This window comes from Oryzias latipes, chromosome 8, assembly GCF_002234675.1.
Source record: "Oryzias latipes chromosome 8, ASM223467v1".
Taxonomy (NCBI): Eukaryota; Metazoa; Chordata; class Actinopteri; order Beloniformes; family Adrianichthyidae; genus Oryzias; species Oryzias latipes.
In genome coordinates, this window is record NC_019866.2 from 22,277,458 (window position 1) to 22,349,546 (window position 72,089).

General features: G+C 41.6%; 3 protein-coding genes and 1 long non-coding RNA gene across 6 annotated transcripts in view; 1 reads left to right on the top strand and 3 right to left on the bottom strand.

Moving 5' to 3' along the window:
• Positions 1 to 1,504, top strand: part of LOC101161408 (ral guanine nucleotide dissociation stimulator) — a 16,110-nt gene extending 14,606 nt beyond the window's left edge. Inside the window, exons 16-17 of the mRNA XM_004071981.4 lie at positions 1 to 53; positions 141 to 1,504. The exon at positions 1 to 53 is cut by the window's left edge and continues 62 nt beyond it. Coding sequence (XP_004072029.1) covers positions 1 to 53; positions 141 to 280 — 193 coding nt within the window. The 3' untranslated portion in view covers positions 281 to 1,504. The remainder of the gene's footprint in view (positions 54 to 140) is intronic.
• A 20,009-nt stretch (positions 1,505 to 21,513) lies between these two features.
• Positions 21,514 to 26,964, bottom strand: LOC111947839. The gene is made up of 3 exons (XR_002873789.1): positions 26,859 to 26,964; positions 26,668 to 26,786; positions 21,514 to 21,889 (listed from the first exon to the last, which is right to left on the bottom strand). It is a non-coding gene; the product is annotated as an uncharacterized LOC111947839 (long non-coding RNA).
• A 9,559-nt stretch (positions 26,965 to 36,523) lies between these two features.
• Positions 36,524 to 46,377, bottom strand: LOC101161642. 3 transcript variants are annotated; one of them, XM_011478596.3, is made up of 2 exons: positions 46,131 to 46,377; positions 36,524 to 40,687 (listed from the first exon to the last, which is right to left on the bottom strand). In XM_011478596.3, exon 2 carries the CDS (start codon positions 40,267 to 40,269, stop codon positions 38,473 to 38,475), a length of 1,797 nt encoding a protein of 598 aa, XP_011476898.1. In that variant the 5' UTR covers positions 40,270 to 40,687; positions 46,131 to 46,377; the 3' UTR covers positions 36,524 to 38,472. The 3 variants fall into 3 exon arrangements, with proteins under 3 accessions (XP_011476898.1, XP_004072030.1, XP_011476899.1); XM_004071982.4 differs by having other exon boundaries at positions 46,045 to 46,377; XM_011478597.3 differs by lacking the exon at positions 46,131 to 46,377 and adding an exon at positions 45,246 to 46,028.
• An 8,685-nt stretch (positions 46,378 to 55,062) lies between these two features.
• Positions 55,063 to 57,816, bottom strand: LOC101161892 (nuclear factor interleukin-3-regulated protein-like). The gene is made up of 2 exons (XM_004071983.3): positions 57,526 to 57,816; positions 55,063 to 56,970 (listed from the first exon to the last, which is right to left on the bottom strand). Exon 2 carries the CDS (start codon positions 56,908 to 56,910, stop codon positions 55,696 to 55,698), a length of 1,215 nt encoding a protein of 404 aa, XP_004072031.1. The 5' UTR covers positions 56,911 to 56,970; positions 57,526 to 57,816; the 3' UTR covers positions 55,063 to 55,695.
• Positions 57,817 to 72,089: the final 14,273 nt, after the last annotated feature.

Sequence of the window (72,089 nt, forward strand, 5' to 3'; positions counted from 1 at the left end):
GCACATGGATGGGCAGAACTTCAGCCTGACGCAGGTCATTTCTCAGCACAAAGGTCAGGGAAGCTCTCTCAAGTCAACTAACATATCTAAAAAGAATAAAACACATCCAACGTTCCCTCTTCCTTTTTCTCTGCTTGCAGAGTTGGTCATTCCAGACAAGGCCAACGTCTTCTATGCCATGTCCACCACTGCCAACTTCGACTTTGTTCTGCGGCAGCAGCGCAAAGGTCAGAAAAAGGTTTTGAGGGCGACGGCCAGTCTGAGCCGGCTTGTGAAGTGAACCCCGGACGCCTGGAGCGAGGAGCCGAGCTCGCAGGCCTCTCCGGGAAAAGCCGGACTCCTGTTGCCCAGGAGACAGCATGTGTCTGTGGAGCTGGTTTTTTTTTTTTTGGATTGCAAAAAAGATGCAAATGGATGGGGTTACCGTGGCGACTGACAAAATGTTGCTGAAGCACTTTACGGGAATGAAACCTTGGCCCGAGGAAAAAAGGCGGAGCTGTGAAAGCACAGACGAGGAGGACAGTCGGCGTGAGAAATGTTCATTTAATACTGAAATGGATCAGTTTTGCCTGAATGCAGGTGACTCACCGGGTCAAGTGTCATTAATGCGCCGCTTTGAAAAGGGATCAGGCAGCGGCTCGGGTAACGCTGTGTCGGCGCCATCTGACAGGAGGGCGAGGCTCTCACCAAAGATCATCGTGCACCTGTGGCGCTTCACAGTTCGCGGTCCTGCTCAACGGCGGGCAGGTCAGCTCAGGGCGGCGGTTAACCTAAAAGGACAAATGGACGCAACCACTTGTAAATAAATAAAACCTATTTGTTTTTTTTTGTGTATTTTCAGTGTTAGTTTGACCTTTTTCACTTTAAATGTTGTATAGTTTTGTATTTATTGTCACTTTCCTGTCATTGTTTGCACTTTTACAGGATTAGAACTTCCCAATGTCACGTCATCGGGTTTCTCTCACCTGGCGGGAAAAAGATTTTAAAAAATAAAAAAAGTGAAGAGTGGCTGAGTTTTCAACCACTCTGGAAATGTTGTCATTTTAAAAAAAGCTTAAATATTTCTTAAGTTATGATGAGAATCCCACCTTTAAAACTTGAAATTCCACTGAATTGTGATCAGGAACTGTGAATTGGAATGGTTTGTTGTGATCAGCCGATGCCTCCGCGCTCATTTTCCCTGCAGGTGAAGCTTCAGGGAGTGTTTGCAAAGGAGGACGGGGAGGATGCAGTTATTGAATCAGAGCTGTAATTCCTCTGAAGTGGCTTCAGGAAGCGAGGATGTTGCTTCAGATCTGACCTCGTCTTCAGGAGTTGACGACAAACACAGGAAAACGATTTGTTCACACATGAAAGCTGCTACCTGTTCTAACTTTCAAATCGCTTAACTTGTCACAGATGTAAAACAAGAAGGAACAAAATAGTTTTTAACCTGAAATGGCATGTGCATTACCATTTTGTATTAATGACTCCTTAATAAAAAATGTTTCTCTCTGCATTTGAACTTTTTCTGTCCTTTTTTTCTCTTCAAAATAAAATGCAAAGATTTTAGACGAAGAACTGATCATTCGAACATGTTTGGGCAAACGAAAGCCTTCACATCTCCACGTGGTTTCATGAATGTAAAGCAAAAGCATAAACACAAAGAATCCAAAAAGAAGTGGTATTTTAGAGGAAAATCATAAAGTCTGGTAAAATCTGGTGTGAGGCTAGACAGCATGCATTACAGTTTTACTCTGCTGTAATTTTCTATGGGAAGAAATATCTGACAGTTTTGACCTCAATCAGGTCCCCCAGATTATTTGGACTTGGAGAAATTCAGATTTTTATTTTTTATTTTTACTATTGTTTTTGGACCTGAGCACCAGGTGGCCTTCATAACGTCTCCATTCACACTCTTTTTTTTCCGTAAATCAATTTTCTGGACTGTTCTTCTTTCCTCCCTGCAATATTTCTAAAACCAGGAACCTCCTGTCTCAGAATGACACAGAGAAACGAGTTGTGACGCCAAGGTTAGACTGCTGACATTCTTTACTATCAGGCTGTCATAGAATTTCTAAAGAATGGAGCCTTAAGCCATCAGGCTCCTCTTTAGGGGAACAACTTGCTGTTTCAGTTTGCGAGGTAGTTAGCTTATCTGTCTGTAACCCTTGTGCTATCTTAGGCACTTTAAGATTGGGTAGGTTGATGGAGAACAAGTTCACAATGATGACCTGAGTTTGCGGCAAAGATATAAACGTTACATATACATGACACCTTCACTCATCCATATTTTTAGCCCTTGTGCTATATTGTGGGGTCCAGATGACCCCACTCCCAACGTTAACGTGCCTCCAAGGCACGTTAACGTTGGGAGTTGGGTCATCTAGACCCACTAGACAGTGCTCTGAAGCTTCTTTCTTGAATGATTTGTGATCTTCACTGGTGTCCATGGATTACATGAAATCTTTCCACCTTTATCCATCTTTGTCATGGTAGGGAGAACACGTCAATGTAAGGGGTGGGGTCATCTGGACCCCACAAGATATTGACAAGGGCTAATAGAAAGTCTACAGAAATCACTAAGTTACTGTTTGCAACAAAAAAGACAGAAGGAGACCCATAAATCATTTAAAAACATCTAAAAATGTCTTAACCCTTGTGCTATCCTATGACCCCACCCTTACTTTGAGGTGTTCTCCCTACCATGACAAAGGTGGATAAAGGTGGAGAGGATTTCATGTAATCCATGGACACCAGTGAAGATCACAAATCATTGAAGAAAAAAGGTTCAGTGCACTGTCTAGTGGGTCTAGATGACCCCACTCCCAATGTTAAAGTGCCTAGGATAGCACAAGGGTTAAAGGCAGCAAAGGAGACCAAGGTACACAACTTCAAGGTGTTCTGCAACTCGTTCAAGTCACAGACCCAGAAAAACAGAACCCTGGATACAACCACTGTCAGAAATTTACTAGAATGCAAACTACGAGTACTACTGGTAGAGAGGGAACAAAAGTAATATGGAGTTTTACCAGTCAGTCTTTTTTGTGCATTTATTCATCTTCTAATCCGTTTTTTATCCCTTTCGGGGTCACGGGGCTGCTGGAGCCTATCCTGGCCACTCGTGGGTTAAGGCCTGTGACACCCTGGACAGTTCGCGGGTCTGTCGCAGGGCCACATTCACTAATCCATGCACACTCACATTCACACCTATGGACAATTTAGACTCTAAACTTTAGAGTAACCAATTAAACTATAGACCATGTTTTTGGACGGTGGGAGGAAGCCGGAGTTCCCGGAGAAAACCCACCTATGTACGGGGAGAAAGGTGCCCTATTGGGGTTCTGGTTCAGGTCCTCCGGCTGGGACTTGAACCGGGGACCTTCCTGCTGTGAGGAAGGAGTGCCAACCACTAACCACATAGCAGCCCTATGATGAGAGTCAGTGTTTTGTAAATGAAATAATACCAATGCAACCGCCTGCGAGAGTTGATGCAAGTGTGAGAAGGGACATCCACCTTATAATAAGGGACAGTTTTGGAAGCTGATCAGTAGATGATATCGCCATAATAATTTGTTTTTTTTTTGATCATTTCTAACCTTATAATGTAGCATTAGTGACATCTTGTAGGTTTTTTTTTTGAATATATGTAAACTATTGCTTCGTTTTAAACCTTCATCCAACCCGTTCCAGAAATCCACTCCACAAATGTATAAGTGCATGTTCTTTTTTGTAGTAGGAATGCACGGTTTCTTGAAGTTCAGCTGATTTCTTGAATCGTAACTCCGTCTCTGTCCTTGAACATTTGTTTATTGGAATTATTTCTGGCTTTAAACATAATGAGTGATGTTTTAAGTTTCACTAGTTCCCATAATTTCAATAAACTCGACTTTAAAAACAGTGCGTTTGTATGTGTCCCATAATCCCTACCATGAACGATACAAATAGCTTTTTATTGTAAGATATAAAAACACTGTAGATTTGTTTTATGAGTATTTCCTCAAAAGCTGTACTGTAAATATGGCAGTATTATCGATGAATGTGTTACTTTGTGAGTGACTGTATGATGCGTTTTCCCCAACACCGCTGTCACTGTAGCAAGTTTAGCTCTGACTTGCTTTATTTGTGGCTTCCAGCTTATTTTGTGATCCATAATTACTCGATTTCAGTCACTCTTTCCAAAACATGATTATCAATAGCAACTTTTATTTCTAAATCTGCAGGAATATGGCGATTTCCAAAAATCACAAATGTAGTTTTGTTAACATTGAGTGAGAGTTTATTTTTGTGGAACCATTGTTTTAGTTTCCCTAATTCTGTGTTTACTATTTTTACTACTTCATTGAGATTCTCCCCAGTACATACTATACTTGTGTCACAGCATATAAAAAGTATTTGAGTGTATTTAACATCAAGTGGCTGTCATAAATGTAAAGGATTAACAGTGTGGGGCCTAATATTGACCCTTGTGGTACTCCACTGCTTAAATTTAGCAGGGATGATTCACAATCTTCCAGTTGTACAAACTGTTAGTGGTTTTTAATATAATTGTTTGACCAATTTAATGGCAGTCCTCTTATTCCACATCTTTCCAGTTTCTTCAATGAGAACAAAAAGAACACTCCTACTGTGAACTCTTTATCATCTATGCCATATATTATTTCTTCAGTTAATTGCATAATCGCCATGGATGTTGATCATTTTTTTTCTGAAACCATACCGATCATATGACATTGGTTTATGTTTCTCAACATAATTTTACAGCTTTGTGAGGAATACTGTTTTAAATAGGCAGAGTACAGACACGGGTCTGTCATTTGTTACTTGATGTTTGTCTCCTGATTTATACAATGGAAGTACTTTAGCTATTTTCATTATTTGTGGAAATGTTGATGTTTGAAAGGATAAATTGCAAATAAGCAGGTCAACAAAGGAATCAATGACCTTTTTTACCACTGTCATATTAAGTCCGTTACAGTCAGTAGACGTTTTGTTGTTCAATTCTTGGACAATTTTTAGAATTTCTTTTGCGTCCGCTGGTTTCAAATAGATTGAGGTTGGATTTCTCTTTATGTAGTGTTTGACATTTTCCTTTTCTGATTTATTAGTACAGTTTATTTTATGCAGGATAAAAGGTGCTGATGGGAACCCTCATTTTATCACACCACAACGTAGGAGCTGCATACGAATTCACATATTTTCAAATGTTACCTCATCCATAACACTCTTCTGACACAAACGCAGGAAGCTTCCACTTTCATATTCTAAAACACATAAGGATATCTTTCCTCCCAAATATTATATATATTTTTTGTATATTTTAAACTTTTTACAAAATAGTAAAATTACACATAGAGGACGAAAACAGGACGTAGTAAATGATGTAAGTGGGATTAAACTTTAATTCACATTTTATCACATTGTTGACTTTTATTGTGAAAGTTTTTCCCAAACTTTCAATGTTGTGGTGTGGCTGACCCCTGCAGGTGCTGATGCAGCCAACATAACAGTGACGTTGCTTCTCAGGTTTTATATTTCAACTAAAGCAAAAGCTGACGTTGTAAAATACGGAGCCCCTAAAGCAGGGGTCCTCAAAGAGCGGCCCGGGGGGGCAATGGCGGTCAGTGAGAAGATTTTTTGTGGCCCTTAATAAAAGAGAGCCAGAGCAGGTTCCTTTTAGGAAAAATGTTGTGTTGGCGATGAGAAAAGACGCTTTCAAGCTAAGTGGACAAATGCTTACTTTGTCGTACCTCATGGGCTGGATAAAGTCATGCGCCTGATTTGCAAGAAGGTAAATGCAATGCTCAAAGTATTCAATATAAATCGTCACCATGTTACAAATCATAAAAACTGTGAGAAATCTACCGGCGAGGAGTGCAACAATAAACTCCAACAACAGCAACGAGGCTATGCTGCACAGCAGATGTTTAAAAAAATGGCTAAATCCAGTGAAGCTGTGACAGAAGCTAGTAGCTACATTGTGGCTTTGGAAATGAGCGGTGCAGCAAGCCCTTAAGTATGGAGCCCGTGACCTGGCATGTGTAAAATAGGAAATATCTCGTTCCCACAAGTTAAATTCTCATTCCCACACATTAATTCATTGGAGTGAAGTCATTCATAGACACGGATGTGAGCAATATTTGGATTTACAGCAGATACCTTCACATTTTTTTGTCTGTGCGTGTCTCATCACATTGCATTGAAGACACTCATGATGTTTAGAAATATGTTGCACCGCAAATGGTGATGGCTTTAATTTCATTGTCCAATGGCCAGTGACAATAAAGGCATATCTAATCTAATATAATTTAATCTAAATAACAAATTGAATTTATTCTACAGCACATGCAAGTTCCTTTCAAAATAAAATTCCCTCTGTGTTGAAAAAGATCCTCCTGCAGACTTCTTTGAATGAAAACGGCCTTTTCCATCATTATTACTTTGGTGCTCCTTCATCCTTTTTCTCCTTTTATTTTCAAATGTAAACATGACAACATTGGTGTGGAATCCAATATAATATACTTTAAAATCTATACATATAAAAGCAGATTAAGCAGAATAAAAATATATGTGTGAAGCTTATTCTAATAGTGAACCCCTTTGACCATAGATTAAACCTTTAATCAGCATTTTGTTTCGTTATATAACATGAAAAAAATGTATGTGCACATGGTAACATTTATTATAGAAAACAAAGTAACCAAAACTGCAAACCCATTGTTAATTTTAACTGTTGAACAATTAATCCAAAGCCTAAACTGCAGACCCCTGGTTTACACAAACATTGCAAACAGAACATCCATTTAATCAAAACTAATTCTGAATGAACCCAGGTCATTACATCTGTTTTAAGATGGTTATGGTCCAAAAAAAGGACAATATTTTTTTAATTGTTTTGAAGTGAGTAAGATGATTCATCTGAAATGTTGGAGTAATGCCAGCATTCCAGGGGTTTCACCAATCCAAAGGGATAAAGCAGACGAAAGTCCCAGCAGAATCAGAGCTGCAGACAGGAAAGACAGAAACACTGTCACATCTGTTTCAGGACTCATAGGTGAGTCAGTGCAGCAAAGGTAAAGGCTTTTCAGCGAAGAAAAGACAACCAACAGAGTAAAAGTGTACAGTGAGAAAGAATAGAATATTACTCATTTTTTACTGTCATTTACACGCGAAAATAAAAATGACCAAATCTTTGGTAAATTCTACTCCAACGAGCAGATTTATACATTACACACAATGTCTGCTTCAGCCCTTTTGTGAAGACAAGATGAGGATTGTGAAAGCACATATGATCTGAAAAACCCAGCTCTCAGGTGGGCTAAAAAAGCCAGCAGGTAAGTTCACCTGTCTTCAATAAAAATGGAAGGAGCCAAAAGAGTGAGCATGAGAGGGGGATCTTAAAAAAGAGAGGGGCTCTTGTTGCTTTGACAGGACCTTTGTTCCGAATTAAAGTGTACTTCATGGAGCCACTTTTTTTTGGTGCAAATTAGTTCTTTCATTGATTTCATTATTGTTGAAGTAGTGTCGCTGATTACACTACATTCTGTAAGTGTTTAAATAAATGCTTGAAATATTCAGTCTGCAGCGTCAGGCTTGTTTATGCGTGTGTGCTAATTATGAGACTGAATTGGCCTCATATAAATGAAGATGCATCTGCATTCACAGTTATTCTCAGGGATAAAACAGGAACATTTAACCCTTGTGCTATCTTAGATGACCCCATCCTTACATTGACGTGTTCTCCCTACCATGACAAAGGTGGATAAAGGTGGAAAGATTTCATGTAATCCATGGACACCAGTGAAGATTACAAATCATTGAAGAGGAAAGGTTCAGCGCACTGTCTAGTGGGTCTAGATGACCCAACTCCAATGTTAAAGTGCCTAGGATAACACAAGGGTAACGTTGCAGTCTGAAAAACAGAGATGGTATCCGAAGATTCATATCTAGTTTTAGAGATTCTAGGGACAGTTCGGAACAATGCAAACTGGGAAAAAAGAGCGCTTTTAAAAAGACATGTGCCATGATCTCTCTGAGATAATCCGAAGTTTAGATTCTGAACGGTTCTCATAGTGGATTCTGGTCTGATTGTGAGCTCTGTACACATGCTCACACAGTAAACGTCCACTAGATGGCAGCAGAGAGCGGCACCTTCAGCTGGATAAATCCATCCTGAAATCTGCACTGACGTGGACACACCACGTGGGTGCAGTGGGCTTCTCTGAGCTGCATCTGCTGCTTTTGCTTTCTTGAGCAATTCTTTTGTGTAAATAATCAACACAAACATACAAGATTTTGTGTTCACATCCTCCCTTTTCTACCCCATAAAATAAATTCAATTATGTGATACATAAAAAAAAGACGGGCGCTTAAATTTGTTGCAGGACAAGAACTTGGCAGCAGCAGATGCACACTCAGCAATGTGATGGGAGTTTTGTAGATGAGGATTTGCTGCACATTGTGTGTTTGGGTTACTGCATGGGTCAGCAATTCTGGAGGAGAATCAGGACACTGGCCCTCACCTCTTACTACCTCATGAAATATGCATGCCCACAGTGAGAGCATGAGCCGTGTGCAGGAAACTCTTGTTTGGGCTACGCTGCTCTTATCGAATGATTATTTAAAAATAAAAGTATTTATCTGCCTCTGGACGGTGTTGTTCTGCAATTAATCCAGGTTTAATCTGCATTTGTTCTGTAAATCTGTGGCACAGTTTATACTGGACGATGGTCCTCACCTCTGCTGACTTGTTTGAGGAAATCAGACGTGTTCCAGTTCACTTTTTTGAGCGAGCGCAGCAGGTCAGAGGTCACTTTTGTAGATGTTGCTCATAGGAATGCAGGCACACAGTGTTCCAGTTTGGCTTTAATTCCTGTGAACCATCTGTCTTGTTTGCACAATGACATCATGTCAGGTGTACTTTGCAGGCTGGATATGGGCCATTTGAATGGTAAAACAACTGCACAAATCCATGAACATCAGTGGCTCTGCTGTATATCTGGCGCATGGAAACATATTTTGCTTAAAAGGAAGGAGCGGTTAAGGAGAAAACGGCTTTCGTTAGTCAGTCTCTGAGGTGTGCAAAGCTCTGATTGCTGATCCTGCAGTGCTGCTTCTCCTTCTGCCAAGCGAGGCCATGCAGGATAAAAGGTGTTGATGGAAAACACATTTTATCGCACCATAACGTAGGAGCTGCATATGGATTCAGATCTTTTCAGATGTTTCCACACCCATAACACTCTTCTGACACAAACACCGGAAGCTTTTCGGAACGTCACCTTCTTATCACTATGGCTACCGTTGCCTTAAAGCAGCTCCATGGTCACACACCAAGGGCTCATCTGATATATTTAGATTTCTTACTTTAGAAGGTTTTAATCCTGTGTTTGGTGGATCTTGTCACTAGAGTTGCAATGAGCTCTTTTTCATCATTATGAAGGCAAACATGAAGCACGTTGGAAAAAAATGTTGATGTTGCTTACAAGGGGGTTTGTTGGAGGATTTCTTTTTTTGATCTGCAGAACCATCTTGTTTCTGCAGTTTAATGCTGCTTAACAGCAGAAAAGGTTTCATGAGCACAGCAAGAAGAAATCAGGAAGGGTTTCCCAGTCACACTGAGCTGTTTGGTCCAGATCAATTATTGTATTTTTCGGAGTATAGGCCCGTACACACCGGGACGAATATTCGCCAGGCGTTATTCGCCAGCGATTTTCGCCACGTTTTTTGTGTTCACACCCAGGCGATTTTCGCTGATGATGAGCCGAGCGAACATGCAATTTCATTCCCTGACATTAGATGGCGCTTAATGTAAAACAGAAATACTCCTGTACACAAGGTGGTGCTACGCAACTTTACGCTTCTTAAAGTCGCTTTTCACTCAGAAGAAGAGAGCAAGTATTTACGCGCTTGTCAGAATAATACAAAGAAAACATGAATATTTCAAGCACCAGTAGCTCCAACTGGTGCTTGGTTCAGGGATATTTTAGAATGTCCGTCATTATTTCTTCACGGCAGTGTAGACGCTACTTGGCGTCTATCTTCTTCGCTGGTATGTGTGCTCACCAAAACAGTTTTGTGTTTGAGCGCCCCCAAGTTGTGTTTTACTGTAACTTCAGAAGCTCCAGACACGAGTGCAAAAGCGCCGTTCTCATTGGTCGTATAGTTTTCGACGCCGCGCATCAAACCAAAAAAACGAACCCGAGGCGTTTTTTAAAAAGTGACGCTTTGACGCGTGCCGTTTTTTCGCGTCGGTTTGCACACTCACATTGGTGCCCTTTGTTTAGTGACGAGGCGTTAATTGTGGCAAATATCGCGGGTCGAAATTCGTCCCGGTGTGAACAGGCCTTAAATGTTGCATTTTCTTTGCATCGTTTGGCTGTGATAAAAAAAAAAAAAACACTAGAGGGCACTGTAGGTGTGTGTATCGGTATTTGCTACTGACAATAACCCAGTAGAAGAAGCCTGCCAGAATTGTTCAAAAATGACACAGGGGATGAAGAATTCATCAGATTTAGTGATTTAAAGTGATATAAAGAGTTTAGATGACTTGTTAGCACGTTATTTATATTATGGTTATCTGAATAATTGCTCTTTTGTTGCACTAACATACCAAATTCCACCTAAATTTCGCGAGGTTCGATAAGCATCAATGTGTTATAGTGAAACGTGCAGATGTTCAGTCTATTATTGCTATCTATTCCGTTAATTTGACTTTAAGGATGAAATGTTCGTTCTTGTGTCATTCCTCCCAAAAGTGTGACGAATATTTGATTTTTTTCTTCTTTATTATGCACTTTTTGGCTGCTGCGACTCCTACACAGAAAAATATGGTGTTTTTTATTAGAAGCTCTGCCGGGATTGAGCTGGTATGGAGGTTAATTTGGATGCAATGCCGTCAAAAAAGGGTGTAACCCTAAAATGAGCGTCTCGGATCACTTGCAAGTGACTCTTGGTGTGGTTCACGGCAGTGTAGATGTGGACAGGCTACACTGGTCATAAAAGACAGGAAAAGCGGCAAACAAAGTGCAGTCGTTTTTTTAGGTCCTAAAAAATGAAACAAACAAAATCCCTAAAGTACAGTGTCTACTTATAGAAAAGTTTAAAAAGCTGCCCTGCTCCATTCCGATGATCGTCTTGTCGACATGTACGCCTTCGTTTTTTCTTGTCTGAGCTGGTATGTGACTCAAAACTGTACGGCTGGAAAGCTCCAATATCTCTCACCATTTTTGTTGCACTGCTAATGTTAGATTGATGGTGTGGGGGGCTGTAAGCTAGCGGGAGAGCATTTAAACAGAAGGATGTCCGGTGGCGAGGGAGTGCTCGCTCCGTGGCAACAGTCCCGCCCACAATTCAGAGGTGAACTTCTAAGAAACTCTTGCCGTTCTGCAGAAGTCCTGAGGAGTCATGTCTACCAGCAGCATAGAAATGCCCGAGTCCAAATCTGTAAAATACACTTTTGTTTCACAGTTGGGGTTTGTGTCGTAAATATAAGCATGACCTAAGCTTAAGAGATCTGGGAAGAGTGTAAACAGGTTGCTGTTGCATAAAAGAAACAAAATCCTCAATAAACTGTGTTTACAAAACATAAACTGTGTTAAAAGGTTTATTAAAACTATTCTTAGGACGCTCATAACTACTACCCCATTGATAGCTGCTCCATCATTTCTGCAGAGAATTGACAGTTGAGGGTCTGCAAACTGAAGTAAATTACTATAAATGTTTTTTTGTTTATGTGTTTTTACCATATTTTAAAAGTCCATCTTGTTTGGGGGCCAACAGCTTCCAGAAACTAAAGTCTCAGTGTTCTACATTTGCACATCTGACACTTTAAAGGAAACAAAATCAGTTTCCTTTTTTAGATTCATTTGAAAATTTGTTTGAAGCAGAGCTTTACTTTTTGCAAATGAATGGGACGAAGACAACATTTGTGTCAAAAACTGGTCCTGCTTGTTCTGCAGCCACTGTTTACCTCTTTTATGTTATCCGTCACTGCATTTGAATGCAAGAACGTGCAACAGAGACAACATGGAGCCGTGCCGGCTGTTACCGTCTAAAGCAGAGGTGGCTGGAATTTTTTCAGATATGTGGAGAGAGATAAGCTGTATTTCCACACACAAATGCACTAAACTCCATTGAAATTCTAGAAAATGTTGAAAAAAACCTCAGTTTCACTTTTTCCTTTAAATCATGACAATGCAAATAAACACAAACGAACTCACAGGATATGTTTTTCAAACACACAGCAACGGATGTAAACAATACTTTGATTGACAGCAGATACATTCCAGTTTCTGCCACGGCGCTAGCGCTCATCATCATCTGTCAAAGAAGACGTCAGCGTCTTATTCAGACCATGGAGCGGCGAGCTCCTTACACGTGGGAGTGGCTACGGATGAAGCCATTTTGGGAAATCATAGTTGGTGATTTTACAGAGGAGCTGTGGATCCAACAATTCCACATGACGCACTCAACTTTTGATGAGCTGTTGGTCACGTGACTCATTTAACTTGAAGAAGTGTTTCCATTGCAGTTTTGCAAACATTTCAATACACCTCAAAAACCATCACCTTCAACATTTTTTTTTAATGAATAGCAAGGTTTTTTCCCGAAATGGTCGTGTTTCCATTAGGCGAATTTATTATTGCAAATCCAATTTACGCAATTTCATAGTCTATGGAAACACAGCTAATGCAATTTTCTTGATATAGTGGTCCAACAGAAATCTGCTGAAACAAAAGCCGCACATCTTGTGGGGCTTTTCTTAGCACCTAATGTGACACAACTAACTGTAGAGAGTCACAAGAACTGGCAGATGGCTGGATCCACATGCAGCTCAGCTAAAAGTCCACAAAGCTAAATCTGGGTCAGGAAGGTGGGAGTTGATGGCATAAGTTCATCAGAGAAGAGACAGAGTAGTCAGGATCCAGAAACACCTGATCAGACCCAAATACACCACTGTGTAACAAAGGCAGAATGGCACAAACAATACTTCATACTGAGGGTGGCTCAGTGCAGTGCTTAAGTGTGCTGTGATTGATTGAGTGAATGACAGTCAGGTGTGCGGCATCCAGGAAGTGGACACTGGGGTTTCTGGGAGATGTAGTGCTTTCAGTACTCTGGAAACGGCTCCTCCCGGTAACCAGAGGGGGAGACAGAGCTCTGAGCATTCCCTGTAACCCTTGTGCTATCATAGGCACTTTAACATTGGGAGTTGGGTCATCTAGACCAGTGTTTTTCAACCAGTGTGCCGCGGCACACTAGTGTGCCGTGGGAGATGGTCAAGTGTGCCGTGGAGAAATTGCTTTCATTAATCATTCACTGATCTAAAAACATTTCCCATCTCCAGGATATCAGCTCTTTGTTCATCCAAACAGGCCCTGATAAAACACTGAGTAGTTAGGAATATGAAAGATCTTAAAATTACTTTTTCTTTGTGTTTATTTAATTCTATTAAAGACATTTTGATAAGGATTACGTTACCGCTATTTCCCTGCAGCTATGACAGTTTGCGGAAAAGTCCCGCCCCTTTAATTGTCTCCACCAATCATTCTTGAAGGCTTAATCACGTCATCAGTCTGACCAATCAGAAGTGCTTAAAGGCATTACTTCCTTGTTCTTAATTCTGCTGATAAAGTCGCTCAGTTCTAACAAAAATACCAGCTAAAGCTCTTCTTTAGCGGTGTAGCTTTCCACAGAGTCCGGTGTCAGACCGTGAAACAAGTGGACAATACAATAAAGCTCAGAGACGCCAGTCTTTCTGCAAGTTTTCGGCACTTTTCACACTACATCTCCCATGATGCATTGGCTTAAAGGGCAAGTGTCCCAGCGCACAATGAGTTGTCCTTGCGAAACGCCTTGAAACCCCAACAAACAAACAGTTTCTAAATTTTCTAATTTAACTTTCATTTCATCGCTTAGAAAAAACAGCTGCAACTTCCTGCTTTTCCGGCCACAATTATCACAAAAATGCACGTGAGATTGCGGGCGGGGGGGGGGGGGGGGGGGGGGTTGTCAATCAATACAGACCATGAATTTCTGTTTTTTTTGGTTTTTTTTTTGGATGCTGGTGTGCCGCGGGATTTTTGTCAAGGTTAAAGTGTGCCGTGGCTCAAAAAAGGTTGAAAAACACTGATCTAGACCCACTAAACAGTGCGCTGCACCTTTTGTTCCACCAAGGTCGCTCATTTTCTATGACGTCACACTCGGTCCAGTTCTCGTATACAGTCAATGATTCAGACGCACCTGCCTTGGAGGCACGTTAACGTTGGGTCATCTAGACCCATTAGACAGTGCGCTGAACCTTTTTTCTTCAATAATTTGTGATCTTCACTGGTGTCCATGGATTACATGAAATCTTTCCACCTTTATCCACCTTTGTCATGGTAGGGAGAACATGTCAATTTAAGGGTGGGGTCATCTAAAATAGCACAAGGGCTAATCCAGACAGCGTGGGTTGTGTTTCTGTTATGATTTTTTTTCCTTAAAGACCCACTCCAAATGAAAATTGTGTTTTTAACATGTTACAAATTACGATGACAATTCTATAGATCAATGCCTATATACCCAGGCTGTGTCCCGCCAAAGTGGGGTAGCCTAGACAGGGCACACATTCTTAACTCCCTCCTTCTCTTCCCCAAACCCTCCTCCTTCAGTGTGTGCATGTGTGTGTGTGTGTGTATGTGTGACTGGTCTTAGGCGACAACGACAATTAAAAAAGCAAAACAGATCCTTGATAAACAACATTACATTTCAGAAACTAAAACACAATTTAAAGAAAAAGGAAACAAAAAATTAAAAAAATTTGGAAAACAAAAGTAATTTGCAGAAATCAAAAGGAAAGTATGACGTTTGTCCATCATTTCCACTGAAGGTTATTTGGCATGAAGCGATTCTGGATCTGCTCATTACTTATTGTAACACTTTTATGAGTATGCGGACATTGAAGACATATTTGAAACAACTCAAATGTCAAAAATCGAACATCATCGAACATCATCATCCAATCAGTGATATCTTTATTAGCATTTCATTTTTGTTTCCTTTGTTTTTCAAAATGTTTCATTTTTATTTTGTGTTTTGTAATTGTTAATGTAATTGTAATAGTCAGTGTTTTGGTTTTCAGTTCTTCCTTGTTTTGTCCCCTCTTTGTTTGGGGTTTTTATCATGTTTCAGTTTATTGATGATTAATGTTTTAGTTTCTGTTCTCCTGCATTCTGGGTCCCAGATCACCAGTTCCTGACAGTAATGTTGTTTTTTTGAATGACTTGTGTTTGCTCTTTTACTTGTTGATCTTTCATATATCTTTGCGTTAAGCGATTTGTTGGTGGGATTTGCCCTTCAGGGCCACCATACATATTTTTTAGAAAATTAAGCTCAAAACTGCCTTTCTGAGTATTTCTTTATTGAAATAGAAAAACTGCTGTTTGAAAAAGAGTTGATTTGTTATGCAGAAAATACGCTGGGGGGGCCAAAGTCTCCCTGCTCCGCTCCATTCCGATGCATCCACTAGGAAACCACTGCATCCATGAACGTCTTTGTTTTCCTCGTCTGAGCTGGAATCTATATCAAAAACTTCACGGCTTTATAGCTCCAACATTGCTCGCCATTTTTGTTGTACCACTTATATTAGATTGGGGTGTGAGGGGCTGTGTGCTAGCGGAGGAGGGTGTAAACAAAGAGATGATGGGAAATGAAGGGCAACTTTCCAATAAACTCATGCTGCAGATTTCAGCTAAAAACGGAATAATCAGGATAAAGAGCACTGGAAACGCTTTAAGAATAGATCAGATGATAGGAGAGGGACTTTAGAAACCAGATCTGATTTGAACTGTTTTGTTGGTGGGTCAAAAATAGGTCAAATTTAGTATGTCATCACTTAAGAATCCTTAATATTCAGGGTGCCTCCAACACACCTTGATTTTCCTGCATTTTCTGGCTTAATATCGAGCCTTCCAGGCTCGTGTGAGCTCCTCCCGTCTGTTTGCAGCCTATTTTTGGACTGTTTAATGCCACTACGGTGGATTTTTGCACGTCAGGGTTTGTGTGCATGTGAAGGAGACTGTTTGTGCGTGCGTGGCCTCTTCCACTCTGAGTCACACAGTGACGTGATCAGGTTCACGGATCACTCACACGCCCGGCCTCAGCACATGGCTCTCAGACAACACACTTCCTGCCTTCACGTGCTGTCCATCCGTTCCACCTCTTTTCTTTCCCTCCTTCACTCACCCGTTCTCCCGCTCTGCCTGTTGCTCCAGAACCCTGGTGACCACTTCTCGGCTATTTTAGGAAAAGTGTCACTAACCTGGTTTGTTCTGTGCCGCAATAAAGGAGCTTTTGTTTTCCAATCCGCTCCCACTTAACCATCGTTTTTTCAAGAGCTGCATACAATTCCTGTCAAGATGAAACCTAAACTGTAGACATTCTTGCAAATCCCTGCAGGCTGTTGAAAGAGTTTTTTAAAACAATTTTTATTAGGAGGGCGAGACTGTGGGAATAGTTGTGCAGTTCATGAATCCATTTCCTCATGACTGAAGCGTGACAGCAATCGATGCTCCCGAAACAATGTGAAGTCTTTGTGTGATGACTGAAGGTTCAGGTTTGGTGACCCACATACTGGGAGAAATCCCAGTTTAGCCCTTTCAGGTGCAGCCTGTGTGTCTGAGCTCCAGAGACATCAGTCAGAGCCACTTAGGTGCAGCAGCAACACGAAATCCCCAACTTCACTTCTTATTTTCACGGCCCGGAAGTGGGATTTGTCTGGTTCTTCGTAAGCAACAGACTTCCACGAAAACAGCTGACTGCTGCCCACTCGCATGTCTCCCTGGAAGGTTACTCGGCTCCACAGCTTGGGGGCGACACAGATAAACGCGTCATGTAAGCAGTGACAGAGAAAACACAAACAACAGCTGATGTTTGGAAACCCTTCTGCTCAGAACCCGACCGCCCTGTTCCGCTCCCTCCGGGGATTTTTGTCTCCGCCTGGAGCGGGTTTTACGTAACAGCTCGTCTTACTTTCAGTAAAGGTGTTACTGTAACACGTTGAGCCATGGCTGCATGTGAGCAACGGCTCACATGGGGCCGGCGGTCCAGCCTCCTCCCCTCCCTCCCCCTCCAGGTGTTTGGATTAGGCCAGGAAGGATTGAGTGGCAGGCGGGACAAAGGAGGCCCTTACTGTAAACCGACTCCTCCTCGGTCACTGTTTACAGATTTACCTCTTTCCCCTCAGTTGGCCTCATTCAAAGATCTGTCATGTTGCTATTTAATCTTTGGCTCTGTACTATCAGAAAGTCCCTGAGCGTTGTGCAACTTTTATTGTGACAGGCTGTGAAATCAAGAGCCTCAGTTTCTTTGGAAACCTCTGCTCATGTGAGCCCTGCACCACAAACTATTGAGAGACTTGCAGAGATGTAAAACCTTGTTTTTAGACTTTGAAGATTGTTTGAACCCTAACGTTTCTTCACTCCACACCAGGGATCTGCAACCCTCAACACCTAAAGAGCCCTTCAGGTTTACTTCTCACTACTGACAATAACCCTGTAGGAGCCATGAAGTCACCCTGTAGAAAAATAAGAAACTGACTTGTATTTATGTCTTTGTTACTCTAATGATCAACATGAATGAACTGATGTTTTTTTTTTATAAATAAAACAAACACGAAGAATAAAGGGCCTTTTTTCTAAATAAGAAACAGAGGTTCACATGACATCCTTTCAAAATAAGACACCCGGTGTCACGTAGGATTATCTCAATGCAGAAAATGTCAGCCGTGATTTTAAAAAGTTTATTTAATCACTGGAGGTGCTTTCAGCAAAAATTTGTAAATCTAACTAACCAAAATTAAATCAGTGCTATCTAAATGACTTACCATAATTTTTTTAAAACACGTGGCGCACCTTAAATCCCTGAAATTATTTAAAAATTACAAATCTGCTTTATAATCTGGTCCACCTTAAATCTGGTTGTGCTTACTTATTTTCTGTGGTAAACAATGCTCAATAACTTGGAGGACTTGTATGATACAAACTGTTCTTAAACAATATGTAAATGATTAAAGTTTGAGTTAGTTTACTTTTTATTTAACAGTTGGTTTTTAAAATAAAAACTTTACATCTTTTCTTTAACCAGAGGGGCGGGGAAAAGAACTACAGGGACGTGCACAGGATTTTAGAGGGGCAGGGGCTCAAAGTCAGAAAGGGGCAGCAAAAACACCTTTTTTTGTCCTTTAAACAAAACGGAAATTAAGTAGAATTTAAAAATAAACTACTAATAGATAAACTACTCAGCTACTGTAGGGGAATGTGATACAATTGTCTTTTCTTTTCTGCAAACAAATATGTACAATATGTAATTTGTAATAGTATGTACAAATATGTTCCGCTCTGATCGTTACAAGCTTTTCTCTGATTCAACAAAGTTAAAAATTTGTTTTTGTCTTATTAACAACTTTGATCTAGAAATAAGGAAATGATTATTAAAATGAATCAAAATCCTTTTGCTTTATACTCTTGACAATAGAAAAACTTGATTTAAACTCAAATTGTACTGGTTTAATTTGAAGGATGTTATTTTAAAGTTGCTGAGAGGTTAGACAGGCATTGTTTTGGGAAAAAAAATGTGGATTTATGTTTTTAGAATAATTTTTTGATTTTATGAGGTTTAATTAAAATGGGTAAACTTGCACTAAGATCATATTCTCATTTTGTTCATATTTTGTTCTAAAATGAGTCATTTCCACATGAGTCCCATAACTCTAGTTTCTGGACACTAGTGATGAAAATAAACAACATTTAAGTACATAAAAAAAGTCAAACTACTTGCTCTGAACTAGCAAAGAAAGCTTATTATTAGGCTTTAACACAGTTTGAAATCATTCTATCTTAACTTTTTTGTTTATTTTTTCTTCTTGAAAGCTAGTGTGGAACTTTTTTTTAAAAATTGATTTTCTCCTTAGGATTAGTGTTCTGCTATTTTTAGGCGACCTCTTTAGGCAGTGTGGGTAGTTACTTTTAGTAAAGTTATACGATGAAAGCCAGTGTGCCTGTGCGAAGTGGAGAAAAGTCAACCATTATTGTGAATCTACGGTGGCCCTGAAGTTCAAACCACACCAACAGATCACTGGACGCAAAACATTTTAAAGGTCATTTCAGAAAGCAGAAGTAGGGGGGGCGGGGGACAGCTGTTTGACCACCGGGGGACAGTCTATCAGCTGTCCCCAACTTACCCCCTTCCTCATATAACCTCATAATAGGGTGAGGGGGTGGGGGGCTTAGCCTGCGATGAGCCTTGGGGGGGGGTTTACTAGGCAGTGGCCCCCCTCCTATGGTTGCCGTATGGAGTGGGCCCCCCCTCTTTCGGTTTTATTTGCACCTTAGACATGTAGGGCCCTTGGTAGGGGGGGGTGCTTGGACATCACTGCCAGCAAGCAGCGGATGTCCTCCTAGCACCCTACCCGCCAATTTTAACCGCACCTTAGACATTTAGGGCCCCTTGGTGGGGAGGGTGAGGGGACGTCACTGTGAGTAATCAGGAGATGTCCCCTTAGTGCCCTACCCGCCAATTTTAACTGCACCCCCCTTAGTACACACACCCCTCCCCCCTCAATATATACATCCCAACATAAACACACACACATGCACACACACACCATCTCAAACACACATACACGCACACACAATTTGCAAGGAAGGTGGGACATGGGTCCATCTGTCCCCTGCCTCTTCCCTGGTGGGGGGTGCGGGCCCCCCTTTGCAACGGCGGCCGTGTCCCCGGGGTGCCGGCTTCCTGGGCCCGGCGGTGCTCTCTCCGCGCGGTGGGGGAGTTCACATTACATCTGAGCCGGGGGTGTCTGGTTCCTGGGGGGTGGGTTCTGGTCCTTGCTCCTGAGTGCTGGGCCCCGCCAAATTTTTATAACACCCCTTGTGGGCCCTCTTTTTTTCCCCGGGGTTCCCCCCTCCTGGGCGGGGGCGGCGGGCCCCCTGCCTCGCTCCTCCCTGGACCAACCGTGGGCCGGGCAGATGGTTGCCTGGAGTGCGGAGCGGGTCTCCCTTGGGGGGTCCTGGCTCGTACCTGGGGTCGGGGCGGGGGGATGCCCGGAACTCCTGGGTGGTGGTGGGGTGCTCGTTTGGGGCTGTGGGCGTCCTTCTCCGGTGGGGCTCTGCGTTGGGTTCTCCCGGCGCGGCGGGGGGGCTGCTCTCCTGGTTGGGCTGGGGCGGCGCTCTCTTTCCCTCCGTGCTTCCCTGGCCTCTGGCTCTGGGGGCCTTGCGGCGGCCCTGCTGGCCCTGGCCTGGGTGGCGGGCTTGGTCGCCCGGGCGGCGGTTGTTCCCTGCCGGTTCCCGTGTGGCGTTGGGGGGATTCCGGCTGCCGCTGCTGCTGCGGTGGGGGTCTTGGGGTGGGGATGGCTGGGCACTCTCCCTCCTTCTTTTCACGTTCCACCATCCATTTTAGAAGAACATAAAACCTCACCTGAGCACTGGTGTTAGCTCACCTTTGCACTAATAGCTTGCATGACTGAATGACTGAAATATTTCACACTAGTTGGTTATCAGGCATAAGTATGCGTGTGAACACTATCTGTTTTGTGTACATGTCGACAGGTGGACATTTTTGCAGCTAGCAGGTGTGTTTATAACATTTGAGTGTGTGTGTGGACAGGCCCCGCCCTTTTTGTACTGCATTTGAACCTTACCATAATGATTAACAACCAGTAAACTTGTTGCTGTATGCTGCTTCATGGTCTTATCCCCCTTCCCCTCCTATTATCACCCCCTACCCCCCCCTCTCTCTAGCGTCCCTCTCTCTTCTTCCCCTCTTTCCTTTTCCGTCCGGTCCAACACCAAAGATTTTCAGACATGATTGAAATTAATAAAGTTTGGCCTCAATTACAAAAGGGGTTTATATTTAGACATACCTTTGGTTTGTCAGAAGATTAATAACCCCTCTTGTTAAAGCAAAATATGTCCAACACAAGAGGCCCTCAGCTCTCGTCTGTCTGCCCAGCTGTTGGACAGGACAAGTTAGAAAAAAAAAAAAATAAATAAAAGAAAGCAGAAGTAAGTTCCTGAAAAGAAAATGAAATATTACAAAAATGAAATACAATAAGAAACCGGAAAAGGTAAGTACTGTGGGACATTGCTGATTGCATGATGAGATCCAGTATGGCTGCATGTTAAATAACTTTCAGTTAAAATGAGGGACATCATCGTCCAATCAGGATCTTTTACCCCCCTCCATTTTGCTCTGTGTTTAAAGCTCATTAAACAGGAAACTCTTTGTTATTGTTTCCCTTTGGTGAGTTTCCTGTTTAATGAGCTCAGACCACACCTGATGACCCAACACTGCAGCAAACGAGTGGGTGACACACCGAAAAATGTCTAGTTCTTGCTCTTATGAACTGGCTGAATGGAGAGAAGGGCTAGTAATAGATAAAAAACAAGAGAGTTGAGCAAAAACACAAAGAAATCAGGTACATTTCTAGGAGGAGCTGCAATATTTTTTACTCTGTTCTTTGGCCTCTACTGCAAAAAACACAATCTCACCAATATGTTGTTTATTTCCTTGTTTAAATGTCATTTTACACTTGAATTAAGTCAAAACTAGAATACAAGTACCTTTTCAAGGAGACATGATTTGTTTTAAGACAATGAATCTTGAAAATCTTTGCTTTTATGATGCTCTTGTGGCATTTTTCCAAGGATGGAGGACATACATAAAGAAAATTAAAATGCATTTCTCAGTATTTTTTTATTCAAATTGTTGTGAATCAGGAGCAGATGAAAAGAAGCCGTTAGAAAACCTGCATATATGTGACAGAAAATGCAAGGGGCAATGGGGAGGGGAACATGGGGTGGGGTTTCTGTGTGCTGACAGTCCCACCAACAACTCAGGGGGGAGTTTCTGATGATCTCCTGCCGCTCTGCAGAAAACGAAAAAAACCACACGTTTTTTGAGTGTTGTTTAAAAACAGCATGATCATAGTTAAAAAACCACTGGAAACAATATGAAAATAGATCAAAAGATGATCGGAGAGGGACTTTAAGTCATATCTCTAATGGAGCGAGTTCTTCTTGACGTCACATACTGTTTTAGACAGAAGGCTTTTTGTGAAATGATGCTCCAAGAGGGAAACTTGCTTAAATATTCTTTGGACTCATAACACAGTAGGCTATAAATGAATTTAACAACCGGACTGACGTTTAAAAGGAAACTGACATTTACATGTCATTTTCAAGACAAAATTATCCTAAAATGTGTAATTTTGGTCTTCCTTTAAGGTGATTGTGGTGAAGAAACAAAGACTGTTGTATTGCCTAGAAGAGGGTATAATTAGCGGCGGCGGGGGGGGGGGGGTATAAATACTCCAACTTGAAATACAGTTTTTTTTTTGTTGAGCAACACACACCTATTTATAAACATAATATTTCCTGTTACCAGAGCAACAAACCTAAATAAGTGTTTAGAGATCATTTCAAGGTTTAAGTTAGTCATAAAAGGCTGGACGTCAGGACGTCGAAGTCTTACAAAACACACACACACACACACACACACACACACACATATATATATATATATATATATATATATATGTATAAACATGAATATTTTTCTCTTGATGATGGTTTTATTATTTTTAATTCTTCACTTTTTATGACTAGGTATTTTAGGTTTTAATGTATTGTTTAAATGTTTTTTTTGTTTCAAATGTTTTAGTGTCTCAATGTTTTAATGTATTTTTAACCAACTGCGGCTGCCTCTTGGCCAGGACTCCATTGCTAAAAAGGTTTGTCATCTTAATCCTGGTTAAATAAAGGTCAGTCTGCCCCAGGGCAGCTGTGGCCACATCAGCAGCTTACCAGCACCAAGTATGAATGAGGAGTGAATGCATACTGGACACAATGTAAGCGCTTTGAGTGTATGGAAGAGGGCAGAAAAATCCAATCCATTATTATTATCAATAAATAACATTTTCTTCAGGTGAGTGTAAAACTGATAGTAGGTTGAACTCAGAAGGGGTGGGATTATATAAGTTTGCTTCTTCCCACTCCTTTTCAAGCAATAAATCAAACTCTACTTATACCTCAGTTAATGATCACTGTATTTAATTAAGCATATATGATTTAAGTGACATTTTTGTTTTGTTTTCTGTCTTTTTAATCTATGCATTCATCATTTCTGTAATGAGTTTGATAAATATGTGTAAATTCTTTATTGCTCTGACTACAATGCTTGAAATAAATCAATAAAATCTAAATCTAATCTAACTTGTCCCTACTGACATTTCTATTGTTTTTTTGTCAATGTCAGACAGGTTTGAGACACAACTGTGAATCTGCTAGAAAATATGTTGTGCAATTTTTGATTGCATCACTGTCAGAGCAAGAGGTAAACTCTGACATTATGAAAAGATGGACTTTTTGAATGTTTCGGGGGGGGGGTCACATAAGCTGGAATGCAAAAGCTGTGTTAGTGCAGTTTTCAGTGCTGTTTTTGACCTGAACTACAGCCGTAGGTGAGTTAAAATGAAGGCGCATTGTTTTGTCTGTTTTGACACATGCTGCCAGTAGTTTGAGGAATGCACGGAGCCGTTTATTCCTGCATGATTACACCAGCAACCAAAACGCAAAGCATGCTTCTAGCTTTATTTTTGTTGCACAGTGAAGATCATTTTAGGAATTAAGTCTGTTGTGAGACAAAACAACATTTGAATCCCCCTTTTCTTCGGATTTGATCACTTTCTGATTCCCTGCAGGAACCAGGAGTTACGATTGAAACCACAGCTCGAAAGCTCTGCCAACCTGCCATTTAAAAGCTGGCATGAAGGTGATGGAGGATAACGAGAAGGGCTAAAAGTTCAGTCAACAGTTATTTTGTGAATAACTTTTGAAGTGAAATAACTGAGAAACGCTCTGATCTGATTTTTATTTGTTTGCTTTAACAGAGCTCCAAACCTGACGTTGATCCTACAGGCGAGATGTTTGTGAGGTGACTGCCCCAGAAAGCTTCCTGTTGTCCCACTTCAGTTCACCGCCCAATGTGAAACAGGAAGTTTTCCTTTCACTGCGTGTGAGGGGATGTTTGCGTGAGTCGCTCACAGGTTGTGTGGTTTTGGAGAGCTGAGCAGAACCCTCTCTGCAAGGTCATTTTCACAGGGATGGCTCTAGACAGATGGATGGGCCTGTTGACACTAATCCTGTATGAGGTAATGGAGTTAGCCTGGGTTTGTGCACTCCTTCCCCTGCAACTCCTGACTTACTGACTGACCTACTTTTGTTGGAACTCACGTGGCACCAAAGCAAGCACAGGCACTTTTTTTGTTTAATTCCCAAAAGCTTAGGGGGCTACACAGTAATCTGATGTGGGCCTTTTGGACAAACTCCTGCTGATAAGACGTTTTAGGATAAAGTCCCAAATTGATCTAGAAATAAATTCTTGGTACGCATTTCTATTAGTGTTTGTGTTTTTTAAAACCATAGTGAATAAGTGGTCCTCCTTGTCATTTGTACACCTTCCATTAAAATTCGGCGGTGCTTCCATGAAAGTTAACCCTTGTGCTATCTTAGATGACCACACCCTTACATTGACGTGTTCTCCCTACCTTGACAAAGGTGGATAAAGGTGGAAAGATTTCATGTAATCCATGGAAACCAGTGAAAATCACAAATCATTGAAGAAAAAAGGTTTAGCGCACTGTCTAGTGGGTCTAGATGACCCAACTCCCAACGTTAAAGTGCCTAGGATAGCACAAGGGTTAAACCAGGACGAACTTTGACCAATGATGCTACGCTGACACTAGGCATGTGACACATATTCAATAATATTTTCAAACAACGGTACTTCCGTGAATTAAAAGGAATGCCATCAAACGTCACTACCGATCCCTGATTTGTCGAAGTCTGACCTGGTTCAACTGTGTTCAGTGGCCACACTTTTTGTACATAGAGCCTGAAAATAGTCTTAAAACCGTGCGTAGCTACGAATGCACGCGGAAGCTCGAAAGACGCGTCCAGACGTGCTATTCAGTGGAAGTGGCTGCTTAACAGCGCCTTGCCGAGGGCGCTGTGAACGTAGTCAGGTACTCGGATTTGGTAGTGACACATAGAGGGCATCCCTTTTATTTCCAATCATTTAAATCATGGTGGAGAAAATAAAAAATGCGGTTGGTGCCTGGCTGGAATAATATGACAACCAAGTCTTTCATGGATCGGAATAGAGCTGTGAAAGAAAAAGCCAGATTCACCAGATTTGCACCATTTCAACATTTTGCACCAAGACTTTTCCAATTACAGGTGGCGGTTATGTGCGAGTGTCGGGTAGCAACATAGCAACACTGAGATGCAGTGCATTCTTGAATGCGCATCACATGCCCGCTGTGAACGTAGCACATCCGACAGGAAAACCTTTCATCACACAAACATTCTTTGAGGACACCAGCACCTTTTGTGCAGTCTAGATATGAGGCTAAGCAGGCGTCAGGAATGAAAGATGAAAGAGAAAGTGAAATAGTTTGATTTGTTTTTCAGCAGGAAAAATGTGGCAAGGGCGGTGGAACGGGTAAATGAAGGTATGCTCTAAGCTCACGTAGTTAAAGCGAATGTGCATTTTTTTCTCCCTTCACTTCCCATGCTGACCTTTAAATGAAATTACACTGCTTCTAGGTAGTGTGCTTTTATCTGATTTAAAGCGTGTCCTTGAGTTACTTACTTGAAGTTGGTGTATTTTTGTGGAGGAAAAATGATCCAATATGGGAAAGTATGCAGTCAATAGAAAATAAGTTAAACAACAGTTAGGCCTTAATGGGGAAACTTTCATACCTCTTGAAAAAGCCTTTTGGTGACTTTAAACAAAATTCTAAAGCACAATAATCAGCTAAAATACCAGCTTTGACAAATCTCTCAACGTAAAATCTTTGTTGCAGTTTCATAACTTCATTTTTTGTATTATTTTGAAGAACAATCGACTACTTGGTTGCATCAAGATTCAGGAGCTGCTGCGTGGAAGACAAGCAAAAACATGCGGGACGGTTTCCCAGATTGCCCTTGAGTTCCTGGTGCAAGTGGGAGACAATGAATCATTTAGCACACAGACACAGAGATGAATCAGTCAGTCTGTGCAGCAGCCGCACTGAAAACTGGATGAATGAATGAGACATGAATAACGTGTGTGTGTGTGTGTGTGTGGTATCCAAGAATAAAAATAGCATTGGTTCTATCTCAATGGAATTCAATTATATATTTAAATAGTTACATCTGCTGAAGGAAAATGGATTTTTAAGGGTAGTTTTACAGCTTCTTTTATTTTAGACAGCAGCTGCATTTCCATTGACTATGAAATCGTGCAAATTAGATTTGCAATCGTAAATTCGCCTAATGGAATCACAACAATTTGGAAAAAACTCGCATATATCCTAAAAATGCTTTAGTTGAATTAGTTGAGTATCCGTAGCCCCACCCAGGTGTAGGGAGCTCGCCGCTCCATGGGCTGAATAAGACACATACGTCTCCTTTGACAAATGATGATGAGCGCTAGTGCCGCGGCAGAAAGTTGAAAGTGTCTGCTGTGAATCCAAGTATTGTTCACATCAGTCGCCGTGTTTTTGAATGACTTGTCACAAGAGTGTTGGTTTGTGTTTTGTCGACATTTCTAGAATTTCAATAAAGTTCTGCCGACACCTGTAATGGAAATGTAGCTACTGACCTTTACGCAGCGGAGGGATCACAGTTAAGGATTCTGAAGAGTGTAAGCCTGACGTGAGACGTGCTGGAAAGAGTGGACTGGGTGGAAGCTTTGTTAAATCCACCCAAGCGAAGACCCAGCTGCAAAAAAAACACTACAATAAACTCCCCTAAATATGTGCAAATGTCAACTCAAAACGTTGAGCCACTGACTTCTGATTGCAGATTTTGATCCTTTTCCAAAAACACTGAAGCCCATACTGTGTTTCTCCCAGTGATCTGGTTAGCACCTTGGGTTGCAGCTGTATGAGTGTGAACGACTGACTGAGAGTGTGATGTCTGAAGCTGTATAAATAGAATAGAGCCTTCATTTGGATCGCTGCTGCTCTGATGGACCAGAGGAGGATTCTGATCTGGTTTGATCACCAAACATAAAAGTGCAATTTTCCTCTGCTGTGATGTCAATAGAGTGCCGGCCCAAAAGTGTGTAAAGCCAAACAGCAAACACAAAAGCTGCAAGGAATGAGTGAAGCTATGTGACTTCCTGATTGGAAGAAGCTGGACTAGTTTGACTTGTTCAGATTCTACCCTCATATCGTTCACTCTCTTTGGTTCTCTTTCCCTTTTTGGTTTGCTGGCAAGCCCATCTGCACGTGTTGCTAAACCACATCACAGTCCACTTTGATGTGGTTTCGAAAGATGACAGTTTGCTTGTTCAGGTTCAGGTGAGCTTTCACTGCTGCCAAACAAAGGAAGCTGTCTGAGGATGAACACTTTAGTGCCCTTAACATTAAAAAAAGCATTTACAACCTCAAACGTTCTTGATTTTGGCAGCGTGATGGGCTGTCTTTTAAGTTTTTATGCATCAACAAACAAACTCACAAAGCGTATTTTTTTTATTTTATTTTAGTTTTTACAAGCGATGCAAGCTTTTCTTGTCTGAAGTCCTGAAATCCAAACAGTAGCTGCATGAATGTCTGGCCTCTCACAGCCTTACTATCCCTTCCTCTCAAGTGAAACTTAAGAAACATTTTCCTCAGATCCTTTTTGCTCAACCATAACTGGGTCTTTTAACTTCCCTCTCCCTTTTAGCCGCTCAGCTTGCAGCGACTGCAGTCCTGTCAGTGTGATGGAGGACCCGTGTGCTTTTCCCAGTGTGAGAGGCTGCAGTCACTCATGGACAGCCGGGCGGTCAGCTGCTGCCAAAGGCCCCAAAGTGAGTCCACGCTTGCATTCCTGTATGTGCATGAAGATGTAAAAATAACCCCATCAGTGTCTGCTTCTTCTTCAGCTCCTCTCGCATCTGTTTCCCCCTAAAAGGGCCTTTTTTCCCCTCCTTGTATCAGACAGCTAGCAGTCATTTATTAACTCTTGAGAGGGCCACACTTGTTGATGTGGAACGGTCAGATGACATTTTGCAGCAGGCCACCAAATCAAAGGCAGACACGTGACTGCTCCTCGTCCAGGCTGCTGTATATGGTCCGGATTCTTGGAGCTGGAAAGATAAATCCTCAAAAGCCCAGAAGGGAATAAAAGGAGGGTGTGTTTGTGTGTTTGTGTGTGTGTGTGTGTGGGGGGTGACTAACGGACAGAACCACCTAAGGAGGGTGGGATCAGAATCAACGACCACTTTTTCTCATTCGAGGCGTGCAGAAGTATTTGAAAAAAAAAGGCTCAAAAACAAAACAAAAGGGTGGGGCTGTGTTGACTGAAGTGGGAGGGGCTGACCTACATTCTCTGCTGCTTCGAGCACACAGGCAAAATGTTGACTCTGAAATATTCAATTCCTTCTCAAAGTGTACGCGTGATAGTAGAGTTTCACGTGTCCAGATAGCAGAAGTGTTGAGGAGGTGGCACAGATTTTTCCCCAAAGTGGGGGCCATTGTCTGCCCTTTTCAGTGGGCTGAAAAGGGCACACTTAGTTCCTGAAACACGTTTCCACCTTTTGTTGCTCAAAGACGTCACTCTGAAACAGAACTATCAAATGCCTTTTTTTTTTGTTTTTTCATAATTGCATTAAGAGTTTTGAAGAAAAGGTTTCCTGGTGTGCACACCTGCTGCCACAGTTGCTTAGCTGTCCTGAAATAGCAACAGAAGAATGTCAACAGCAAGCGAAGGACAACTGCAGCCTTGCAGGTATACGAAAGATGAGAAGCGCTCAAACACATGTGCCGCGGCGCCTGTTAACTCACTTTAATGTGCTTTTTGAAGCCCAAACAGAACTCAACCAACAAAGCAAACAAAAGAGGAGGGTGGACTAAGAAAAAGAAAAGCAATCTTTAGCATCTTCTGAGATTTCAAAACAATACTAACAGATAAATTGATGCATTTTACATGCTTACTCATTGCGAGACACTTACTTTATTATGTATGTAAAACTAATTTAACACGAAACCTATTTATCTGCAGAGGAATGCTGCACCTCAAAGTCTCTAAAACATTTACATGAACATGTTAAAATTATCTTTCTGCAAGTTTTCAAGGTTGCAGCGACTTTAAAGTCCCACTCCGATCATTTTTGGATTTATGTGTAAATTGTTCCCAGTGGTATTTTAATTATGATTTTAGCCAAAATCCCCCAAAATCTGTGTTGTTTTTTTACGACATAGTTTCTGCAAAGCGACAGTAGTTTTTTTAGAAACTACTGAGAGCTTTCTGTTTACCATTAGCTTACAGCCCCACACACCTCCAACCTAACATTACTGGTGCAAGACAAGGAAAACAAAGACGTAGATGGATCTATTTGTCTGCAAGTGGGTGGATCAGAATGGAGCGTAGCAGGGGAAGCTTGTGGAGCGCTTTATGTGGAATAGTTCTGGTTGTGTTTAGCAATGTAAGGATTCTGTGGTTTGGTTTGGTTTAGTTGTTTCTTGGTCATGTTTTTTGGTTTCCTTTTTGTCATTCACACCAGTTTCAGGCTCGTGATCCACGGCTGTCTTCTGTCAGTTAATTACCCTCAGTGTAGATAAGCGTCTGGTTTTCAGTTCATCAGTGTCAGGTTATCTGCTCTTCTCTACTTTGTCATTGTTTTGTTTCTCCCGATAGTTTTGTCATGTTTCAGTTTGTATATTAAATGTTTTATTTTCTGTCACCAAGCCTGGTCTCCGGCATTTTGGGTCCTCCACCAACAGTTCCTGACAACCAATGTCGAAGTGATTTCGAGAAGTACACGGTGCTCTGACAAAATGTTTGGTTGGGTGTTATTGAGAACATGCAGCTTATGTGTATTGGACTGCATTAAAAAAAAAGTATGAGCTGAAAACAAGATTGGGGTTTTTTGCAAATACACTAATGTTTAGGGATGTCAAACTGTGTTATTTTTAACGTGTTACAAACAAGGTAAAGTCTAACTAGCTGAAGGACTTATCTCTGACTCTTTTGTCTTGGTTTATTTTCCTTGTTTGGTTAGGACATTAGTTTGAAAATAGAGCATTTTTTAAACAATCCAGTGTCCCTTTATAGTGTGGAAAATACGCTAATCTTAAACTAGCAACTATCTTATTCCAGTTTCCATTCAAAAAGTAAGAGTCAGTAAAGCATGGGAAACACATCACCTGCATTAAACACATTCCTTAAATAGTGTTTTACAGGAAAAAGGTCTGGACTGTGATTGTTACGAAGATGCTTCACCCTGTTTTAACGTCAGCAACATGGGGGGTGAGCCAAAAATCTTAGCGAAACAAGAGCCACTTTGGTGTCTGCAGGCCGAGAGCTCTTTCCCCTCCTTGTAAACACACATATCAGATGTTGAGACTGTGCATGAAACCGTCCAACACCTGCGAGCGACTCCCCGCAAGGTCTCTGCGGCTGGAGCTCTTCCAAATCCAACAGCAAACACAACACACGGCCAGCTGCCTTTCCTGTGGGGACCTGTGAAAACAAACTCTTTGTTTTTATGGCCTATAACATCGAAAACCAGCTTCTGTAGCTGAAATTGCATCGGTTTTTGTTCCGAGGGAGGCTGGAACTCCATACACGTGACTGCTGACCTAATTTTTAGCCATGAACAAGGCGTGGCAAACAAAAACAGAAGCTAGTGAGACTAATTTGTTGCGATGGAACCCTCTTACATCCAGGCACACACATGAAGCATTGTCGGCATTGGCCCCTTAAACCAAAACAAACACTCAACACTCACCCTGTTACTCAATCAGAACTCCAGGCTGCTGCTTGCCTTTCATTGCATAACACATTTTTTGACCAATATTACAACACTGTTGGTTCGAAATGTGTCCTCATCCCGGCTGAGGTGAAAAAGAAGGTGAGTGGTAATCTGCAATGACGCAGAAAAACAACAGAAGCCGAGCGATTTTATCGGCACCGCAGCGTGTGTAATGTTTTAGCTCTAACAGGGCCTTTGTCCACCGCCATGACACACAAACATGTCACTGTTTGCACTTGGATCCCTGTACTTCCGTTGAATTGTAGTATTCCTTACGCATTCCCGGCAAACGGGTCATTGTGAGTTATAAAACCTTTGACAGCCATCAAGTCAATATTTAGATGAGATTAGGGCACTTGTTTATGACTCTTGGCGCTATCTGCCCTCCTCCACGCTGCCCTCATGCCGCCTGTAGCTCTGTTCTTCTGCACTTCTGCAACCAACCTGCTGATGTCTTTCACATAGCTGCTCTTCTGACAAGTCGTAGTGGTTACACCAAATGTTCTATTAATGTCCTACAGCAAAACCCAAAATCCTCTGACAGACAAAAAAGGACATCAACAGTTTACCCCCAAATATATATATATTTTGAAGTAGGTTTTGCAGATAAAGAGCTCATTACTAGAACGCAAAAAGAAAACTGTAAAACAATAAAACAACAGTAATAAAGGCTCAGAATACCTGCACCGCCCTTGTGGCTCCAAGATCGCCTAATTAAGTATTTATCTGCTTATGGAAAAAGAAATTCAGTTCAATTCAATTTTTATTTGTATATAAATTCACAACAACAGTCGTCTCAGTGGGCTTTGTACCGGTAAACATTCAAAAGGATCATAAATGCATAGAATTCAATAGGAGAATACTAAACTTTAACTAAACAGAAATGCCCATAATACATTATAAAAAAACACTAAGGGACGGAGGAAAAAGTTGTATTTTTAGTATTGTGACTTTCAGATAACACATGCTTGGCTGGAACAGAAAATTTCAAAAATAGAAAATACAAAGATTTAAAAGTCTGCAGCTTGAAGTGTAAAAGTGTGGCAAAGCACAAAAACCTGCAGATGTACAGGATTCACTGAATTATGTAAGGGTCAATGGCTGACGAAGTGTGCATTATCACTTTTAAACGCACGCTGTGGAAGCCTGAACCGCCCGACGCGCAGTGCGTTAAAAAATGATAATGCACACCTCGAAGGCCATTGACCCGCTTATACCATGGTCACTTACAAAAGAAATAAATAGCAACCCGTTTTTAGTCCTTAATTCTTGTTTATTCTTTGTTTCTTGTTTTTCCAATTTGGATCGCTTTTCTCACAAAAAGCGGACTATTTGTTGCGTGGTGCGCCGCAAATAGTCTGCGTCGCGCCGCACCACCTCTGCAGTCAAGATTCGGCGATATAAAGCAATATATATATGCTGATCTTTCCGATGGGTTGAATAAAGCATCAGTTCAGAGAGAAAGTTCACCCCTTACTGCTTGTTTTTGTCCAAATGATCCGCGAATTTCCCATTATCCTTTTGTTTACACTCTCTCATACTAGCTTACAGCCCCTCACAACTTTAAACCAACAATAGCGGTGCAAGAAAATGACGAGGAGTATTGGAGCTGTACAGTTTTGTGAATAGAATGGAGCGGAGCAGGGAGCTTGTGACTTGCTGTTGTAGCTCTTGTCTCCTTGTCACACCAAAACATTTTTCAAACTGTGTTTTTTCATCTTCCTGAAACAACGATTTGAATAAAGAAATAATTAGAAATGAAATTTTAAGCTTAATTTTAGCAAACGTATTCATAACATACCTGTTTTTTACCTGTTTTTTAAAAAACTTTATTCTTGTGATTTTATTGGTTTGGATTGCTTTTTTTATTTTATTGTATTTTTTTTTTAACAAAAAATGGACTGTTACGTGGGCACCGCCGCAAAGGAAAGCGACATATTTTGGTCGTCCCGATGGCTTAAATAAAACATCAGTTCAGAGAGAAAGTTCACTTCTTACTGCTTGTTTTTGTCCAGAAGATGAAGCGAAAGACTTTTGTAAACAAGCCAGCGCAGTGATAGAGAAGATTTAAGCTATGTTACCGGAACTACCTCTTTAGGTGTGCATTATCACTTTTTAATCCACAATGGCAAGACACCACAGTGGAAGGGCATTAAAAATGAAAGGATCAAGTATACGCATTCCTTACAGTTTTATTATTATGGGGGGCTTCCCTTGTTCCCCTGTAGCTCCGCCCCAGCTCAGGAATATTCTGAATTTTTGTTGTGCACACAGACACACAAAGATTTTATCATATCAGAGGAACACATCAAACTCTGCTGAGTTTGGTTACTTTTTCTGTTTACGTTCTAATTTGCTGGTGCAAACATATTCTTTTATGAACGAAAACACGGGTATGAGATTTGCAAAAGCTGACGTTTAATTGTTTCTGGTTGAAGCGAAGGCAAAGCACTGCCTTAGCCTTTGTGTTCTGCAATAACTTTATTTAGTTTAAAAGGATTTTCAAAATAATCTAGGTAATGAACCTAAAAAACCTGCTAATATGAAAGATTGTCTTAAAGGGATGGAGAACTACCATTCAATACCATCTAAAAAGACAATGAGAAGGTTTGAATGAAAAATGTAAACATCTGAGGAGTACACATCTTTATGTGAAAACTATATGTGCCTTGTAGTTTCTGTGTTTAAGAGTGAATAAAAAAGGGAACAACCCCCCCCCCCAGATATATTCTGAACCATTTATTGTGGATTAGGGCAACATTTTAAAAAACAAATATGATTTACCTCAAATGCTTGATTATGACACTTTCTTCTCACTTTTTTGGGCCTCTTCTCTTTAGCCACAAAATGTAATTTGGAGAAGAGTAGGTCAGATCTTCATGGGACTGGGACTTCGGTGACCCAGATCAGAAAAATCCAGTTTCCTTGTTTTTATTCCCAAATGCACACCAGACACCTGAGATGCTTGCAAACTTATAACACTTTTTTTCAAAAGGGGCCTCTGTGGATGACTCCGCCCCCTGAAACTTTCTTCCGTAACCAAAGATTTTGTCCAAAATGTTTGGGGTATTTTGATGAAAGTATCTCAGTTTTCACTAAAACCCTATGAAAAATTTGAATCAGTTTCCAAAAATGGCATTCCAGGACATGCAACAGCAGCATAGTAGACACATGCCTGCTGAAAACAAACCAGCTTCCTACGGTCTCAGTGCTCCTTCCTATTCTACCCCTCTATTCATCTCTCACCCCTCCCCACCTCCTTCTCCAATAACCCCCCCTCCCTGAGGCTGCGAAGGGCAACAAGGTAACAGGAGAGCCTTGTTCTGCTCTGTTTGTCAAAAGCAGCACTGCTGCTCCAGACAAACAAGGGCGACATGGTTGGAGCCACAACCTCCACCAATCCGCACTGTCTGTCTCAGCCTCTCTTTATTTTCCCCACTCTCTTGACTCGAGCACATTGACCTACTTTCCTCCTGACCTGTTTATGCAAGCGCCGCAAGTCAAATCAGGAAAAATAAGGGACGTGGCACAAAATGGCCTCAGCTTTGCCGTGTGTGCATAGAGTCACCTTGGTGTTATCCCATGGGTGCTGTAGGGCGGCTATTGTTAGCAATGCAGTTTTAACTGAATACCTAAAGTCCCACGGGGGAGAAAGTTTGCTTTTTTTCCCCCCCATCATGGTGCACCATCATGCATGTGTGTGTCTGTGCATGTTGCTGCTGGTGTGTGTGACTGAGAGCATTGTGAAGGGCATTGATGTGTCAGCGTCAAAGAGGTGCTTTGTTTGCAGACTAAGATGAAGTTAGCAAAGTGGCTCGACTTCCTCCCCCTCCTCAGTGCTCCTCCCATTGCCCTTTATGGAAGCGATCACATTTGCTGGGAAAAAGTGAGAAAAATTAACTATTGCCGCTGTGTTTGGCTTCAGAGTCGACCTGTTACAAAATAATCAAAACATAAATTATTTTGTTTTTTTAAGTCTCAGTAGCCTCAGTGAACTTGCAAGCGATGCACCACAGCTGTGTTTATGCAGAGTGTCAGGAGGTGCGCAGGATCAGACTGACTCTTTGTCCAGCTTTTCACATTAAATGAAAATAGTGTGTGTGGGTTTTTTTTACATGCTCCTGTGGCATTTTTCTGGTCTTGTTTTTTTAGGAGTTTCCCTTAGGAGGGTCTAAGGGCAGGGATGCCCAGTTTAGCTGAGTGTGTTTAGTTTTTGGCCATTACCAATTGAATTCTGTGACATAATGTCTTTATGATTTTATGTTTAGTATACAATTACCGGTATTTATAATTACAGAGGAGAATTTAAAATGATCTCCTGCTGCCCTGCAGAAACTATGTCCTAAAAAATTGCGTTATTTTTGGTTTAAAACAGTACAATCATAGTTCAAAGGCCACTGGGATCGCTTTAAAACAGACCAGAAGATGATCGGAGAGGGTCTTTAAGTTAACCATGTGTTCAAATTTAGGCGTTGAGGTACATTTCCTGCTATAAATATTCTGGTTTTCACTGGGCACACCTGCTCTGATCTGGTGGGGTAGGGAAAACATCTCAAGCAGCACTTTTGTTCGTCATCCAACTCACTTTGCAGATTTTAGCTTTGTGTCATATAGCAAAAAAGCAACACCTTAATGTTTGCATGCAAATGTTCACCATTCTCCTCGAGCAGTGAGTTTGGTAAAGTAGGCCAGTGTTACATCAGACGAGCCTGGCAGAGTTTTCTGGCCCGTGAGAGTAAAGTGTGTTAGTATGTCACTCCGCAACTTCTCTGATTGCAGATTAGCCTCCAAAGCCAAAAACAGCAGGCTGTCCGAGGGGAATGGTGAGCACCATAAAAGGTTATCTCCCCCTTCAACAAGGCGCGCCTCCTCCAAGACCTTTACTGGGAAAAGTCTGAAACATGATAGTCACAACTTTCCAGGAAAGAAAATGAAAAATGTCCAGAGTTCAAGAAACTCATTAGAAACTGTGCATGCTTTTATTGTTTGGCCAATAATTTCTTGTTTACTTTAATAGCGGTCAAAGCAAAAAAAAAAAATGGCTGAAAACAGCCCACTAAATCATAGAATTAACAGAGAATTCAATTTCTTTGGAAATAAGGAGTTTTCTGATGAAACCCACAAGAAAAAATCCTTTTCAATAGATGTAGATAGTATCAGTTATGGCATTTGGGGATTTTTTACTCAAATAAATGTTAGATTAAGATGGAAACATGAGTGTTCAGGAAAGAAAATTAACTTATTAACCCACTGTCTTAAATGTGATCTACACATCTTTTTAACATGGTGTAACTGCATTATGAATAATTCATTATTAATAATTTTGCATTATTTTAATACAGCAAGTTGTCATTTTAAACAGGAACTAAAATAGATGAATTTTTCTCACCATAAAGTTTTAAAATCAGCTAAATTTTCATGCCAAAGGTGTTTTTGAGATTTAATGGAAGCAGCCATTTTGAAATGAGCAGGCCCTTCTACTGCCCCTAGTGGATTGATGATGAACTACATGGCAGAAAACATGGACCAAATTACAGTAGGTTTTTAAAGGTTTGGACTATGCTATATGAGATTGGGGTCTCAGAAATGAATGGTGCAAATATGATATTAATGCTTATATTGGGTTAATTAAAATATAACTGTTTTGGTGAAAAACAGCCATAATATGTGACATGTTTATTTTAGTGTGTTTTTTATGCATAAAAAAATTCCAACATTTTTTTCGTTAAGATGTTGACAAGTCAACAATTTTTTTAATTTTTCTTGAAATGCTCAATCTTTCACAAATGAACATTAGTGTCTTTACATACAGTCATGTCAAAAGGAAGCAATGGTAACCCCAGCCAAACCAACCACCACCTGTCTCTAAACACCGCCTGCGATCTTTTTCTCTCTCTCCTTTTTTTGTCCATTTTTTCAAAAAAAACCATCAGCAAAACCACAGTCACGGTTTTTTACACACTGAAAAAATTGGAGGGGGGTGAGGCTACTACATGTCATCACAGTCAGCAGAAGAGAAGACACAGTATAGAGGAAAACAGAACATCACCTTGGCTAAAAAGAGGATATAAAAACCAAACAAAACAAACATTACAGTGTGAAACTTTACATTTATACACAAGCACCAAAAAGCCAAACATGGTACATAGACATTAAAACTAGAATCCAGTGAAGGCAATTCATCAGAACCCAGCAGGCTATCACGGGAAAGAAAAAAATATTGGAGTCACATAGAAAAGAAGAAAAAAAAGTAATAATTGAATCTTTTTTTAGGATCAAATTAAAAAAATGTTGTGTTGGCATCCATTTTTCCCTTCGCTAAAACTCTAGTCACCAATTATACCTTTTTCTAGGGGCTTTGGGGGTCACCTTGGATCACACTACAAAGCCAGGATAAGACCACAAAAATAAACAGTAGCTATGCAGAGCTTTTTGCCTCCACACCAGATTAACTCGTCATGAACTCAGTGCACTTTAGTGTTTACATAAATGTGCCTTAAGCCCCCCACCCCCCTTTTTTGTGTCTAAGTCCTCTTACCAACACCAGAATTCGAACTCCTTGCTTTGATACGTATCTATACAGGTCTATACACATTCTCTGTCTATGTTCCAGTAGGCTTTTCCATTTTTTTAAAGTGATGGGCAGGGGAGGTTGGAAATAAATACAGTGGGCTAGCGAATGGTAACAATGACACGAAAGAGTTGGTAATGCTCACACAAAATAAAGGCTTACAGCCTGCAGCTGGTGACTTCCACCACCAAATATTTAAAGGCTGGTTAAAGGTTTATAAATCCAGACATTTTAATGAGGTGACTGCCTCAGGAGACAACGTGTTCTCTACTCAGTGCTCCCGGCGCTCCAAAATGGATGGCCATTTCTGTGTAAACAGGATTTAAGCTAATGAATAATGCCGAAGCTTAACAATCAAAAGAGAGACTGAATAAGTGCTGTAGCAATGGCAGCCAAGTTGGCTGTACAATGTTTACAATTTGTCATTGGGTAGTCACGTTCTGAATCCTAATATACCATTGCAGAATTTGCTGCCTTTTTTTGTATTCAAAATTTCTTTTGTAAAATATAGGTTTGTTATAGATGCATGTATTCATATATCACAGATATGTACAACACAAGTGCTTAAAATATAAATGAGATGGTGATTTTAAGAAGATAAATGCAAGGGGGGAGTATACAGTGGTAGAGGTAGGGACTGGGAAGAGGTATGGAACTTTGTAGTGTTGGTGCTTCTTTGGTCGATGGGATTTCCCCAGTGTTCATGATTTAAGGCAAGGAGCCATACACGTGTTTGTCTACAGTTAAATGTGTACCAAATTCCTTCTACATTCCTTTTCCTAAGGTTTCTTAATGTGCTTTATTGTAAGCTTTTATAGGACAAAAGTAAAAAAGTGTAGTTCCATTCCTCCTCTCATAATATAAACAAAAGTGCTTCTGTAGGTATGGAGAGGATGTAAGAAACGGCAAGTCTGTACAGTATGTACACATATGACACAGCCCTACAAAATGTCCAGCTTTTTGTTGCCTCTGGGGTTAGCAGTGTACAAAAGTCCACTTTTCTGTCCCAAAGGAGGTTATTTGTATTGTAGGACAAAGGCATGATGGTAGGGTAGTTCTTTAGAAAACCTGTCAACAGATACAGTGACAGTCGGCTACTCTCGCCTCTTGTTTCGTCGCCCAACTGTCTCCTTTTTCCCATTTCCTGTCCTTGCCCCCTTCCCCACAGCCACTTGTTTGCAAGCTCCACCTGGACTGTCTTGTCTAATGCTCTGTGTTGGTGAAGAGGACAAGTAGGAATGTTGGGGGATGGGAGGGGGTGTTGCTGAAGATGGAGATGTTGGAGACTCCTGACCAGCACTGCTTCCATTGCTCATAGCCCTGTGTTTGAGTCTGAGTTTGTGTGGAAGCGCTGTTCCCCGTCCCTCCCCCTGGGGATCCCATCCTTGGTATTGCGGTGAAGGGGAGGCAGGCTGAAGGACGCCAGCGAAATGTTGGTTTTGGAAGGTGCCCATGTCTGCACAGGATGAAGAGGGGGACTCTTCGTCTGTGAAGGCTTCTTTTTCAGGGCTGCAGATATCATCCTCAGTGGAGGGGCTGTCCCTTGAGTTGGACACCAATTGGCCTTGATAAAAAGCCTCGCTGCTGGGCATGCCTTCATAACTTAGGATTGGAGGCTCCTCATCTTGTGGATATGTCTGAGGAGGTTGTTGGAGATGATGATACAGGTGAGGATGGCTGACCCCATCTGCTTGTTCGTTGAAAAGCTCTGATGAATCACTCTCCAAACTTTGCTGGGTAAGATGGCAAACTCTGTATAGCTGCCCCTCCTTGGTCTCGGTACAGCTATCATGAGGGGGAGAGTCTATAGTTTTTTTGTCCAGATGTTTTGCCACCTCAACTAGAGTCTCTATGGAGTTCCCTGTGATGGACTTGGGCAGTTGGCCGATGCAGATTTGGCTGCTTGGCTTTGTGGATGCTTCTAGATCAATTTCCTGGGACCTGGTCAGGTTGGCATAAGAGGCGCTGCTGGCACCATATAGAATGACGCTCCTCTGGGCAGCAGGGGGGTGAGAAGCAGCTTCCTGGCCTGCAATTTTGCTTGAAGCAACAGGCTCCTGCCGCAGCTGCTGCTGAAGAAGTTGGTGCTGCTCCGGTTGCTGGCTGGGATATCCAGTATCCATCTCCTGATGCTGCTGAATCTGATGGTGTTTGGGTACAGAAGCCAAACCACGGTGAATGTTAAACATGATCTGGGTGGTAGTGCCATTAGCAATGTCCATCTCTAGCCTATCACCCTCCTGCTTGATCTCAAACGGTAACGGCTCTGGGCTGTCTCTTGACGAGCCATCAGACATATCAGAGAGGGAGCCACGTGGAGAATACTTCACCATCTGTCTGTGACCTTCACTGCGTCCTGACTGCTCAGTTTCCGAGGAATCTGAGTTAATCATAACCTGAGAACCACTGGAGTAGCCACTGGAGTAGTACTGAGTGGAAGAAGATGATGAAGACGAGCCTCCATTGGCTCCGTTGTTGCCCAAATCCATCTGTTGGCTTTTTTCAATGTATGAGGCTGTGCTTATGAGGCCAAAGCGCAACTTCAACTGGAGCAGCTCTGTCTTGAGCCTCACATTCTCATCATTCAGTGCAATGACCCGGTTTTCCAGAACCATATCATTGAGTCGTCTTTTCTCCCGAGACCGCTTAGCGGCTTCATTGTTCTTGCGCCGTTTCTCCCAGTAGGATGCATCCTTTTTCTCATCAGAAATGAACTCCCGCTTTCTCCGGCAGGTCATATTGGGTTTAGGCTTGATGAGACGACCCAAACGAGTTGGTGTAGCTTGTAAGGAAGGAAGAGACTCATCATAATTGTTGAAGGTCTCAAGGCCGTTCAGGTTGTCCCCTGAGTTTTTGTTCAATGTATTTAGTGCTGAATTAAGATTTTCCATTTTTGTCAAGCTGCAGCCAGGGTGAGAAGTTGTGACTGGGATGACAACACTTTGCCTTCTGGTTTGACCCTGCTTTTTTTTAAGTGAAGAACTGATGGAGAATCAGGTGTCTAAATAGGCCAAAAGGACAAAAAACTGCTGAGTTGCAAGATTGGAAACCCTCATTTATCCACTTGCAGTTTTTTTCTGTTCGGAGTCCAACAGATTATTTAGGTGCATCAAATTCCTTTCTTTGTACTCTTGTTTTATTGTGTCTTCGAGGTTTTGTTTAAAACAGCACAGCGAACAAAGCAGGTGGAGAAGTGTCCTAGAAATCCAGAGGAACTGAAGGATGTAGGTCAGCCAGTCTAGCTCAGCATGTCAGGGCCTTGGAAAGCCTTGCTCCTCCTTTGCTCCACAGATGATTTCAACTGAAAAGCTGCAAACACAAAAAAAGAAGAAGAAAAACAAAATTAATGTTAATTTCTACAAACCATGCAGATCTATATCATTCTCCTTTATATAGCACATCTCTTGCTTTTAACTAGCGATCAAAGACATGTCTTTAAAACTAGTATAGATTTCCTGAGCTGCATCGGCATGTCTGGCTTTTCCCGAAGATGTCACCCCTGGCAACCACTGAATGGCGGCTAAATCTCAGTGTCTGGCCCTTTGGCCCTGCTATGGATCTGATCCGTCTGCAGCCCATAACCTCTGACCCCAAGCTTGGCATGTTGATGTTGCCTTTGTGATGTAATGTGGACAACGAGTTCATAGCGAGGCCGACTGCTTTCATCTCCCCAGCGAGGAGCTGGCGTTTTTTTTTCATTGAAGCAGCTAAAGGCATCATTTAGGGCTGGTAATTATCAACTGTGCAACGTGTAGCCGTGCCAAGAGCGCACACAAAAACGAGAGCACAAAACCTGAATCAGCCTGAGACACGCTGAGGGCATGAAAACTCAGCCGCATGAGGATTATCTCCTTTGTTTCGCTTGCCGGTTGTGTGTTCAGATCAGAAAGAACACAGTGCTTCAATCTAAGTTCCCTGGTTCTGTTTTGAAGCCTTTGACACACACATACAAATTTAACAAGATATGGGTTCTCCTCAAAAAAGACTGCCCGACTCCTCTCACCCCTCTCCGTCCGTTCATCTGCAGAGGAATGTGGCAGCATTCTTCGCCAAAACAACTCAGCGCCAAATCAATGATGCAGAGTGGGCAGATAAAGCAGACAAAGGCATCTGCTAATGCAGGTCAAGGATAAGGAAGCTGAGACTGTGCAGAGAGATTTGGAGGTGTGGGGGCAGCTGGGAGGTGGGGTCACGATAAATGTAGGTCAAGGCCCTTAGAAAGAAAGCAGGCAGAAGGTGGGACACAGGCTAGAATAAGACTGAATGTTTCCTTTTGGTGACGCTTGAAGGAGCTAAGACAGCCTTCAGGCTATCGTCATGGACGTGTCAGAGCTCACGATGTGCGTGTAATTTCCTGCTAATAGATCATTTATTTTTATTATTTACATACCAGAAGCATGGGTTTCCTGAAACTGAGCCATAAGAAAGAGCAGTTTCTTGATTTAGAAGAGCTACAAAACCACTTACCCACTAAAATAAGATGAGTGTGAACTTAGATCAGTGATTAAATATAATCATTTGGGAGTTTTAAAAAGTATCTAACATTTCCTCGGTTGGCACCAAATGGAGAATGTTTATTATAGCCTGAAGAAAGACGAGAAGAACTTCTAGAGTACTCTGATATTTGACCTCACCTCATTCTTGCAGTACTCAGAAATTGGGTTTTCCTGCAGTTATGATGGTACAGTTCAGAGGATTACACATCTACTAAACAACAACTAAATGTAAATGCATGATTCACAAGGTGATCAAAAGTCTTTTGTTTTCCGCGACCAGGACTTCGATTTTGTTGTCGTGACTTCCTTCATGTTTTAGTGTGACTCGTCCGATGGACAGAGATGTTTCGTCATCGTAAACTGCCTCTGTTGGGTTTTCGGTTGAACACGACTTCTGGATTATGTAGCATTTTACAAAAGTGAGCAATACTTGGCACCTCCCCACCGAAAGACCATTCATTTCCTTCAGCGGATTATTTAAGGAGAGCCCTGATAAAGGTTTCGTAACAAAACAACAAAAAACATCTCATTTTCTGACCAGCTGTTGCACATCCCTGCCACACAACATCTGCACACTCTGAATCTGTAATCTCATAATACTTCAAAGTATTAGTTTTAACCTCCTTTGGATCCAACACCATTATGTAAGTCTCAGCAACGGACACAAAATAATCCATGTTTCCTACCTCTTATGCCAACAAATGTAAATTTAATCGTACAAAGTTGAGATTTCATCACTTCTTTCCTTATAGATTATCTTATCCAGCCCTCAAAGGAGCATTTAAAGTACACCTCATTTGTCTGAAAGTCCAAAAAGTCTTCTTGGGTATTTTTCCGTTCTTGTTTGAGCTGTTTCAGGACATTCTTGTGACCACTTGACATGTGCCTGTTGAGCACGAGGGGAGGAAAAAATAGGAGAGGCGTTTTCTCGTGTGTCCCACTGACCCAGAAACCGGGGGGACCGGCCGCCCAAACGCGAGTCTCGCTCCTTCCGCCGTGGAAAATAGGTCAGCCATTTGGCAAGCACAGAAAGGGACAAATCCAAAAAAATAGACAGCAGAAGAAAGGTGAGCGCCGGTGGAGCCAAGACAAAGAGGAGAAGGGGGATCGGTGTGCATAAAACAAAAGGAATCAAGATAAGATTAGGCTGCTGCTTCGCTTGGGGGGTAGGGGGTGGGGGTAAGTGAAAATTACACATTGTGTTGGTATTGCATCAATACAAGGAATCTGTCACCCCTAGCAACAAAAAGGGGAAACGGAAGGCACAGCCAATCATCTCAGACATTTGCTCGCTTCTTTTTCTAAACTAGAGGCTTGAAATGGTCAAAAGCAGATGGCGAGAAAAACAACTTTCAAATGATGAAAGGGGGGTGGTAACTGTCGTCATAGAGTGCGTATATTCCATTATCTCTCTTCAGGACGAAGTAGACTCATGAATGACCTCTTGTGATCCAGTGATTATCTATAGAAGCTTGTAATGTTTGTCTTTCTTCTTCTAAACATTTAACCACACAATGAATGTCAATCAGATAAAGCTGTGATCTTTCTACTCTCCCTTTCCTCCAGTCATCAAATTAAAGCAGATTTACGCTCTGAATACACGCATCGCTCCTCAAAATTGACTTTATGCAGGCGTTTCATTCACACGCATGCTTCATACAGTCGTTTCCCCGGTCAAACACGAGCAGTTGAACATGCAGGGCAGCCATGAGCTCTGCTCCGCTGCGCACACTTCCTCGCCCTACATTGCTCTTCCCGTTTATTATATGCTTCACGTGTCATCGCGCCGGCGCTCCGGCACTTGTGGAATGACAGCACGGTGGAAGAATCCCAAGTTGGGGCCACGCCGCAAGATTCTAAAAGTGGCCGTGAGGTTTGGAAACAGTGGAGCAAGTTCAAAACCGCCTGCACGTGTTTCAGGACATCCGAGAAGGTCCTGCAGAAAGACGGGGGGGGTGCGGGGGGGTCATCCTTCACAGACATGAAGGATGATGAAACTGTTATCCCCAAAGCCCTTCTGACTGTAAGGAGAGGAAAATATGTCAAAGGACGACAGGGGAGGGGAGTGTCAAGCAATTAGAAAGCAAACAAGATGAGGCGGAGCCCCAGTCCAAATGGGATCCTGGTTTCAGGGGCACGGGCCGTATCAGCGCGTTGGGGGGAAGAAAAAAGCAGAGTGACTCAGTCCATGTGTTGCTGCAGTCACATGTGGCCTACTCCATGCTGTAATTCTCCGTTCTGCTGGCTCCAAACCACAGTCAGATAACAAAGCGAGGCCCAAGTCGGGAGGATCTTAAATTAGGACAGAAGCACTGTGGGCTTCTATTTTCTCTAACACAGCTTTATTGGATTACCGTGATCAACTCTCCTAAAAGGGGCACGCTCCACGTTTACATTAGTAAATAATGTTGCTTGTCGTTTATTTAGGTTGCAGGCCACTTTTCATATCAGCAAGACCGCCATGGTTTTCTTTGTTATTTGTTTTGGTGTAGATTCTCATTCTGGCTTTGTAGTCAGTGGCGGTTGTGCGCCCCCCCCCCCTCCCACAGGACTGATGTGACCTACATTCATAGCTGGCACACAGCCCCAGTGAGCAGGCCAACCAATTGGCAGCATCCACAGCCGAGTTCAGCCCCGCATCGCCACAGACTTTGTGTTTCTGCCGATTGCATAATCTGCCGCGCTCCTTAATCCAATTTTATTATTTAATTCATTTATTATGCAACCTATTCTTTCCACGCATGTGGCAGAAATCAAGGTTGTACAATCATTTGGTTGAGGCTTTTCTTTTTTTTTTTACTCTGGCTTAGTGATACTTTATCTGGAGGATAAACTTCACACAAGCTATTCTTGGAAGTGGAAAGCTGCAGGGGGGGGGTGATTGGATGTCCACGTGCAGCTTGATATAAGAGAAGTACAAACAAAAAAAAATCCACTAAACACGATAGTGCAATTACGGGGGGTATTTGAGCAACTAAATCCTATTTCAGAATAAAACCACAAAAAAAAATCATGAATAAATGCAACACATTGTGAGCAATATGTTGCTCCGTATGCTTCTTTGTTGCACTGTCTGACAAATCATATTCATGCATATTTCATTGGATCCTCAGTCATCCGAGGCGAATCCAACTGGGCTGTGAAATTCACCCACGTCCACACACACACACACACACACACACACACACACACACACACACACACACACACACACACACACACACACACACACACACACACACACACACACACACACACACACCCCCACACACACACACACACACACACACACACACACACACACACACACACACACACAATCACAACAACCCGGCTTGTGGGGCAGCCTCTCCGCCTGGTGACCTACTCACAGATCCAGATGTTCCGCCCCCTCCGCGGAGCCTCCTGCACTCGATCCACGGCGACTCCTACCGAGCCCAGTTCAGGTTGTAAACAAAAGGAGTGATTCCATCAAAGGGTTAACCGGAGGGCTGAGCACAGCCGCGTTCACCTTTACAAAGAGCTGCTAACACGTGACGCAGAGAAGTGTGTCCTCTGAGCGCACGGGGCTTTATTTTCTCCCTGGGCTGGCCTACTAACACAAAAAGAGCCGCGCGCCCGAACCGCTTTACCCATTGAATCAGTGCGACGAGCGGCTAGCAGCTAATTGCCGAAACAAAAATAACATTTTTTGACCTACATTTTTATGTTTATGTCACAATAACTAGTAATAATCGCTTTACTGACCACTAACCAGGGAGCTACTAGTGTTACGTAGGCAGGTGTACCCCCCGGTTATTTCAAACATGTCATGAATACTTCATTGGAGCACGCGCCTCAACGCCACAACGGCGTGCTGCATTCGGAGTACCTCGTTATCCACATTCACCTCCAAAACAATCCTAACTTTTTTTTCTTTTTTTCTCCCTTTCTTTCACTGAAGGAATTCCCCAAATAAGCACAAGCGGAGGCCACCTCCTCCTGCCCCATTTCCTCCCTGCTACCCGTACACACAGACCCCCACAATAGCTCCGCGGAGCCGAGGAGCTGCCTCCCCTTGACATTGAAGCAGGCGCGCCCAGGCACCCGAAACGCAACTGCAAGAGCAGAATGCGGCGTGTAAAAACGATTCATGTAAAATATGTCCAAAAAAAAGGACCGAAAACTTACATTTTGATTAATCCACAGAGAGTAGAGACAGTCCTTTTCTTGTCCCACAATCCGCTTTGCGCGCACGCAGCCCCTGTCCCACACACCTTGAAAACACCAGCTCCCGTGTCCACGCAGGTACGCTGTGAAAGCTGCGTCTTGTTTTGGTGCGCTCCTCGTGTCGCTCCAATTCCTCCCTCCCTCGCTCTATTTTCTCTCCATTTCCTCCTCCCGCGCGCTCCTTCTCGCTTCGAGTCTCTAAATGTATGTTAGTAGGTCAGTTGTTGCATAACAGGACGCTTTGGGTGCCTAGTCACGTTTTTCTATTTTTTTTTTTTTTTGTTTCCCTGCTCGGCCCTCCGCCCTCCCTTTTCCTCCAGCTCTCGAATCCCGTTGCAGTAGAGGAGGACTTGCCGGGGGTGCGGAGGGGGGAGGAGACGGGGCCGCGGATGGGCTCGGAGCCAGTCTGGATCTGGTGAAGGAAGGTCTGTGATTTGCATAATGTCAGTGAAAACACAGAGAAGGAGTCTGGTTTTGTCTGGTTACATTTCTGAGAGGCCCCAGTAATTCTGGGAGGAGGTACAAAAAACTTGAAACCATTGACCTAATTTTTTATTTTACATTTTAATGGGCCTTCATTTACTTTTTAGTTAATAATCGATTTATGACTACAGGAGTGAATTCACCTAAAGGCGGAAAACAATAAATCTTCCATCAAGGCATTAATTATGACTCTTAGGTGGTGGAAGTGACACCAAGCGTTTGCTTCATTGGATCAACACCGCAAAGTACTGTTGGCACAGACTAAGCCCGGCCCTGTCCGCCTTTCCCATCATCCCTCTTTTTATATGCTCTCCCTCTAGCTCACAGCCCCTCACACCCCCAACCTAAAGGCCCGTACACACCGGGACGAATATTCGCCAGGCGTTATTCACCAGCGTTTTTCAACACGTTTTTTGTGTTCAGACCCAGGCGATTTTCACTGACGATGAGCCGAGTGAACATGCAATATCATTCCCTGACGTTAGATGGCGCTTAATGTAAACAGAAATACTCCTGTACACAAGGTGGCGCTGCGCAACTTTACGCTTCTTAAAGTCACTTTTAAATCAGAAGAAGAGAGCAAGTATTTACGCGCTTGTCAGAATCAAACAAAGAAAACATGAATATTTCAAGCACCAGTTGCTCCATCTAGTGCTTGGTTCGGGGATATTTTAGAATGTCCGTCATTATTTCTTTGCGGCAGTGTAGATGCTACTTGGCGTCTATCTTCTTCGCTGGTACGTGTGCTCAGAAAGGCAGTTTTGTGTTTGAGCGCCCCCAAGTTGTGTTTTACTGTAACTTCAGAAGCTCCAGACACGTGTGCAAGAGCGCCATTCTCATTGGTCGTATAGTTTTTGACGCGGCGCGTCAAACCAAAAAAACGAACCCGAGGCGTTTTTTAAAAAGTGACGCTTTTAGGCGTGGCGTTTTTTCGCGTCGGTGTGCACAATCACATTGGTGCCCTTTGTTTAGTCACGAGGCGTTAAACGTCGGCGAATATCGCAGGCGAAATTCGTCCCGGTGTGAACGGGCCTTAACACTCACTACCAGTGCAACAAAAATGGCGAACAATATTGTAGCTATCCAGCTGTACAGTTTAGATTCAGATTCCAGCTCAGACACAGAAAACAAAGACGCATATAGATCAATTTTACTACAAGTGGATGTATCAGAATGGAGTGGAGCGTGTGGCTTTATTTAGTAGCTTCTATGTCACACCTACAAGTTTCTTCAGAAGGCATTTTTGTTAGGCCCTGATTCACAATGATTTGAATATAGCCATACTCAGAAATGTAATTTTCAGCTAAATGTTCTGATTTTCAGCTAAATGTTCTTTACACATGTCCTCCATCCTGACAAAAATCCCACAAAAAAAAAAACGTTTAAAATACCTAAAACGCCATTTTCATCTGAGTGTGTATTTAAGGCTCTTCCAACACATCTTCCAAGTAGAAAAAGCAAAAAACTGGTTATTTTAAATGTTTTTAAACAAATGTTACTTCTATAAAACATTTTTAACATGCAAGCGGGAAGGAAATGAATTCACACTGTTCAAACTTGCAAAATTAGGGCTTGTGACATAGTCTTCCAAAACACAGACGTCGGTGTTTTGCAAGTCTGGACATTGTGCAGGAATCAGAATCCCCGTTTTTCTTTTTTTTGTACACCCTGATGAGGATTTTAATGTGGAACACATTTGAGAGCTAATCTTTTTTTCAGTACCTTTTCATTTAAGTGATTCTTTAGTTACAAAAAGACTAAATTTATTTTTAATTACTTTGTGGAGGATAATACTACTTGTAGAGTTTAATTTACAGCTGGACTTTAGTACACATTTTAGTCTATAAATGTCTTATTATGTGTTTAAATTCATTTCAGTGACAAACACATATGAATAAATTGGTCATGTGGTGTTTTTTGACACTAACAGCTTAAGGTACGGATTCGGATTTAGTCTGCAGAGACTTTTACTTCAAAATCAACTTCTTTTTTATACACACGGTTTACAAAACTTCATTTTGATTTTGCTGCCATATTTAAACACAACAAAAACCCGTGACCACAATAACTAACGTTAAAGACAAAACATGCAACAGCTGAAATAAAAAAAAGCAGATTTAAAGCAAACACAAAAACTGCAGCCTTTAATGTCCTTCACTTTTCTTTGTATGTTAGTATGTCTTTGATTTAAAGTATTTAAACACACTGAAGTGAAATCTTTTGTGTTTATTCTCTCCCAGTAAAGCCCAGAGGTCTCTTTCATGATTGCACATCAAGCAGGAAACTGCTTTAGTCATAAAGAAGTCTTTAAATGGCTCATACAGCATCTTCCTGTGTTTTATGGCATAAAGCAATAATGCATTTTGCTGAATCATTTCCGTAAGTCAGTACTTCTTTTACTTCAGATCACAGGCAGGAGCGAGCCGGCGGCGATGGCGCCTGGAAGACTAACAATGTCCTAATAGGACTAACACCATGGAGCATAGAAGGTTTTTTTTTGGATAGAAGGAATGGCTCCTGGACGGAACAAACATTTTTTGTGGATGACACCTGTTCCCTCTGAGGTTTTGTCAAACCCAACATTTAGTTGTACAACCATTGCAAAGAAAGCCCCCTTAGAAAAAACACAAACATTCTGAACCCATTCTTTAAAAATGCAAAAAGAAATTTGCTGATGGGGCAAGAAAAATGGTCTTGGATTCTTATTTTAAGAAAAAATTTTAATCACTAAGACATGTTTCCTTAAAGACCCAATCCAAAAATGAAGTTGGAAAAAGCTTATACGTTTGCTTGTAGATGTCTAAATCCATGTATGTCTTTGTTTTCCTCCTCCAAGCTAGCATCTGGCCCAAATCTGGACAGCTTCAATGTTCTTCGCCATTTTTTTTTGCACCACTCATGTTAGATTGGGGGTTAGAGGGACTGTAAGCTAGCGGGACAGATGGCTGTTAAGGATCTCACTCATCTGGGTTTGCTCCATATCATCAACATTTTTTTTTTTTTTAATCAAGGTTATCCGGACCTGGTTTTTCATTGATGTTTTGCCTCTTCGCCTCCGAGAAGTTTTTTCAATTTGGGATTGAATTTCTATGGAAAACCAAGTCCGGATGACCTTGATTTAAAAAAATATTTTGTTTACTCCAGCAAGGAATGCATATCAATATAATTATCATAAATAAAGATTATACAAATACAAAGGGGGTTTAGACAAATATACACTTTGTGTGTCAGAAGATCATAAACTCCTATTGTAACAATACAATCTGTCCAACAGAAGAGGTTTTCAGGTCTGATCTGCTTGCTCAAGAAGAAGACATAGTTAGCAGGAGAGTGTGTAAATACATGGATGATGGGAAGGGGCGCAGGCTTACTCAACGCCAACAGCGAATTTCTGACGAGCTACTGCCGCTCTGCAAAAACTATGTCCTAGAAAACGACACTGGTTTTTCATTTTTGATCAAAACCGTAATAATCCGTATTTAAAGACAACTGGGAACGCTTTTAAATTAAAAGATGATCCGAGTTTGACTTTAAACTAAGATTATTTTGTAATTAAAAAACTTTCAATATAAGATTATTTTTCTTGCAAGACACAAAAGACAAAAATTTTTTTCAAAACAAGGGTCTTTTTACTACTTCAGATTACGTTTTGCAGTGAAGTATACTAGTTTAACAATCTTCAGTCATCAAAATTCAGTTTTTGTTTTCAGGTTCGCTCAGTTTTCCAAAATTACTCATGGACAATGTCTGAATGGATCTTCCAAAGATGATTCTCTAGCCACCAAAAGTGTGTTTTGGCCTCTTCTCCAACACATTTCCTCTCATCTTTCTGCAACGCCGTCACATGTTCAGACCGCCATGTCATTAGAAAAATCCGATGAACTGAGCTTTTTGGTGCTGCCGTTCAGCTCGATGTATCGATCAGCATTCCTTTGAACATCTTTATTCCATTCTTCAGCAGGAGGAGTCAAACGGCGAGCGCAAAGACATCCGTCTTGAACTTGCCCCCCCCCAACCCAACCCTTCACTGTCAGTCGGTGTTTTCTCCGCATCCCTCCCTCTCTTTTTTGCCTTCCATCTTTATCCCACCCTATCCCTGACATTTTCCCCCCTTTAAGCTATGTCTGCAAGTGTTCCCATGGCAACTGTCGCACTGCCTGCCTAGCAACAGGCTTTATCCTTTCTTTGGGAAAAATGGGGGAACAGAATAAGAAATAGAGGGGGTTGTAGGTGTTGCAGCTCTTTCTCTCTCTTTTTTTAATGAGTGTGAACATGTGGATGGTAGTTAAACAGCAGCTTGTTGAAGTAGAGTCATTAAATTTGATGAGACTCTTCTCGCCTTTCCACACCTGCAGCAAGTCCTACACCTGTGCCCTGCAACCTTTTGGGGTCAACACAAGCTTCACTGCTGTCTCAGGGTTTACCAAATTAACATTTCACTGCATTAATTTGTTACATTACAAAAAAATAAGATTCAAAAATAGTTAATAGGAAATAGAACATGTTCAAACCAAAAAAAAGTTAAGATGCATTTGGCTTGCATGGCAGCATAACATAAATGTGCTTACTTGATTTAAAAAGAAACATCAAAAACATACTTATGTTAAAAAGAAAAGTAAATAAAAAAACATATTTCTATCATGCAATACATTTATTTTTTAAATGCAACAGTATGTATAACAAATGTGTTTGCTGCCCCCTGTTGATGACCAGCTGTTTTTTTTTTTACCACCACCTGAGGAAACGTGGTTTGATTGCTTTAAATCCACACAGATTTGAACAAAAACGTCTCAACAGCCAAAAGTATTATTCAAAACTACCAGAAGTTTGTTTTTACTGTGTGCACAAATAGCATCAGCATCTTCAGTCAATGTAAAAAAACGAGCAACCGGTCTTTCATAGACTTTTCCTATATTCTTTAAATTAAATTCTCATCCACCTGTAGTGTATGTAGTTAAAGCTGTGGTCTTTGTGTGACGGACTGCAGGACCGTGGTGCTGCCTGGCAACTGCACGTCTTCTCATTCTGCAGGTTTCCACGTCAGTCAAAGCTTGACTTTTAATTACCGTCTCCTTGTCATTTTTCACGCTCATTTAGGACAAACTTATGCAGAAAAACAAATAGGTCAGACTAGACCGCGCTTCTTTTTTTTTTTCGGTCACAGATGTCGTAATTGATTGTGATGGTTGGTGAGAGTTTTTCGGTCTGATAGGACATTATCAGCAACGCTTATTTTGGGAAAAAAGTCCATACATTTATGAATAAGCATACTGTCTTACCTTCTGCACTCCAATGGTACATACCTCAGAGAGTAATTTCATATGCTTGGCTTTCTTTTGTATAAAGTTGAATCCTGAGCTTCCTTAGCAATAGGTATTACACCTGAAGTTTATTTATTTAAGTATGCTTGAGTAGCACAAGTACACCATGGACCATCTACGGGTAGTGGAGGGAGCATACTAACTGAACACTTCTTCAGACTAAATTGGAACATCTTAAGTTTAAAATATATAGTTAGTATATAAAAAGTAAACTTCAAGTATACAGCCTCACTTTCAGAATAGACTAAGGGAACTTGTAATACCCTCAAATAGACTAGTTTCTGCTAAGAGCTGTCCCGTTTTCTTTGTGGAAGCTTGGCCATGCTCAAAGTAGTTGGATATACAACGCAACAGAGTTTAATATAAAAATTTTAAAGCATTTTGCTAAAAAACGTGATATTTTTTTTTACTTTCAAGCCTTTATTGCGTTTAAGCATTAGTCTTGCAAACGGTATTAGCATCCTGACGCTACACATGCTAAATTATTGGCAGTGTGTTTAAATATTGCAACTGCAAACATCTTTACTATACTATAAAATAATACATCCTGATGTTAACCCTGACCCAAACCAGAAACAGGGCTGTGGTGGCCACAGATACCTGTTAGCAGGTATGACGCTAACGCCGTGCAACCATCTTTCTGATCTGAAACAGCAACAATCTTCGAAATGTGAATGTTAAAACCAGATTATCTAAAACCAAAAGAATTAAATAAGGCAGTGTTGTTCATAACATTATTTAAAAATGGATTAAGTTAAGAGGAAAGTGTCAAGTGGGGACTGAAATTGTATAAACCTATTTAATCCCAGTCCTCCAGGGCCTGGGTGCTGCTTGTTTATACAGGTCTTCCTGCTTCACCCACAGCTGATTATCTGAACTAGGCGTGTTCTCCCAATAGATAGCAGAAAGAGGACAGGCCAACTTGGCAACGTGCTTTCAAACAGCCGCTCACAATGAAAAGTCTACGCGTGTACAAGGGCATTTCCGGCTTTTGTGTTCAAAACTTTTTGATTCAAGTTTTTATGACCGTTCTGAAGCTCTACGTCCAAATCCGCATGGCCATTGAATGCGCGTCGCCAGTTAATTCAGGTCGAACTTTGGACACTCAGAGACTCGGATTTTTGTGGTGACGAATGGATTTGGTGTACCTGGTGAACCCAGACACGGTGATGACATCTGCATTTCTTTTTCATATAAAGATAAATCTAGGCCACCTGACATGATGGTAAATAGTGTATAAATTAGGACTTTTAATTGAGCCTTGTAGAGCAGAAAATATAGTCTCCTGCGTGTAAACAGAGTATCTACGGCAAGTATTGGAAAATGGTAAATACTTATACAGCGCTTTTCTACCTTCCTCAAAGGCTCAAAGCACCAACCTTCCACCAGAGGCAAGGTGGGGTTCAGTGTCTTGACACTTTGACACAAGGGAGGGCAGGGCAGGAATCGAACCTGCTATATTCCGATCAGAGGTCGACCCCCCTACCACTGAACCACGACTGCCCCACATGATGGTAGTCCATAATACACAGTTTTAAGGAGACTAGCAATAAACTAAATTAATTCTGTTTTGAGCCCAATTCAAGAGATTCTTGGCAGAGAGGTGGAAGTTAACAAGAAAAAAAAGTAGCCCCTCCCTGCCTGTGCAGTGTGAACACCGTATGAGGAGCCAGAAAGTGTCGCCCCCCCCCGGAGCAAGCCAAGGCCCCCACCCCCAAACGCCGGCCCTAAAAGAGCTCTGGTCAGGCCCCGACGGGACCGAGGCAGCCAACCGGCCGGGGCAACCACCGATTGCCTCAGCGGAGACCCCGACCCGTCAACCCCCCCCGTCCCGTACCAATAGTGGGCCCCCCCTCCCCCCCAGAACGCCCCCCCACAGGACAGGGCCGGCAAGCCCCCCCCAGACCCCGCAGCCGAAGCGGCTGACACACAGAGCGACCGGGGGCCCCAAGAGGGTTGTCCCGTCCCGTCCCAGAGCCAGGGAAGGGCCGATCCCAGCCCCAGGTGTAGATGGGCAGCCCATCCGTATTCTACCATTTCAAAAACACCTGTATGTGAAAGCACGTTGTTTGGTAAAATATGCCTTTGGAAAACCCTTTTTTTTTCAGGACTTAAAGCGCTTGTGGTTTAGGATGATTTCCATCCATCCATCCATCCATCCATCCATCCATCCATCCATCCATCCATCCATCCATCCATCCATCCATCCATCCATCCATCCATCCATCCATCCATCCATCCATCCATCCATCCATCCATCCATCCATCCATCCATCCATCCATCCAACCAACCAACCAACCAACCAACCAACCAACCAGAAATCCTTTTCGGGGTCAGGGTACACCCTGAACAGGTCGCCAGTCTGGGACAGTTTACAGAGATAAACAAATTGCGGAGACCAAAATAAGAATTTGTAACATTTTCTTTTATCAAAATTGACCTTGAACTTATATTACAAGAATGAGTTCTTGTTATAACTAAGTACACATTTGCTTGGAATAATGCTGTGCAAATCTTTTTTCAAATGACAAAGCAACCAAAGGTGTTGGTTAGTATTTTTTAAAATAACTTTCAATCATCTCATGTGAAGGGTCAGATGGATGTTTAAATTTTACCACAATCCTTTTATAACCCAGAGTTCATTGACACTTTCTGCACACTCTAATGGCACAAAACTAAAGAACAGTTAGAGGCGGCTTTAAAAAGAACTTCTGCAAAGGTTTCTGAATATTTCTTCACATCTTATAGGCAAATTAGCTATTAACTTTAAAAATTAGCCAGTCATGGACTTTTTTGATGCGTTTTGTAGCTTAAATTCAACAACCTACTCCACGCTTGGTGCAAAAAATTCTAGAAATATAATAATCGTTTACTTCTGTCTGAAATGCAAAGGATTTTTTGGTTTAGCTGAACCATTAAAACACTTTTCTTTCTTTCTTTATTATATTGCTATTTTTCACTTTTAAGTTCTATCTTCATAGAAATTTTCTAGCACACATTTTCTCTTAAAAACCTCGATCTTGAACAAGATGGAAGTGGGTCACAAAACTGAAATTCGTTGCGGGGAATGAAGTTTATTTTGAAAGTACACTGTAAAGATAATTGTGCAATAAAAGCTTAGATTTTCAGGGAACTTTGAACACGCTGACCCGGATAAATGAACCCAAGTCAAAGTACTCCAACTGTCAAATGTATAATTTATTAATATGAAAATACAACAACAAACACAACAACAAACAATGAGGAATCAGTCAAATATGATAAGACAGAAAACTGGATTGAAACGATACAAGTTACAGTGTTTGTTTTTGTTGATTTTTTTTTTTATCAGAGTGTTGAAACATCACAACATGCTTGGCATAAATCAGATCCAACGCTGAGGGAGAAGCCGACAAGCGTACCCCTCTCCTCTGAACCTGTTAAGTCTGACGGTTGTTAGGTTTCCGGTGTGAGGTTCTCGGTTATTGTGGGGTGGAATTTTTTTTTTTGTTTTTGTTTTTTTTTGCTGTCACAGTGTAAAGAAAAGAGACACACTTTCACATGTCCCACCTTTGCAAACAGAGCTTCACAGCACCAGTGCTAGGGAGCTGAGATTACAGTAAATTCAACGGTTGATACTATGAGAGTGAGAACAGACGGATCCAACATAAAATCCTCCACTGGGTTAGCCAGACCTGAAGGTCTGTGAAAACGCCTGCATAGTCCAGCCTTGTTTCTTTAGTGGTAAATACCAAACACTTTTTTTTAAACAATAAAAGTATTTTTTTTATTAAAAGTCCAAATATTGGCATACAATAGCTTTGGTCGTCAGTTGATTTTGGCCATGAGCTGCTCAGTAAAAAGCTTCTTTAGCTGTGCCACCTCCTCGCTCAGAGAGCTGAGCTGAGACTTCAGGATAGAGTTTTCGCCCTGGACCTCACTGTGTCCTTGAGTGGGAGGAGAACGGAGGTTGTAGCTGGCGGTGGAAGCATGATAATGGGGGGACTGTTTCTCCTTTTTGCTCTCCTCTCCTTCCAGCTGCTGGAGCCATGAGCAGGGTGCCGGTCCTGCCTCGCCACCGCTCGTTCCTTTGACGGCCACTCTTGGAAGTTCCCGTCCCGCGGCAGAGAAGGTGGGGCTGCGCCTGGCGCTGGTGCAGTCGGAGACGCCCTCCGCTACCTCGCCACTTCCGGGCGTCTTGAAGCGGAGCTTGTGAGGGAGGTTTTTCATCGACTCAGCTTGGTCCAGCCTGCCTCCGCTGAGCTCTGCACTGTGGTGGACATCGGCGGGTGAATGATGGAGGTCGTAGCCCAGCTCCTCTCCTCTGTGTGGGTAAAACTTCTCATGGTCGTTCAGCCGGTCCTCAAAGAAGACTGGGCTGCCCACACTGGACCCACCTGGTGTGGAAAAACCCGAGTCCTCTGAGGCGTGCCCAGGCTCCCTTGAGCTCCTCGACTGTGTGGTCAGGTTGTTGGGATGCGTTGCAGGGGAGCTTTGCAGATTTTCATCTTCCTTATGGAGGTAGTAGTGAGGAGTTAAGGTTTGAGTAGAGTGCTGAGGAGCTGCTGCTGTGAGGGGCAGGATGGGTGTGTTGGAGGGATCTTTAACCAGACCAAAGCGGAACTTGAGGGCCAGCAGCTCCGCTCTGAGGCGAGCGTTCTCCTCCAGCAGGGCCAGCACCTGACTCTCCAGGACCATGTCGTTCACGCGCCGTTTCTCCCGCGAACGCTTGGCTGCCTCGTTGTTCTTTCTCCTCTTGTCCCAGTAGCCTTCGTCCTTCTTGTCGTGAGGGATGAACTCGCGCTTTCGCCGGTTGCAGCTCCCAGGACTCTCCTTGCGTTTGCTGGCTGAGGTGCGACCCAGGAGGGAGCGAGCCAACAGGCTGCTGGAGGTCAGAAGGGACACACTTTCATCCGTGAAGGACAGAGCAGCTCCTGCTGCTCCTTCCGCTCCTCCTCCTCCTCCTGCAGTTGCAGGTGAATCCATGGGATGAAGCACAGCCGCCTCCTGCTGCCTTCGCTCCTGAGACACCTCCTCAAACATTTTGCCCTGCAGAAGCTGAAAGATTCCTCTGTAGCGCTTTCTTTGTGATAACAGTGCCACCTAGTGTTGGAAAAAGAGGAAAGTTTTTTAGGTTATGCAAGAGACATTACAACACAATATTATGCAACCCCATTACATCTCTGAACAGGAGCAACTTGTACCACAACCTGAGGAGCCTCATTACATGACCGGATGAGATAATGCTGTCATTTCTGAACATTTTAGAAGAATGATTTCAAGAATGAATTTGAAAGACTATTAATTTAGTATATGAAGTCTCTTCAGGAGCGTTTGAAATCTGTAGAGAGTTTCTGGCTAGAGAGCTGAGCTTCATCAGCTTTGACCCACATGTTTATCAGGAACAAGCCGCTCTTCCATCACATCTCAGCTGACCTGATTCAGTTCAGTTCATGTCCTGACTCATTTAAAACACATGGCATGTCAGAAGACTTTACATCTTCAAGCAATCCCTTTATTTAGATTTCACTTTGAACAGCTTGAATGATCACATTTTTTACTTTAAACCTCAAAACTTGAACCATTTTAATGTTCCTGGTTAAGAGAGTTGTTGAACTGTTTGAAAAATTAGTAAAAAAAAAACTTTGATAAACGTACCTGTGGGATGTTTTTCCCCCCTCTCTCTCTTCTTAAATCAGCTGGTGCCTTTGCGTCCTCTCCACCTCAGAAAGCCCGTCCGTGTCTGTCCGGATCCGACCCAGGCGCGCTGATGAAAGCGCATTCACTGCTCGCGGTTACTTAATATTATCTCCGGCGCGCGCGCTGCGCTTCCACTCTGCTCCACTTGGAATGGCACAGCTCCTATTTGTAACGTGGAGTTCAGCTCAGGACGGACCCCGTCCTCGGCTGAACCGGCGCGACCCCGTCGGTGTGCGCGCTCCCGACGCCGCCCCTTTCCAGGGAAAGCGAGCCCCTTCAGGCACCATCATCATCGTCATCTGCCTCCGTGGCCACGCCCACTCAGAGTACATCGTCACAATTAGATAACGTTGCCTCTGTGCTTGTCTTTCTGAAGGCAACAAGTGTGAATAATCACAGCTCATCCAGTCATCCTGCTGACACATTTCTGTGGCTTCACGAGCGCATCAGCTCTTCATCAAGCTTCTTCATTTAATTCAATTTATTCCAATTATTGTCCTAATAAATTTTGGGAAAACAAGATAAACTGACAAAAGATATATGTCAAAAAAAGAACTTCTACTAAAAAGAAAATAAAGGAATGAAAAACGCATCAGAGGAGCATCACAACTCTAGCGGCGTCAAAAACCAGTGGATGAAAATGGGTCATTAAACATGACTCAAAAACCTCTTTTGTGTATGTTTGTGTGTGTGTGTGGGGGTCATCCTTACCACATTCTGCCCTCCCCAGCATTTGTTAACCCTTCGAGGCCCAACACAAATTCATAAAATTCTCTTGGTTTGGTGCTCAAAAAGATCAAATACATTTTTTATAAACAAATGTTTTTATTCTACAAAAAGTTGTGCACCCACTGGCCACTTTTTCAGGCACACCTGTCCAAATGATCTGTAATGGAAATTTTCTTATTATCCAATCACATGGCAGCAACTCAATGCATGTAGGCACGTAGACGTGGTCAAGACAATCTGCTGCAGTTCAAACCGAGCATCAGAACGGGGAAGAAAGGTGACGGAAGTGACTTTGAATGTGGCTGTTGGTGCCACACGGGCTGGTCTGAGGGTTTGCTGATCTACCTGGATCAAAAGGTAGATTCAGATCCTGCATTCCCAAATGTTTCCGTTTCCCTGACTGTGAATGGACTTTTCCAGAAATTCAGACCTTGTATTTTTGTTTTTACTGCACAGTTTTTTTGTGTTTTTTAACTCTTCTGATGATCTTTGAGGCAGAGTGTGACTTAATTCCTGATGAGGAACAAGCTTTATGAAAATGTAGATGAATTGGGTCAGACCCTGTGAGCTGCAGTTTGGTGCAAGTTACTTCCAAGCTGTGGTCCATTACTTATTAGTTTCTGAGCAAAAGTAAGCTGTGACCTTACATTTTTATTACCTCAAAATGGCAATGGCATTACAAAACTTCCATACTATTTAAAGTTACTTTTATCATAATGTTTGCCAAAGTAGAGCAAAAATATTCTAAAGTCACAAATGTCCGGATTTCATGTAATGATGATTTCTAATAGTATAGTTTATGGTATGAAGGCCAGTTGTATGAATCACAAACAATCCTGATGAAAGTGTTGTGAAAAAAATGTTCATGTGCCAAAATCTGGGAACAACCTGTGCCTGTGTGTAAACAGACAGACTGCATTGTGGGTCTTTTTTAGAGTTACCATTATCATGTGTCATCAGCTTGTCATATTTTTTTCATAAACGCAAACATTGTATAAAGTCTTGTTTAGTCGGTGTGTGTCTTTTTAAAAAAAAATAAAGTTCTGCAAGTTGTGCAGCAGCAGCAGCTGCACGTGTGCAGGACGTGGGGGCAGCGGCAGGGCCGAAAACCTCGTTTGACCCCGGTTCTTCTCTGTGGACAGTGTGCACAAACGAGCCGGTGAACTGCACGGGCTGCATTATATCATAAATGTAAACTCTCTGTGCAAACACGCTCAGGTTGACAGGCAGATACACTTTGATACACTCTTGTGTTTTTGGGTACAGGCTAAGGCCACTGCGCACACACGCCGTGACCTTAAACAGCACCGCTAATGTAAAACAGAGCTGCGGGATCCTCCGATTTACGGTCTCATTAAAACACCACAAAGAACCCCTTCACTTTATGCATTCCACAAGTTATTCTCATTTTAAATCAGCGAAAGCTGAGATAATAGTTTTTCTCTGGCATATCTTTACAACTGTTGGAGCTTTTTATTTCCCCGCATTGCGTTTTATCTGAGGAGAAGAGCCAGTTAGCTTAGCATAACAAGGGGAAAAACTACCTGTCAGCCTTTCTCTGTCAGTAATGAACAGCACTGATATTTCTAAAGTGAAATCAGAAACAAATGTGGTTTAATTTAGTTAAATGATTGTAATCAAACACATTTTTCTTTACAGTCTTTAAGTATTTGGACCTGTGGGACCTAAAAACTGAACACCAGTCTAAAATCTGAAAAAATCCTGTCTAAAAGAGTTTAAAAAAAGAAAACCTCTTGTTGAACAAAATGAATGAAAGGATTAGCTCCTTTTTCCTTTTGCAGGAATTTTCTTTATGTCTGGTTGAGATGACCTTGGGGAGGAGCTGAACAGGCTGTAAATTAGACGTTTCTATCAAAGGATTTGGGCTCAACACCCATTCAAACCTGCCAATAGTGAGAAAAGAACAAAGTTCTTCTTCTTCTTACTGCCTTTTACGCCTTGAGACTCTTAGGGCAGCAACGAAATCTTTCCACTTCTGACGGTCGCGGGCCAGGGTGATGATGGTTCCGCAGGTGTGTCCAAATTCCTTCAGCTCGGTTTCTACTGTTCGGCGCCAGGTGATCTTCGGCCGTCCTTTTTTTCTTTCTCCATCTGGTGTCCAATGTAGTGCTGTCCTTATAATTGTGTGGTCTTCACTCATGAGTACATGTCCAATCCATGTCCAGCGTCTTTTGAGGATAATTGATGACATGTCTTCTTGATTGCTGCGGAAGAATAGATCTTCATTGCAGATCTTTTGGGGCCAGAAAATTCTTAATATCCTCCTTAAATTTTTGGTGTGGAAGGTCGAAAGTTTGGTCAAGTCCTGCTGTGTCATTCTCCAGCACTCTGCTCCATACAGTAATACTGACAGAACACAGCTGCTGTAGAGCTTCAGTTTTGTCTCAGTGCTGTACTGTGATGTCTTCCAAATATTGTTCATGGTTATGAATGCAACCCTTGCTTTCTTAATCCTGTTCTGTATGTCCTTATTACTTCCACCTTCTGATGTGATGATGCTACCCAAGTAAGTAAAGCTTTCAGTAAATGGTAAATTCTGATCATTGATGGTTACGGAAACAGCAACAAGATCAAAAAAAGAACAAAGTGCATGAAATAAAATGTCTTCTGAGATTGTAAGAATTCGAAAAATGTCGGATGTTCAGCTACAATGACTGAATTTGGAATCAGAACTATAACTAATTGATCATTTCTCATATTGGGTTAAAGGGTTTTTGCTGGAGACCAACATGGGGGAATGACTGAGAAACTGCATTGACATGAGCTTGGCTGAATAAACTGACTGTCCTTCACTGCAATATCACCACACTGAGTCTTGTACAGAGAAAAGACATTTTTAGCCAAATTATTTCATAAATGTAAAAACTGTGAGGTGATTTATTGGGTTTTGTATTTAAAAAACACAAACAACTCTCTATATTTGTGGGTTCATGTAAGATGATCTTTATATTACAAATGTGGCATCTCTTTAGACACATTTTCCTTTGAAATGATTATTTTTCTTCATAGAACTGCAATCATCCTCCTTACATCCTCCCCAATCGAAGTCGTCAGGAAATTTTAAGAGAAAAGAAATTCAAATTTCAATTGAGTGACTTTTCTTTGAACCAGTTAGAAGTTCTGATGCTTCCAGCTTTAAAAACTGTAACCTGCAACATCTCAAATGGAAGTATGTGTGGTAAACAGCAAAGGCCTAAGTCACAGCTGCCCTTACAGTCTCACTCTGATGGTCTTTTGATCTGTTGTAAAAGCATTCCCAGTGGTCTTTTAATTATGCTTTAGTTGTTTCTAGACAAAAATATTGGCTTCATCGAGCCGGGACCTCCGGCATGCACAGGAGGAGTTTGTGGCCGAGTGTGAAGCAGCTGGGATGAGGGTCAGCACCACTACGTCTAAGGAAAATGTGTGCAGGACCACTGGCGTGAATTAAGCCAACCCATATTTCTCATCATCCCTTTGTTTACATTCTCTCCACTGGCTAACAACCCCAAGCTATGATTAACAGTGCAGCAGAAATGGTGAGCATAATTGGAGCTATACAGACGTACAGTTCAGAGCCAGATGGCAGCTTGGATGAGGAAAACAGAGACGTACACGGATCTATTTGTCTGCATATGGATACATCGGAATGGAGTAGAGTAGGGAGCTTGTGGCTTGCCGATTGTAGTTTTAAAGGTTTTTTTCCAAAAAAAACTTTTCCCACCAGCATCTTTTCATCTTTTCCTGATTTACCACGATTCGAATCAAGTAAAATACCTAGAAATGCAATTTTGCGCTTAATATTTGTTCTCCAAGTCCATTCAAAGGATAATGCTACAAGAACATTTTAAAAACTTCCAAAACACCATTTTCTTTGGGGTGAGTCTATAAGATAATTTGACAACACACTGGGGTTTGCTTAAGAACTGGATATGTCTCAACCTTTTTTAAATAAATATCCATTTCCTCTCTGTGGTAAAAGATAATCTCATGTCAAAGTGTGGTATGGCTAACATAAAGAGACCAAGAAGAATTTAAGCTCCATAGGTTTCATGTGAATTCTATACATTGTCGCAGAGGATCCTGTGCTCACCGTTTGTCCCTGACCCACAGGAGAGAGAGCAGATAGCTGTGCAAATACAGCCAGTTGTCTCAACAGAAAAACATCTTACATCTCCAGAGCGAGTAAATATTATGCAAGGAAAGCTGATGGCCGCCTGGATAGAGAGTCACACAAAAAGAGGAATTTCAATGGAAAAACTGTGAAAAAACATTGTGTTGTTCTGATATTTGATGGCTGTAGAAGACATTTGTATCTTATTAACGTAAACTTTGCAGTGTTGGGTAAAAATGTTGCTTTTGAGGCAAATTACATATACATACCAATCAATAACGGAGCAATAGGAAGCATGAAACTGAGTGTGATAAAGTATCAACTTGTCACCTGTCTGTCATAGCTCATCACTTTTAGACACAACATGCACAACCACCAAATGTTTAAGACTGGTTTGATTTTTGTCAGGTTTCTCACCTTCTCTTCCTGGTGCCTAAAGAACAAAATGGTGGCAAAGGCCTTCACTTCCTGTTTAGTAGTGGGGCACAGGAAGTGGAGAGAATTTAGATTTCTTTGTATAAACCTTTTGTTGTAATGATTTGAGTTGTTTGTTTATTTATGTTTGTCTTTGTTTGCGGGACTTTAACTGTATGATTCACAGGACATTTCTATCTTTTGTTGTATATTTTCTTTATTTTGTTTGGTTAAAGTGATTTCCTTCCTGGACGTGGCCAGCCAATTAACTGGAGCCCATAAAAGAGAAGGAGCTCCTTGTGAAGGGAGAGCATGCGTGAGCTGTGCGGCCAATGTGTGAGATCAGAGAATAAAAACTCGTTCCTGAGCTTAAACGTCATCTGCCTCCTATGTAAACCAGGCCACTCTAGTCACATCACAATGTGACACTGAAATAAAAACATTTTCTGGTCTGGAAATAGTAATAGCATTAATAGTAACACTTAATAATAGTGCATTACCACTGTGATTTGCAGGAACTATCAGAACACGGTAAATAACCCAATACTGTATGCAGGAGACCAGGTTTTCGGGAGGAAACTTGAACTTTTACTAATTCAAACTCAACACGAAAACCCACAAACTAAGGGGCCGTGTCACACAGCCACTATGAAAACTGGTCATACGTGAATGTAACTTGAAAATGTGAGAAAAGTTGTGGTCTTTATGCAAAATGTTCACGAATGAATTACGAACGAACCATGTTAAAACTACAGAAGAAGTACAAAAAAACCACACAAAGAATACGTAAATCTACGTAACAGCCAAGTCTGGCCCAAAATGTATAATAATATAATATAATATAATATAATATAATATAATATACATGATTTTAATGTGATATGTACAGCGTATAATTATACATCGGTAGTAAATGCATGAAAAGCCAATTAGAAATACGTGGAAATATGCCTCTCACAAAAATCGTGCTCAGTTGCATAAGATTTACCTAATAATTGGGTATAAACTATGAAAAATATGTGTAAACTGTACAGTTCTCAACCGACCAAAAATTTTAAACAGCTCAAAACCAAATTCATGCAAAGATCCGTCAGCAACATCTGCGCACATCGCAGAATGACGAACGCAAGAAACACTCATGAATATCACGCATGCATCATGAAAGACAGAAAATGCATACATGGGAAAATGCACAGAATGTACGTAGTGGATTTGTGACACGGCCTTAAGAGAGAAACAAACTTAAGACAATATTAACTGAAAACCAGACACTTATATTCACTGAAGCTTATCAACTAAATAAAGACAGCTGTGGATGATTGACAAATTAGACCAAGGGGTATTCCAGAGGGCACGTTTAAACTACCCTGACTTTAACCCTGAACTCTGGCTGAAATCCGCCTGAACTTGCTTGGGTGTGTCGGTTCCAAAAGACCGGATATGAGTTAGTGTAATTACGCTCGACAGTAGGTACATAAAGGCATTCTCAATGGATCGCCGATTTACGGAGTCACCATGGAAACGCGTGGAGGAAAAAAAAGAGCGCTATACTCAAGTGAGATGGAGTCTGAGATTTTAATGACGGCGTATGAAGATTATACGCTTATCAAAAAAGTAACACGGGTGCATCATCAGCAAAAGAAAGAGTTTCTGCTTGGAGAAAAAGAACGGAGAAAGTAAACGCATGAGTTTCTGATCTTATTTCCAATTACATTGTGATGTATATATGTATACAACTTATAAATCTTAAATGAATAGATTCTTTTTTTTTTAATGAATTGATTCAATTGGCAACAAGTAATTGAGTTAAATTTTAGTCAACCTAATTTTCTTACGTATATCCAACTCAAATTTACATATTTATCTAACTAAATGTCATATTAATCCAATTCAGTTAAATGTTTTTCCATCTTAATTTATTGCACTTCTTGAACTCTCATATATCTAAGTTAGAGGCTGCAGATATACTCATTTTTATAACATTTAAACGAATGATGCAGTGTGGATTTACAATATATAATGTGTGTTTGATGATCATGACTGACTGGAACTTCAGTACTAATAACAGTTTGTGGCACTAGTGGTGCTGATAACCTCATCATCCTCTTCCCCCCTCTCACTCATGGTGCAGAAAGAATTAAACATAACAGGGTAAAATAACTCTGCAAAACACAGTAAAATAGCTACAACTAAACATATAGACAAAAACCTACACTTGTACCCAAATCCATCCAGACAGGCAAAGGGAATGGTATCCCACAATTCCCTGCACTGCCGATCTAACAGCAGCACCAAAGTTACACCTACTTAATTGAATTAATTTGAATGGAAGTAAAATAAATGTCTGATAACTACGTGCTATTTTTAAGCTGACTGAAATAAAAAAAAGGATTTATCTTAATTGAAGCAAATAATTAAGTTAGATTAATTCAAAAAAGTTTATCTTTCCAACATCCATACGTGGTCTTATTACCCTCTCATTGTGGAAAAAGTATTATCTGAGCTTCTTCATCCACTAAATCATCTTCAAATGGACACGCCATGCTGCTTCACTTCTCTGAAAACAAACTAAACCTGCTCCAACCAGGTTATGTTCAGAGCATGATGGGAACTAAGCATACCCTGAAACATACCTCTGTTTTTGGAACCGAAAGCTGAGGTTATCCGTTTCCTTAGCCTCAAACTTACCATGGTAACTCACATAACCTGCTTTTTGGAATACCCCCCAGGTGTAACAGTGAGAGAGGGACAAACACAAAACTGGATAATTCAGTCATTTATCTTTTTCCGTTTTGTCTCTTTCGGGGTCACAGGGCTGCCGGGGCCTATCCCAGCCACATGTGGGCGAAGGCAGGGGGCACCCTGAACAGGTCCCCAGTCTGTCACAGGGTACTTGAAAACTGAACCAAGAAAACAACAATAAAACAAACAAACGGAAGGGCGTTGCCCTCACAGGAACTAACAAACCAATAAATGTCTTTTTTATAGTCACTCGATCAGTGATGTGGTGGAGTTCCTTCATTCTGCTATCCATGCCTGAAGGTTTTTTTTATCGTAAAGGAAGACTCCTTGTACTTTTATACAAATACTTACTAATTGATTAATAAATATAGCTTACAATAACCCACTTATTGAATCCTAAGGAGCTGCAGCTGAAACCAGTTAGGGGAGCTTGAAGGACCTAATCAGTACTTTTCCACTGAAAAACAAAGCTTGCTGGTAGGAACTGACACTGACCACTGAAAAGGACCATTTGAAGTACTAAGGACCATGGGGGGCTTCTTCTGTCCTAGACATTGGCCTGAAGCCACAAACAGAACACCCCCAAGGATATGTCTATTGTATGCGTCCTACTGGGCGTCGTCTGTCATTGTGAGGATCCAAAGCACTTTGTACAACTTTAATCCAACTTTTCAGAAATACAACTAAATTCCAATTGAGTCACTTTCTTCCTCATCAACAAACACGCCATAGGTTAGCAGAAGCTACGTCAAACGTCTAACTGGCCCTGGAGAATGTAAAAAAAATCTCCAGGGTTCAAAAAATACATTTCTTTTCTGAAAAGTTGTTGAACATGATAAGTATTTGCCTTTTCCAATACTTGTTGCAGATTCTCTCTTTCCACGTGAGAGACTAAATTTTCTGTTCTACAAAGTATGAGGAAAGGTCGTTACCCTTGTGCTGTCTTAGGCACGTTCACGTTGGAAGTTGGGTCATTTAGACCCACTAGACAGTGCGCTGAACCTTTTTTCTTCAATGATTTGTGATCTTCACTGGTGTCCATGGATTACATGAAATCTTTCCACCTTTATCCACCTTTGTCATGGTAGGAAGAACACGTCAATGGAAGGGTGGGGTCATCTAAGATAGCACAAGGGTTAAATCACTGTTTTACTTATCTATCTCCATTTGATCTTATTTTGTAGAAAAATTTTTGTACTGGTATGCATGTCTGCCCAGGGGTGCAGTGGTTAACCTCTTGCCTTACAATGAAAAAGTCCCTGGTTCAAATCCCAGCTGGGTTCTTTCTGTTCTCCAGACTGGCAACCTGTTCATGGTGTATAATAGCTGGGAAAAGCTCCAGCAACCCCCTTGACCCCAAACAAGATTCAACAGGTTGAAAGAAGAAGGGATGGTGTGAATGTTAGCATAATTAGTACAGTAATTGTTTTATTTAATCAAATCAACCTTTATTAATATAGCACTTTTACAACAACATATGTCACTTGAAGTGCTGTGCAGAAAAATACAATAAAATTTAAAAACAAGATGACAAGACACAGTGTGACAACCCCCCCCCCCAAACACACACAGACACAGACACACATGCGCACACCATGATAAAAAAGGTGATAAAATGATGAAATGTAGAGACCTGGCTTTGTCCTGAAGTGGGGAAACGATATTCTGGGGACATGTCCACATCAGTGACCCCCCACCCAAGTTAATGGAGAACACTACCACAGAACCCCCCCAGATCCGATCAAAGAGTCAGACCCCGGAGATCCCACTGCAGTGACCCCGTTCACTGAGAAGGGTCAGTCACCGATGTGGAGGAAAAGGAAAACATGTGATATATACAGTGGTTGATTCACATTTTCGTTTAAATTTGTCCCCTCCTTCAGCAAAACAGCTCCACAGCATGATGCTGCCACCTCCGTACTTCACAGTTGTTAGGTTGCCCTGGCAATCTCACCGTTTTTCCCCCTAATATTTATTAAACTGTGATAAAACTGTTCAGTTTGTTTTAAACATAAAAAATGTCACTAGATGTGTGATGCAGCTTTTCTGTGAGCTTCAGGGCAGCAGAACACGACTCACTGCGCGGCTTTTAAGCTCACAGTTCAGGTTTGAACTTTGATGATTATTGTCCCTGACATTTGGGTCAAAATCTTTCCAAGGTCTTCCAGTGTTGTTTTGGGTTTGAAAGCTTTACACCAATATTTGCTCTGGACACACGTGCTTTGGATTCTTGCAGTCTATGTTCTCAACACTAAAACATTTTCTGCTGTTTTTTCATCTTGTTTACATGATTCATTTACAGGAAGCTTAAAGATCGATTAACTAACATGTCAATCACAAACCGAGAGCAATGCAGTTCATTAGTCTGTCTGTGGATGAAAACATCCATCTTTTGTTCTTACCAAATAAATGGCACGCACATCCGGCACAGCAAGCCTGTTTACACAAGTTACACAAAAAAAGCAAATGAGTCACACTTATAATCTTAGAGAAGTTTGCTGCAGATGATGAGGAAAAACATGTTGTGTAAGTGTTTGGGGGAGGTGGGAGGAAGAGCTTTAAATATCCTTAACGTAACCGGAGGGAAAATCCACAGAGTCGGTTAGAAGGTCACAGATAGTCATCAATCAATCACCAGTCAAGTATTACCAGTCTGACTATCCGATCACATTTTTAGAATTTGTGCGGCCCATTTTTACTTAACACGTGGCTGTTGCTCTCTGGCACAAAAAACCTTTGCTCATTATTGCTGTGAAGAAAATATTAAAAGCCTTCAAACTGTTATGGTGCCAAACAGCATGCAGTGTTGAATGACTCCTGATTTCTACATCAAATTAACTTCTCCTTCTTTTATGGCTTTTCTTTTTTCCTTCAAACTGTCTGGGTACGCTTACCAGCATATTTAATGACACACTTGAATGCCTTTCACTAATAACTTCTGATTAAATCAGTGGCTGCAGTGCTTACCGACACAAATGTATTTTTTAAAACTCAACTTAGTGTAGATCAGAACTAAGCTAAGAGTTTGCTTTTGTTAGCTTATGTCTCGGTCACACGTGCATATGGTGCAGGTTTTGGGGTCTGTGGAGGCTCGTACAAAGTGGCTGCAAGGATGTGTCTTGCAGGCTCGGGCGGCCACCGTAAGGAATGTCGTGAAAATGGAACGTGCCATTGTCGTGCGTGTCATAAGTGTATAGTGAAGTAGTTTTTGCTTTTGTACGGTGCCATGACTCAAGCCATTTGTAAAGAGTGCGCACTGACTCGTTACTATCCATGCGCGAATGCTGCACGCACGGGGTGTGCACGTGATTAGTAGTGCCTGTAGGAGGCTTGCAGGACAAATTTAAAGTTAAAGTCCCATTATCTGTCACACACCTAGGTGTGAAATTTGTTCTCCGCATTGGAACCCTCCCCTGGGGGAGCGGTGAGCTGAAGAAACAGCCGCGCTCGGGAACCATTTGGTGGTCCATTCCAACCCCTTAATGCTGGGTGTCAAGCGGGGAGGCTTTGGGTCCCATTTTAAGTTTTTGTATGCCTGGATTTGAACTCACGATATGAACTCTCATGCCCGTAGAAAGAAATGTGCATGAACATTTTTGCTCTACAGGCTAACCGACCGATCTACAATCTTACAATTCTGTGTGGACCACCTGTGCGCTGTACAGGTTGGCCCATTTTTCACCTGCAGACAACCTGCATCCATTCGTAAAGGAAACTGTGACCACGACGTCTGCACCATGCACACACATTGTGTGGAAGCGTGCGTTTCCCATGATTTGGTGGTACTTCCAATTTTTGGTGGCTGCAGCTGATGTAGCACCTGAATATTAATATATGGTAAAGAAAGCACCCTATATTTCCTGACCAACAGATGTGGGATAAATCTACCTCTTGGTGATAGATGCATTCTCCTCTTTTTTATCAAAAAACTTTAGAAATTCAAAGTTGGTTTTCACATGATGGCCATTTTAAATGATGACTAAGAAAAATAGACTTAAAATGACGAATGGTCTTGTGCTGTGAGTCACTGTCCCACTGAAACTTGTGTACAGAAACGCATTTATGTAACGGCCCATCTATACCTTCAGTACACAGCATCTAGCCAAGGATAATACACAGGGGGGATGTGTTGAAGGGGCTATAAATAGGCTATGACTAATGCTGTTTGACTTGGGGGTGCTGTTTCATAATACCCAGAGAATGTGTCTGTATATATGGAGTATTTTTTTAATTGATAATTAATTCCTTTGTTGCATCCCTGCTTCCCCTTAAATCCCAGCATTCCTCTCAACTCCATCCTCAAGATCCAGGTAAAGTTTTTTACTGGAACCTACAAACTTAACCAACATGGTTAGCTAAAAGTCGCACAAACTTCATTTCTGGAACAGATTAGAGGGAAGCATTCAGACAGCCACTCAACCCCGAGCATTCAATTTTCTTTAAGCTTCTATTTTTGGGCTTAAGAGGACGTCATACTGTTTCCAAAGCAACCACTTCTGACCGTTTTAGGAGTTGAAAGGGTAAAGATGAGGGAGAAGAGGAAGGGAATTATAAAACACTTGTAAAACAAATTGGATAAATTGGAACAGACAAGTGTCAGAAAAGTAGTGTATGTCAGCGGAAAAAGGAAGAGAAAAACTGCGGAGTTTACCAAACTGTAAAAGAATAGACAACCTCCCCCCCAAAAAACCATCTATTTTGTGTTTTTAAACAGTTTTCCGTAGAGAAGAAAACTTATTTGAAACTGCAGCTATATTAAGCTACATAATAAATGTGAATATTTCCGGACCATTGAGAGGCAGCTTTTATAGTTGAAACTTCTATGTAAATAAACTTGGAAAGAAAAAAGCAGGAATCCTGCTTTAACTATGGATCTACAAAGGAAATGTGATGGTGGGGCTGCATAATCTCTTTGTGTTGGTAGATTAACATATTCTCCTGCTCGTGCGTCATATACTGGGATCACTTGACTTCATACAAAGTACTAATTGTCCTTGTGTTCTAATTTCCAGGATTTACATTAAGCATTTTAAATCCAGTCTTCTCTTTATTCCACGTTTTTGCATCTAAATTGGGAAAAAGAATGACTCAATTTTGTTTGACCGATTTGGATAAAATCTGTAAATTCCCCAAAACAAAATATTATTAAACTTGCGGTGCTTATGCCCAAACATACATTAAAAATACATTGCATGTGTCAGAGATGTGCTGGTTGGGAATTCACATCGTCTTGTGAGTCAGTTACACAATACTGGATTTGGATAAAAAACAACACAACACAAGGGAAGTCAGGGCAACAAAAAGCACCTCTGCATATTGAATAATCGAATAATTGGATTTCTTTAGGCATAAATGATTTTTTCTGCAGTCTGTTTTCACTCAGCTGTGCACAAATGAGCCAAAACCGAAAGGAAGGCTTTTTGTATGTGGATCACTCCTTTGTCTAGGTGTCCAGGCTGTAGGGAGATCGACGCTTTGGGGCAATTAAAGCACTACAGTTGGGATCAAAGAGTCTACAGAATGAGGGCACGGCTATAACTGCTTACATAAAGCATGCTGTGCAGTTGCATAATCTCTTCATAATCAGAGGCTAGTACAGATATAGATGGCCCACTTTCCTTCTAGTTCATTCCAGCATGAGTCTGGCACAGTGTCCTGAGCTCTCAGGTTCACCCAAGGCAGCTTTGGCAAAGCTCTGATATCCTTGAACCGCAGCCACTAAAACAAGACTCACCAGTTATTTCCAAAAGCCTAAAGCTGACCCAATGATGACAGCTGTGAAAGTTGTTTGATACCTTTGAACAACATTTTAGTTCATTTAACATATACCTTTTAGAATGTAATACAATTTTCTGAAAATAGATTCACCTGTTGAAAAATTTCAGAGCTTGTTAGTTCACAGGAAAGCTGATTAAAGCCAGGTGTGATATTTATTTGTGAGTAAAATTCAAGAAAAATACACTGTGAATGTCCATGTTTACCTGTTTGTATATGAACATTATTGGAGCCAGAAGGTGTGTTTGTAACATTTGAGTGTGTGTATGGACAGGCCCCGCCCCTATTAGATTTGTTATACATCTAAGCCTGACCGTTATGATTATAAACATCCAGCAATGATGCTTTATCACCCCCCCCCCCCTTCTGTAATCACCCTCCTATCCCCCACCCTAATTCTCTAACATCCCTCTCTCTTCTTCCCTTCTTTTCTTTTCCCTCCGGTCCAACAGAAAACGGTTACACATATAATTACTATGAATATAGTTTAATCTAAATTACAAAAGGGGTTTATTCAACTATACACCTTGTGTGTCCGAAGATTCACAACCCCTGTTGTAACTGTAAAATATCTCCAATGCAAGAGACCTTCAGCTCTCATCTGTTTGCTCAGCTGTTGGACAGGACAAGTTAGAAAAAAAGAAAATACACACACAGTGATTTGTCAAACAATACACATAGACACATAAAAAGATTGTAAAGTCACTTTGTGGTCATTAGAAAGCCCCAGATTACCAACGACCACACT

Excerpts from the sequence above, each read along its gene's own strand:
- LOC101161892 (XM_004071983.3), bottom strand. The coding sequence starts at position 56,910 with ATGTTTGAGGAGGTGTCTCAGGAGCGAAGGCAGCAGGAGGCGGCTGTG.
- LOC101161642 (XM_011478596.3), bottom strand. The coding sequence starts at position 40,269 with ATGGAAAATCTTAATTCAGCACTAAATACATTGAACAAAAACTCAGGG.